Source organism: Elaeis guineensis, chromosome 14, assembly GCF_000442705.2.
Source record: "Elaeis guineensis isolate ETL-2024a chromosome 14, EG11, whole genome shotgun sequence".
Classification (NCBI taxonomy): domain Eukaryota; kingdom Viridiplantae; phylum Streptophyta; class Magnoliopsida; order Arecales; family Arecaceae; genus Elaeis; species Elaeis guineensis.
This window is the reverse complement of record NC_026006.2, coordinates 69,529,962-69,602,050: the sequence shown is the minus strand read 5'-3', so window position 1 is coordinate 69,602,050 and position 72,089 is coordinate 69,529,962. Positions and strand designations below refer to the sequence as shown.

The following is a 72,089-nucleotide window of genomic DNA, read 5'->3' as shown; positions in this document are numbered from 1 at the left end:
GAACACCAACAGAGCACCAACGGGAGAAAGCCAGGAAGCAAACCAGCACAAGAGCACCAGCGGGAGAAAGCCAGGAAGCAAATCCGCACAAGAGCACCAGTAGGAGAAATCCAGGGAGCAAACCAGCACAAGAGTCCCTGGAACCTCTTCCGAGCACTCGCACCCTCTTCTCAAAGAAGGATGCCGCGGCCTTCTTTTAAAGGAAAAAACAAACTCCTCGAAATAGAGATTCACCATAATAAGAATTCTAAACTGTCACGGGAGATAAACAAGGAAAGAGTAATTTTGGAGCAATATATATAACAATCCTCCTCCTTGCGACAAATATTGTACCTTTTATATCAGATGTGAAAAAAAACTTTTATAACCTCCTCCTCACCACAAGCCCCGCAGGGCATTACCAAATGCTTATACCAATCAAGTTCAGAAAATTCCTGAACTTAATTGCAGGGATTGGTTTAGTGAACATGTCAGCCGGATTATGGGCAGTGTATATTTTCTAAAGCCTGACATCACCTTTCTCTACCAGATCTCTGATGAAGTGATACCTGACATCTATATGTTTTGTTCGTTCGTGATACATCTGATCTCTGGCAAGGTGCAAAGCACTCTGACTGTCACAATGAATGTCTAAACAATCCTGTTCGAGATCCAAATCCTGTACCAACTCTTTTAGCCAAATAGCTTCCTTTGCTGTCTCTGTCAATGCCATATATTCTGCTTCAGTGGTAGATAAAGCAACTGTAGACTGCAAAGTAGCCTTCCAACTGACTGCACATACAGAAAGAGTAAACACATATCCGGTCAAAGATCTTCTCCTGTCCAAGTCACAAGCATAATCTGAATCACAAAATCCTATAACTATGCAATTACTCTGTGCAGTGAATATTAATCCCAATTTAGAAGTGCCTTTTAGATATCTAAGTATCCATTTCATAGCTGATCAGTGAGCCTTTCCAGGCTTATCTATGTATCTGCTTACAACGCTTACTGCCTGTGAAATATCAGATCGAGTACAGACCATCGCGTACATGATGCTGCCAACTGCGCTCGCATATGGCACTCTAGACATATATCTCTCCTCATCCTCAGTCTGAGGAGAGTCTCTAATAGAAAGTCTAAAATGACTGGCAAAGGGGGTAGTGACAGGTTTAACTGTAGACATACCAAATCTGTCCAAGACTTTTTCAATATAACTATGCTGAGTAAGGAAAAATCTACCTGACTGCCTGTCACGAATAATCTCCATCCCAAGTATCTTCTTTGTCGGTCCAAGGTCCTTCATATCAAATGCAGTACTGAGCTCGGCTTTCAGTTTCTGAATGATTGACATGTCCTTGGTTGCAATTAACATATCATCCACATATAATAATAAATAACAAAAGGATCCATCTGAAAGCTGCTGGTGATACACACAACTGTCATATGGAGATCTACTGTATCCATGGTCGACCATAAATCTGTCAAATTTGTGGTATCACTGTCTTGGAGACTGCTTGAGACCATATAATGATCTCTTGAGTAAGCATACATGATCTTCTTTGTTTGGAACCTCAAAATCAGGTAGTTGTTGCATATAGATCTGTTCCTCTAAATCACCGTGAAGAAAAGCTATCTTAACATCTAGTTGTTCCAGCTCTAAATTTTGAGAAACAACAAAAGCAAGTAACACACGGATAGAAGAGTGTTTGACTACAGGAGAAAATACCTCCTTGTAATCAATACCCTTCCGTTGACTGTATCCCTTTGCTACTAACCTGACCTTATATCTAAAATCTTGAGGAGTGGCCCTTCTTTCTTTTTGAAGATCCATTTGCAACCAATTGCCTTATCACCTTTTGGTAATTTGACTAACTTCCAAGTCTGATTCTTTTCTAGAGACTGAAGTTCTTCAACCATAGTCATGGTCCATTTATCAGTTCGTGAACTACTAATAGCCTCCTGATATGTGGTCGGCTCATCACCAGTGGTGTCTGCAACACTCAGAGCATAATAGACTAACTCAGCACAAGCAGAATCCTCAAAACCATACCTTTGAGTTGCTCTGATCTGACGCCTAAGTCTTCGAGTGGCAATACTATCAATTTGATCCTGATCTTGTAATGTCACCTCCTCCTGAGTCTGAATCTGAGCATCTGTCTGTTGTTGTTGTTCATTGTAAGTATCTTCACTTGACTGCTGCTGTTGTGATTTAACAGTCTGATCAACATCTACAACAGTCCTATCCTGCAGACCCCGATCCTGATCACTTTGAGAAGAATTAGGCTGTAGCTGCCTTGAAGCAGTGGCTGTCTCATGAAATGTCACGTCCCTGCTGACTAAAAATCCTTGAGATCCAGGTTCTATGCACCATAATCTATAGCCCTTTACCCCATATGCATATCCAATAAATATGCATTTTTAGCCCGGGGGTCCAACTTTCCATCTCTTACATGTGCATAAGCTGGACACCCAAGGATTCTGAGTATTGAATAGTCTGCAGATCTTCCTGTCCGCATTTCTTTCGGAGTCTTCATGCTTAATGCTGATGCTGGAGATCGGTTTATAATATAGCAGGCTGTACGAGCGGCCTCTGTCCAAAAATCTCTACTTAATTCAGAACTAGATAGCATAGATCTGACTCTCTCTAATAGTGTGCGGTTCATGCGTTCTGCCACACCATTCTGTTGAGGTGTATCCACTGTTGTTCTATGTCTAATAATGCCTTCTGATTTGCAAAAGTTATCAAATTCTGTAGAATAAAATTCTAAACCATTATCAGTCCGAAAAATTTTCACCTTCCTTTCAGTTTGCCTCTCGACCATAGACTTTCACCATTTGAATGTTTCAAATACATCACTCTTATTTTTAATGGTGTATATCCAGACTTTTCGGGAGTAATCATCAATGAAAGTAAGTATATATCTTGATCCACCCTTGGATGTAATTGGGGCAGGTCCCCATAGGTCAGAATGAATATAGTCTAATATACCAGTTGTCCTATGCACGCCTGTAGTGAAGCTGACTCTGTGTTGTTTTCCAAATATGCAGTGCTCACAGAATTCAAGTGCACCAATCTTCTGACCACTCAGCAGACCACGTCTGCTCAGCTCCTGTAGACTTCTGTCTGAAATGTGTTCTAGTCTCTGGTGCCATAAATGTGTCAACTGCTCAAGAGAAGATTGTACTGCTGATGCCTGACCAACAACTGTATTGCCATCTAGGTAGTAAAGGGTGTCACTTAATTTATCTCTCAATAAAGTTAATATCCCTTTATTGATAGTTATAGATCCTCTACCCCATCTGCCCTCATATCCTGCTCTGTCAAAGGCATGCATTGAGAGAAGGTTCTTTTTTAATTTAGGAACATATCTGACATCATCCAATATCATCATGGTATTTGAATTAGATTTAATTTGTATCGTTCCAATACCTTCTATATTACAGATACCATTATCTCCAAGAAGAACAGTACCACCTTCACAAGATCTAAAGGAAGAGAACCATTCCTTGTGAGGTGTCATGTGGAAGGATGCTCCAGAATCCACGATCCAAGTATCAGCATGACTAACACTGCAGGAAGCTGTAAACACTGCATCATCTGGTATACTGCTATGATTTCCTGAAGAAACTGCAATTGATGCTGTATCAGAGATTATTCTTTTATCTTTTTGTTCATTTTTCCTTTTAGATTGTAGAAGTCTACATTCAGATTTTCAGTGGTCTGATCTTTTGCAATAGTGACAAATACCTGATCTTTTGGGCTTAGACTTTGATCTATTTTTGGACTTACTTCTACCTTGTCCCCTCTTTTTCTGTTCATCTCTACCTCTAACAATAAGACCTTGAGCTGGAGTCTGAGCCTGATGCTGAAGCTGTATTTTTAATCTATGTTCATTGGATAACAAAGTAGCTTCTACTTCTTCAAGACTTATTGTTTCTCTTCCATAAAGCATGGTAGTGGTAATATGCTCAAAGGACTTAGGCAAAGAGTAAATTAGAATCAAAGCCTTATCTTCTTCATCTACATCGACACCAACATTTACTAGATCAAACAGGAGCTTATTATACTCATCCAAGTGATTCTTAAGTGAAGTTCTTTCTGTCATACGAAATGTGTGTAATTTTCTCCTCAAATATAATCTATTAGTCAGGAATTTTGTCATGTATAAACTGTCTAGTTTTTCCATACACTTTTGGCTGTATCTAGTTCCACAACATTGCGTAGGATTTTATCACTTAAACCTGAAAACAAGGTTCCTAGGGCTCTCTCGTTAATTTCTTCTTTAGCAGCTTTATTATCTTCCGGGATTGAATCCATATCCTTAAGGGCTTTTGCAACACCTTCTTTAACCAACAAATATTTCATCCTTACCTTCCATAGTGAAAAATCTCTCATGCCATCAAAGACGGCCACTTCATGCCTGATAGTGGAGTGAGAGACAGACGCCGGATCATTAGCCATTGAAAAACTTTGTTTTTTGTCACCAGCCATCCAAGAGCTCTGATACCAATTGTTGAGGTCACGCACACCGGATTAGATCGACCTAGGCTTTTGATCTAAAATCTAATCTCTTTGAGACAATTCACCAAACACATTGCAGGCATAAATAAACAAAGACAAAGAAACCAAGATTTACGTGGTTCGGCACAAGAGGCCTACATCCACGGGGAGGAGGAGCAATCCACTATAAATCCGTCCCGAAAAATAGGTACAATATGAGGTATAAGATACCTTTAACCGAAACCAACAAGAAGGCAACAGAGTATCGAATAGAAGGCAACCAAGATCCAATCGGATCTACCAATCTCAGCCTCGGCAATAGATCAAGGTAAGATAATACCTGAGGTGAAGATACCTTTCTCAATCCTCGGCAAAAAATCAAGATGAATACCTCCTTACCAACCGAAGAAGCGTTCGGTCATCAGCACAGGGCATCCGTGAAATCGAGAAGGAAGAAGACATGTAGAACACCAATAGAGCACCAACGGGAGAAAGCCAGGAAGCAAACCAGCACGAGCACCAGCGGGAGAAAGCCAGGAAGCAAACCCGCACAAGGGCACCAGCGGGAGAAAGCCAGGGAGCAAACCAGCACAAGAGCCCCTGGAACCTCTTTCGAGCACTCGCACCCTCTTCTCAAAGAAGGATGCCGCGGCCTTCTTTTAAAGGAAAAAACAAACTCCTCGAAATAGAGATTCACCATAATAAGAATTCTAAACTGTCACGGGAGATAAACAAGGAAAGAGTAATTTTGGAGCAATATATATAACAAAGCCTTATCCCAACTATTGGGGGTCAGCTTCATGAATCTGCATTCACCAAGAATTTCTATTTAGGGACACCTTTGGTATAATTTCAAGTTTTTCCATATCTTTTCTCCCAACCTCCATCCATGCCATCTTATGTCCATCCCTCCTTCTACATCCTTTGTATAAAATGGAAAGGTACATATGGATTATATTTGAAGATTGTGTTTCTTGACACTTCTCCGTTGTGATGCTTGGGCAAATATAAATCCCCATACTAGTTCTGTCAAGACCAAGAATTGCAAAACTGGTACTGACAGGCATGCCAGCCGGTGACCGGTATGATAAGGTACTGGTCCATATGGTATCAAATTGCAGTGTACCAGAATCTCAAGGAAGGAGAGGAAGGAGGAGGGAAAGAGAGAGATGTAACTGATTGCTGCCATCGTTGGCATTGCCATTATCGTCCAAGGGGGATCAAGGATTGAATCAAGAGGATCAGGGCCATCATCCAACCCCAGGCACTTTAGAAGCCCTAGAATTCTATCAAAACAGGGCTCGAACTGGGAGGATCAAGGTCGAAATATGGAGGCTCCTATGAAAGGAGAGAGGGAGGAGATCAGATTTGGGGAAGAGAATGGTGGGGGATTGGAGAGGGGGGCTCATTGCTATCATTGTTGGCATTGCCATCAATGATCGGGCCCATCGTCTAGCCAAAAATGCTTCAGAAACCCTAGAATTTTGCTGGAATGGGTGATTAGGGCTCAAATTAGGAGTATTGAGGTGCGAAGAGGGAGGATCTAGTGGAAGGACAAGGGGAAAAGATTGGTTTTGGGGAAGGAGAGCGAGAGGCCGAAGGACTTTCCATTTTGAAGCTAGGGAGGGAGGGAGTGGGTGGGGGAGGCAAGGGTTTCGAAGCCATCAGGAGGGGGAGGACTTACCATTCCAAGGAGAGTTCTCGAACTATGTCAGTAACCAATCGGTCCGATTTAGTACGACTCGAACTAGCCAGTTCAGTATGGTTTAACAATCCTTGGTCAAGATTAATGGCTCCATATAAACGTTTCTTATCTGAATTATTATGTTCAATTATGCATATCTCCTTGCCATTCAGTACAACAGAAGAGGCCATCAAACAAACTTGGGCAACTATGTCACTACAATGTTGTAGCTCTTTGCCACTTTGTAATACATCATCTTGTATAGGATGTGGCACATTTTCCTGAAGTAACAGACATAACTAATTCTTCTGCTTAACCAAGGCATCTGATGATGGCAAGTCTCATCTGCCATCAAATTCTTTCCATCAAAAGTTTCCACAATGTTTAGAGTTAAGAAGCACTCGGGCATCACTAGCATCCTTGCTATGTGCTGTCTTGGCAAATCAGCCGAATTTTACTGTTATTAGTTTTCACTTTGTAGAACTTGTGCACTATTGTTTTGAAATTCTTTCCTTATGTTTCGTTGGTAAGTGACTTTTCAGACGATCCTTTTTCCTGTAATTTTATGTCAAATTCATCTTTAAACTTAACTGGCCATTATAACTGGGATCTTCTGTAGTGTTCCATAGGGAGCACATGATGTCAAATTGTTCCCTGACATGGGACTGCTCCTTGAACAATGAACCACAACGATGATGATCAAGTCATCATCCGAGCAGGAAAAAGAAATTGTAGGGACAATTAGATCTTGCACTGAATATATCTCAGCATTTCTTTTTTTACCACTCCACTAATTAAATGACATTGCTGGCTATTATACTTTTGTTTTTGCAAGGTTTCTGATCAGACTGCGCTGTGCCAATATGGTTTCTGTTACCTGCATTTTAGATTTCACCAAATAGCCCATTTTATAATGTTGTTGCTGAAGAATTATATTGTAGTTTAACAGGTAACTTGCTGAGACCAAAGAGAAATGTTGTTGTCTTTGTGGCTCTGCTGCCTGTCATTTTATGTCTGCCTAGATATTTGACTTATTCTAAGCTATTCTTGGTAGTTTGCTTTTCTTGGGACTTGAATTATTAGGGATGAACCATGCAGAGTTTCTTCAATGCTGGCTCTGGCAATGTCTATGCAATTAGGAACTGGTGAGAGTTTATAAATGTTGATATTTTGAACTAATAAATATATTTCTTGTCACAGATTCTACTGTCCCTATTCTTCCTTCTTTTTGGTCCTTGTTTTTCTCTTTTGTATTTCTAAATGTCTAGCTAGGTTCCACTATTTTAATATTGTCAGCTCTTAGAAGGCTTGCATTGTTGATGGAAAAGAGAGAATCTCTTGTGCACTGGATGGAAAAACTTCAGAGATGGGGGAAGCAATGAGAAAGGAATGAATGGATTGACAGGCACCCGGTTAATGGTTTAGCGTACCTCTGATCTGGAGGTGGCAAGTTGTCGGCTTGGTTGCTAGTGGTCAACATCCTATGCTTGTTCCATCTAATATTAGTTACTCATTATCATAATAAGCAAGGCCAGATGCCAGAACACCATTTGGTTGCACTCAGCTTTCTCAACCATGTCATGTGTTCATTATTTGGCAAACTGTCAGAATGCTTAGGTCATGAAGGTGCAGAAAATATTTCTGTATTATGTGGAGTTACATTCTTGATTTTTTGACGGATTCTTAATCCAAAATTTCTTATGATGATTTCTCTCGGAAAAATTTTCTATGATGAGATGTGCAAGCCTTTTTGGGGTAAACAAATATGCAAGCTTTCTCTAGCAGACTCTTAATCTTAAATGTGCAAGCTTTTTAGTGTTATTATTTTTGCAATGTTTTTTTCGGATCTAATTCTTACTGGATCTTCCCCTTTATTTATGCTGCTTATGTTACAGCATGGTGTTTGCAACCCTGCTGATTCCCCTAATGGTAGGCATGTTGTGAGAACATAAATTCAGAGAAACAAGCCTTCTTTTATAAAACTGGTGTCCATTTGCGACTTCTTTCAACATTTGTTCTATCCGAGGTCGAAATGGAGTCTCCTTGAACCCACATGGAAACATGACACAGATTGTGGAAAGTCAATGTTGAGAATGTTATCCATATGTTTGTGCTCCTATGTTAAATTGGGTCCTTGCACTAATGGCTAAGAATCATTAAAATTGACATGTTTATCTCGCCTGCAGTTACCTTACATGCTTTTCCATTTTCAATTTGCAAACGTTTATTCACATTTGAAGATTTAAGTCTTGTTATTTTGGTTTCTTCTTTCAGGACCTGTGAGATTTGTGGCTCAACCGCACGGAACGTGGTTGGTTCAGGTGAGACTGAGTTCATGGAGCAGTGGAATGAAACAAGCAATACTACAGCACCACCTGCACCACCATCTGAAACTCGAAGCTTTTGGCAGGGGCATCGGTTCCTTAATTTCTTGCTTGCCTGCATGGTTTTTGCATTTGTCATCTCCTGGCTCTTTCACTTCAATGTTCCTGGTTAATTCCCGAAATAAAGTGCCAGGTTCCCAGGTTATCATAAAGAATTCATCTCTGTTGCTGATAGGAACCCGTTGGCCAGAACCATTCCAAACAAGCCGGAGAAGATTAGGTGTGATCGCCAGGATGCAAGGCTCTGTTATGAATCTGTTGCTAGTGAAGACAAGGGCAGGTAGAAGAACAAGATGCCTCCTATTGGGAGTCGAAAGATATGCTTGTTTACTGTGAATAGAGAAAATGATCGGGCTGCAGAATTAGTTCTGCCTATAAAGCTACCGGGAGTTGGATCTTTGATGCTGCTTAGTGTTCCACAGCCATGTTGATGTTTGTCTTATTCTTCCAATTATGTCATGTTTTCCTTGTTTCTCATCCAGGCTTATGTTGCATTTGGAGCTTGAATGTCCTCTCAGTTGCCTGATTCCAAGCTTTGGAAAATTATGTCTGCAGTACCTGGTTATAATCAAACTGGATGTTTTCAAACTGGTGGCTTTGATCTATAGAGTATATCATGCATGAGAGAGCTGATTGCCTAAAATCTAACTAATGGACAAGCACTAAAAGTCAAAATTCACCATCTTTCACGGAGGGCAAGCATGAGCAGCCTGTCAGCCAAGTTTTACATATTGTGGGTTGGTCGTATCTTCTTTCTGGCTGAGATATATTATCACTACTGATTACTCACTGATGAAATGTGTGTCAAATGTTTGCCCTTTATTATAAATCCGTTTATCTGGATATTGCAGGTTTTTACAACCTAAAACAGGGATGAATAATTTACTGTACTAGACTAAAAATCATATTTTGATCCCAATTTATCAGCCAAGATTATCTTTATGCTCCATCCTGGTTAAGATATAGAACCTAAAGCTTCATCTTGATATCCTTGCCCGTACAAGGTCGCTGACTATTGCCACTGGTAATGAAAGTGGCTGTAGGATGTTTAGCCAACACCTTAAAATGGAGCATGGACTCGGTGCAAGTTTGTAGGGTAGAGAAATTCTTCGTGCACCATTGATAGCGTAGAAAATTCAATGTAGAGTATATTATTTTGTTTGATTGATTTATGTAATTATCATTTTTTAATGTATATTTAATATTTATAAATTGATTTTTTTATTTAAAAATTTTGTATAGTGAAAATAATTATCTTTTAAAAAAAATTATGATATTTTGTCGTGTAATATAGTCTATGATGTTATAATATGATCTAAAATATCATAATATAAAAAGAATTTTTTTATCTAATTATTTTTTAATATATATTTAATGTCTGTAAATCATTTTTTTCGTTTGAAAATTTTGAATGATGAAAATACCTCCGTTCTTTAGAAAAAAATTATGATATCCTGTGTATATATATTATGAATGTAGGATGTTATGTTATTGATATAGAATGTTATAACTTTTTCAAAGGACGAAAGTATTTTCGTCATATAAAATTAAAAAAAAAATCAATCTGCAAGTATTAAATACACGTTAAAAAATTATAATTATGTAGATCAATCAAATAATAATGCATTCTACGTCAAATTTTTTATACCGCTTGCGGTGCACAGATGTTTGGCAAAAAGCGGAGCTCTTATAAGCTGGACTCCTCTAAATATTGTGGAACTGTATATTCTTTTTTTTTTTTTTTCTTCTCTCTGTTCTGAGCAAAGGATTGCATATTCTTTCTGGTTGTATGATATTATTTGTAGGACTATTATCGTCTGTTACGATCTGTCGGCTGATGTAACATAAAGCTAGCAAACCATGTGGTTTGAAATGTTAGAAGCTTTTATCATTCGCTTCGATAAATGAATTTCTAACATTTTGTCTATATTCATCCACAATATAGATGATGCTACACACTCCGTAGGGAATACAAACTGATCTGATTGATTAAACATATCAACACCGGGAACACTGAAGTGGAACTACTGAAATGATGGGAAAATACAAGAAGAACGAAAGAAAACATGATAATAAAGCTATACATTTCAGTTTCTTTTAGTCCTTACAGCAGCAGCATCTTTGAGAGGTTCCTGGGCATCAACGTCCATTCCAACACCAAGGAGGGCAACTGCTTGAATATAGTAAGCAGTGGGCCCCCGGGATGATACTACTCTGCTGGCATAGCATCTCCCAGGGCTTCTTGTAGCATATCACTCATCAGGTACGACAAGCAATGCCTTGCTAATACCGTTGGAGAAATGACTATCACACTATCGATGAACTACAAACACAACAAAAAACCAATCAAATTCCTCTTAAGGCCTATAGCATCTTTTAGAAGGATGGAGAAAAAAGGGACAAAGAGAGGCGCATACTGTGAATAAAAAAAGACACATGGTAAGGAATGACAGGCAGCTTAAATCACAGCACTCCCCAGGATTGCAGAGCAGATGTAATGTCTTATCATAAGCAACTATTCAACAATTTTAAACGAGTCCCCCTGACTACGAAATAATTTTTGTATAAAAATTTATGCAACAATCATGTCTGCATAAAAAAACTAATATGCATGGTGTATATTATCTGGTCATGTAGCATGCACTAATGAGAATCCTATTTGCAAATTATGTATCAATTTATGTCGAGATATGTGTTAGATTACTACTGGTTATGTACTAAAGAAGTTTAAAGTATTTATCGATAAACTTTCAAATGTGTATTACCCTCAAATTTTGCATCACATAATTCCAAATTCTGTATTTAAGAAGAATGCAAAACTTTTACAATTCTTAAAATAATCTAACCATTTCTCTTTGAATCAAAAACTTCCTGGATGGACAAAGGAAGACAGTCCCATGGAAAGATGAAACAAGATTTGACGACGAAGAAGGACACGAGCAACAGGACGACCTCAACTCTTCACATGTGTATCATGATTTTTTTTTTAAAAAAAAAAATTAACGAGATAGGTGGAGTCTGTTAGTAAAAATAGTTCCATCTCAATATGGCTTCTGGGTTTTCATATTAAAAAAAATCCATGCTAGAGAAACAAGAAAATTTGTGCTATATTAAAATGCATAGGAGACCTAGTAAAAAAAAGTGACCGTCCGAATCGTCCGGTGGTTTAAAAATGAGGCCGGAGCCAATTTATTTTCTAAGAGCATGGGGCAAGAGTGGGATCATCAAACCTGCCATGGAATGATGATGACAACGTGGGCCGCTTCTCGCCTGGACTGGAGGTATTCTTTGCCAGCCCAGCCCAGTGGGGCAAAACCCAGGAAGCCAGGTAATCTTTTTCTCAGAGGGAGAGCACCCTCAATGCTCCACCCAACATACTATCCCCTCCATCTTGCAAGGCTTTTGTGCCACAAATTCCCTGCAGTGGGTCTCTGTTTTTGTATAAAGGTTTTCCATAGAATATGATAATTCTAAGGCTAAATTTAATTAATATTAAGAAAGCACGCTTTGGTACAATGTTGTTGAAAGATTACACTAATTATGAGACATTTTCTCCGTCCGGTTCTGGCCATGGGTTTTGCGTGTCTAGCCCAGTCAAGCTACAAGAAATGGGGAAATAGAAAATCAATGGTATGTGTTCTTGGGTTGTAAAACTAGACACCAAGTATATGGAGGAACAAGAAAAGGTAGAAAGCCCGGAAAAATTATACCTTATATCATGTGCACCAATGTACATCACGCCTGTCACCTTGTCTCCTTGCTATAGACCAATCACCGAGATAAACACATGATGGATAGAGACCACGGGAGGAGATAAGGTGATTGGCATTATGCACATGATATGAGGTATAATTTTCCTAAAACATGGTGTGCAAGTTTCTTAGCTGCCTATGGTCATGCGTGCAACAATCTCCAAGAACAACCACCATAGCAGCTCTCATTCCACATTTTGGGATAACACGCTATGCCATCTGAAACGCTAGAAAAGTACTGTTTGATTTGGTATTGCTAGACTGGACAGGACTAAACCACGGTTTAGCCTCAAGTCTTAGTCCCCTCATGATTCATCCATCAAAGAAATTATTACCACTCAAGCCCTCTAACTCGAGGGGTATGCTGTTCTGTTTTTTGACATTTATTTGAGAGTGCTGCTCTTTTGTTACTCTTCCAACCACTTTTCGCAATAACTTGTAAATATATGAATCTCCGTGCCTCAAATTCAACTTTCAATCATCAAACATGCAGTTCATATGTTCAAATACTCTATCAACAAAGGTTGGTCTAAATCTCTCTCCAAGACAGAAGAAGTCAAGAAAGTTATTTAATCTTGAGCAAAAAAAAATTGATATTATGTATAGAGAACTAGAGATAAATCTTCAGTTCTACTTTCAACTTAAAAGCAGCTTTCTAGATGAGTTTTATGTAAAAGTAGCCACTCATTCTAAATATAAATTAAAAGCAACTATCCATTTTTGACTGAAATTATCCTTATACCCCTATACCCTTTAAAATACTGCAGTATTATATTATCATAATGCAATATTCTTTTACAATAAGACAATATTATATTATATTAGTGTAGTATTCCTTTATAATAATGCAGTGTTGCTTTATTATATTATATTAGTACAGTATTCTTTTACAAATTACAATAAGATAGTATTACATTATCATAATATAGTATTATTTTACAATAATGCAGTGTTGCTTTATAATAGTATAGTATTATTTTATAATAGTATAATATCATTTTATAATAATATAATATTATTTTATAATAATATAATATTACTTGATAATTGTAAAAGCAATTGCACTATTCCTTCCCATTTGGATAGCTGCTTTTAAGTTATGTTTCAAATGAAGATAAATTTTTATTTGAAACTTAAATGAATAGCTATGTCTAAATTTAATTAGATATTTTTTATTAATTTATCCTATTACGTAAACTAACACTTACCCCAATGGACAAACTGTTGTATCTAGAAATTTACTTGGTTGCTAAGAAAAAAACCCAATAAAGAGAATATACAAACATACATAGATACATAACTATAAACTTTCTAAATTATCAATTTTCTAATAACATAAATAATTAAAAAATAGATTTTCTAAGCTTTTTTTTTTTTTTTTGATTCAATCCAATCCATTTTCAATCCCACTTGTACCACCCAAAAAAAAAAAAAGAGGACTCATGATTAGTTATAAACTTGCTAAATTTATCAATTTTATAATAACATAAATAAGTAAAAATAGATTTTTGCAGTTTTTTTTTTTTTTTTTGATCCAGCCAAAAATACTGTGCTTCTAGCAATGCGCAAGAAAATAGAAGAAAACAAAACCGTGAACGCAAACTCGGCTTCTTGCTTTATCCGATGCTAAAAACTCTTCCCATGCCAGGTGCGTCTAGTTCTCTAGGATTTGTCCGATAACCAGACGAAATGGGTACAAAGGTCTAATACGAAAAATTCAGCATAGAACAGCCTAGGTGCATCCATTTTTTCCGCAAGCGCTAGAGACCAGGGCATGTGATACCAACCAGACTTCCTACGAAGCTAGAAATAAGCAACAATTATTTCTACACTTTTCCCTGTTCCTGCTCTGCAGGAGAGAACAGATTTACAATAAAGCATATAAACACCCACACATCGTTAAAAGAAGCAAATCCGTTATAAACTGTAGGCAAAGTTCGTTTCCTTGTTGAGTTACAAAGTGTGGACCAATGCTTCTCAGCTCCTGCATCGGGTGATAAGAACAAGACTTTAGCCTGCAGAGATAACAGGCACCTCCCTCGGCTGATTCTCCTTCGAGAAAAAACAGCCACAATAGCAACGGCATCCGACATCACCTATGTACCACCCAAAGTTGTTTCAGAATAGGCATGGTTCCCATCATCAGAATGCTTCCCATTTACTTGTGGCCTGTGTCTCTGGGGGAAAAAAAAACATGTAAATACTTCTGAGAAAATAAGAAAATGATCGAAAATAACAATGAATACAACACTCAGGATAGGTATGTAGATACTAAAAATATCAGCAAGAAAAATGACTCTGCTTAAGATTCCTAACCAATCGATGATGACATAAAACAAACTTTACCCCATGCCAAGTAAAATTTTCCACTAACTAATTTGTCAGGAAAATTGGAAAGAAAAAAAAAAACTCGACAAAAACAGCAGATAAACAACCACACCCTTAATTTGGTCAATCTAATAGCAAAGCAAAACAGAACATTCACAGCCCGCAAATTTCCGCTATAGGTGTTTCGTTTTGTTTTAAAGCACCGTCTCCTTGCATCTCATTGTTGGTTTAGTCTTAATGTACTGTATCTGTACTTCCTGGCTTAACATTTATTCCAATGCCATCGTTCCCATGTCAGCAGCCTTCCAAAAGTAACATATTAGATTAAGGAACCTCCCTAGCAACAGTGAAATTTGTATAAATAGAAAACAGGAGCAACTCTTCAATTGCAGCACTGTTCGCAAACAAAGGTGAAGCAATAACAACCAAAACTTGACTCATAAAAAACTGAAAATGAATTCTGACCTAAAAGTAAAAGCAGAGATAAATGATGCAAGCCTAATGAAGTAACCTGATTTCTTCAAAGAACATAAGCTCATCTCATTATTCAACCATATTAAAATCAACTTCTCCATGAGAAGAGAGCAATATGCTTTATCTGCCACATACCCAATCAGTAGTGTCCCCTGAAGTCCCGTTCAGTAGCTTGTGGTTCTCTTCTTTGAATCTGCTGTCCTTTTCTTTGACACTCAAGGGTAGCAATGGTGGGGATCCACCAGTACGATCTGGCATTTCTGTGAAAAGGCAATCTGAAAATTACACTCTAATTTCCAGCACAAAACACAATAACTAAAAAGATTATTACAAAATTCACCTGGAAGTTTCTTATCAACAAAGAATACCACCAAATTAACAGTATACCTACGGATAAGAAAAGGAAAAAGAAAACTCAAGACAAACCAAAATCAAACATACTATCAGAAATGAATACTACTATAGTGAAATATTCTACCATGCAACAACAACATCCACTGTGTAATGCTTGCGTGAAGCTACTATAAGCAGACTCTGAAAGATGGCCAATAACCAGCCAAGAAACTTGACAAACCTGCAAGAACATTCAGACAATTTCACTATGTACATATAACATGTAGCAACGGTAGTTCTAAATGTGCGCTCTCTCCCAATGAATTTGATGATACTAAAAGCAATTTTTTCTAATTCCTAATGCATTAACTGAGTCCAATACAAGATCAATAAGACACACATCTTTTACCTTTTAGAACCATACTTATGGTATGTACGGACAAAGACCAGAGTAAATATCATGTGTGAGGAAAATATCAGATCACCACAACCATAAATGACTCCTTGAGGAACTGGAAACAAAACAAGCGCAAACAGACATATGGGTAATAGGATAACACACTTATCAATGACAGGTCAAAACCAAAAAAAATAGGGGCACTCACAGTTAATGAGAAGCACTTCAAGTATATTACGTGGTGGGGGCAGTGAGGCAAGCTCTGAACCCTGACAGAATTCATTAAAAAGAACATCTAAGTTAGCATAGTTTCAGAAATTATTTTCAAAATTAAAAGGTTTTTCAGAAGTTAAATGATATTTTACTGTTGATAAACATGATACAGATTCTTACCTCACGGCAATGATAATTAGGACCAGGAAGTTGGGTGGAATAGAATGTAATGATCCGTAAAACCTGAGAAGCCTGCAAGGAATGTATTTCACATTAGATCTAGCAAGACCGAGGAATAAAATAAAACAGCAATAAGATATGTGAACTTACAACTAGAAATGCCAACACTCTGCACCAGATTAGGACAGTGTAAAAGCGTTTGCTGTGATAGACAAAAGGATGAAATGTCCACTGCGATAGAAGAAACACCATGTCACAACCACCAAATAATTCAGAAACCAGAAAGAGCTAACGGTATCATGTAACCTAAGCAATCACAAAGAGAGATTGCAAAATAAAAAACACTTGGTGGGAGCTGCGAAACAAAAACAACAATGAGCTCCTTCAAAGAAACATCCACATGCAAAGATGCCAAGCAAGGGGGAAAGCCAGAATTAACACATTAACTGATCAGAACAAGTGAAGATTCCAGCACACCAAAGTAACATACAGGAAAAACATTAAAAACATAAGTTATCAACAAAAAGAATTACAAACTACAGGAAAACTGTGGTAAACAGCTAACCATATCCACCATAAAGTGATGGCAGTCACAACTTATCAATTATATGAACTTACTTGACTCAAGCAGAAGTACTTGATAACATTGTAAGCAGTTGCAGCAACAGAAAAACAGTCTGAATTTCAGTGTTTCCACAAGAGATGTAAAGGCTGCCTGCCAAATATTGGGTACTCCACATATTTTGCTGGAAGGAGATCCAAATACAGTTTGTTCATGGATTTCATATCGCACTAGCAGTGATCAGTGTCATCTCCATTTGTTTTTTGATTTATGGGAGTTGATAGACAGCCTACACATCCCATATCTTCCAGGAAGGTAACCAGCCAACTGATTGGTTGGCAGGGCATGAAATAGAGACGAACAAGAAGTTTTTGTGGAATGATACTGCCAATCTTAGTCCCGCTCTTTTGGATCAAGTGAATGCTAGGGGGTAGAGCTGTCAACGGGCCGGGTCTAGGCCCGAGATTCATGAGTATTTACCCGATGGATCCAAGTTTGGTATTAGTATTGGACCCGTTTATCCGGACCCGAATCCAGATCCGATAAACTATCATGTAAACGGATAGAGCCTGGATATTTAATATCCAGACCCGATAGATCCGAGACCCGAATAATATATATATATAATATTATATATATATATATATATATATATATATATATATAATTATTTTAAACCGTTAGATCATAGATTCAACGGCTTCTAATTTCTAAAAGCTTTGAAGCCCTAAAACAGTAAAACCCCCATCCCTCTCTCAATCTCTCTCTCCCTCTCTCTCAATCTCTCGGTCTCCCGAGTCCCGAAGGCGCCTTCGACCTCTCCCTCCCCTCCTCTCCCGCTCCTCCGCAGTCCGGACGCCCTACTTCTCCCTCTCCACCGCGTGATACGCTCGTCGGTGGCCGGACCCCGACACCAACGCAGACGAAGGAGATCCTTTCCCGCTCTCCCTCTCTCTGTCTCCCTCTCTCTGTCTCTCAGTCTCCCACTCTCCCTCTCCGTCGAGATCCCTCCGTCGAGATCTGCTTTCCGATGACGTCGAGCCCTCCCTCCTCTCCTGCTGGACCTGCTCTATGGCTCTCGATGCCCTCTCTCCCTCTCCGCCGCAAGATCTGCTCGCCGGTGGCCGGACCCCGACACCAAAGTCATGGACGAAGGAGATCCTCTCCCTCTCTATCTCTCAATCTCCCTCTCTCCCTCTCTCTGTCTCTCAGTCTCCTGCTCTCCCTCTCCGTCGAGATCCCTCCGTCGAGATCTACTTTCCGACGATGTCGAGCCCTCCCTCTCCTCTCCACCTCTCCCCTTCTGTCGCTCCATTCTGCGGCTCTATCACTGAGCGCCCCCTCCCTCTGCCTCACATCGCCTCCACCACCATCCGAGCCACCCCTCCCTCTCCACCGCTGCCCACTGTCAGGATCCGATCTCTCCACCACTGACCTTCGCTGTCTCGACTTCCTCTCCGTCTCCGCCGCTCGCTGGACCCCAACATCAAAACAGCTAATCCGCCGCGCCCTCACCGATCTACTGTTTTTTAGGTAAGCATTGGTAAATATCATGTGAATTAATTTGTTGATAAATATTCATTGCTGTGAATGTATTGGTAATATTCTGTAGATCAATTTGTAGCAATCTTTTTTTATGTGATTTATTTTAAATTTCAGAAAATGTCAAGTGCTGAAAATTTTAATGTTGAAGTTGAACAAAATGTAAGCACACCTGTAGAGCAAATTGAGGATGTTTTGGATATTTTAGTTGGAGTTTTACTTGTTGAATTTGAATAAAGTTTATATTTTTATTTGTATGATCATATGATATTTTTTTATGTTATTGTATAATTTTTAGGTATTTTTTGTGAGACTTTGAATATGAATTTCGGATCCCGGAACCGGATCCGGATATTCGAGATCCATTAGGGTCCAAATTCGGTACTTCAAAGCCAGACCCGTCGGATATTCGGGTTCGGGTCCGATACCCGTAACTAAGATCGGGTCTGGATCTGGATATCCAGGTTCCGACCCGAACCCGACCTGTTGACAGGTCTACTAGGGGGTTGTAATAACACTAGAAAAATGCAATCCAAGTTCCACCCCCCTCCACAGGTGAGAGAGAAGGAGAGGGAGCCAAGCATTTTTAGTATTTATAATTGAAAGTGTTGCAATCCTATGTTGTATATCTTTCTCAAAGTAAAAAGAAACCGTATGTTTTAGAGCATTTTGACATGCAAAATGCGGATTTATTTCCATAGAGCAAATTCTTAATTATTTTTAATGGAAGACGGATTCTCAAAAACCTTAGGTGCTGTTTGGTATATCACCGATAATGTAATCATTAGAGTAATGTGATCACTGAGGTGATATGAACACTGAGATGATGTGCAAATATTGAGGTGATATGTAATCACCGTGTTTGGTATATCATTGGAATATCACTGAATATAAAACTTTACTGTGTTTGGTATATCACCAAATAGTGATAGTTATAATGTATAAAATACCATAAACAGCCTTATTCATTAGAACATAATAATTACTCTACAACTTGATTAAATATTCTTCATTTATAACTCCTCACAAAAATATGTAGCAGTAGTAATAATAATAATATTTATTTATTTATTATTATAGGTATTTATTTTGATGAACCTATTAAAATGATATTACGATAATATTATATATAATCAAGCTTAACTAGGCTCAACCAATTTTGATGATCAATATCAGGTTTGCCCATTAGGAATGATTTAACTCATCAAAATAAATTGAGAAAAAGAAAAGCACGAAGGATTTAGCATGATCCATCCATGCCAATTAACCATATCTATTTATAGAAATAAAATAGATATATAATAAATAAATAAAAGGTATTCATATCATTTAACTAAACCTATCAATAAAAATAAAAAACACATCTAGTAGATAAGCACCTATAGAAAAAGATGAGGATTTTTATTTTTTTCTCAATTTACTAACTAGGGATATTTTTGTTCCAAAATAATTTCAGCACATCACCAGTATCCGGTGATGTGCTATCACTTGGGGTATATGTGGTGAGCATCACTGCATTGTGCAATGATGCTATCACCGAATTTATCACTGGATCCTTCATCACTGGATGGTCTTTTTGTAATACCAAACAAGGTGATCACATCACCTAATTTACATCACTGGGTGATGTGAAATATCACCCCTTACAAAACAGCACCTTAGGATTTTGCTCCATCACTGCCATTCTTCATTATTGCATGTTTGCATCTCACTTCTTTCTCAGTTCACTTTTTCTTAGGGCACCATGGGTGTCTCATCTTCAAGCAGCAAAAGACATCTTGTCATAACTGGGGACCTTCAATCATGGTTTAACTAACTATTTCATTCACCTCATCTACTGAAGACCTCGATTACCATCCACGCTCACCACAGTTAAGTGCACAATGACTGGCATTTTTCATTTTGCCACAGGGACTGCATCCTTCAGGTCACTCACCCAGCTCACCATCCACTACCAAAGCACGAAACAAGATGCCGCTGCAACCACTACTGGAATCCACATCTTCATTGCTTTATTTGAGATGTATCATGCCTCCTTGTTGACTTCAATACCATCAAAGCACCAACAAAATATAACTAGAACTAATAATTTTCTTGTTCAAGACATTTGAAGTATTTTGCTAAGAAAAAAATAAATGCATATTAACCAAACAATTTTTTATCTTATTCAATTCTTATCAGTGCATCAAGCTTTCAGTGTGCAGGTGAATCCAGAGCTTAGATTGAATGGACTTTTCAAAAAAAAAAAGAACATAGACAGCATATGTCATGTGTTTTTCCCCATGATGTGACATATAAGAGAAATGGTATGAATGTGAACCGACAAAAGCAACACCTATGGACACGTATATGTATATGCAATCCGATACAGCTGTATAAATCCACTTCCATCCATTACCAATAGGCCTGTTTTTCACTTTCCTCACAACTTCATTCAGGTTTTCTTGATTCCAGATGGATTAAGACTTGAGATGAGTTATACATAAACATGTAGATACATATTTTCTAGTGATGTGCATATGCAACACAAATGGTTGATCTAGAGGAAGGAACATTTGATGGATGGATATGATCCCATCAATCATAATTTCTTCTTGGAGTGGATTTGATAAATACACTTTTTATTCCAACTTATGGACTTCTTTCTCTTTCTTAGTCATTTAGTTGGAGTGAAGATTGAGTTTATTTACTAAAAAGAAGAGTGTTTTTGTAGAAAGTAAGTTTGATGCATGGACTCACACATGATGTCCACCCAAATAGGCATCCCATACTTTAGTTTGATGGATTAATATTATCCCGAATAAGCAATTATCGGTAATAGATAACCAAGGAGTCTTCATAAAACCATGAATGCTCTACCAGGCTCAACCATATCCCTAGCAAGTTTCTCTGCACCGCTTGCATGCCACATGACACAAGGGAGTTAGTTCTCTATAGCAACAAGCACTTGTGAATTGCAGCAACCCCACAAGGCCATGAATCATAGCAATCCTCTCATTCTGCATCACATTCAAGCAGTGCAAAAAAACCATTTGGTACACTCTTTTGCTGATCCTTTCATTTAAAAAGCCTCACTATATCTTAGAGGAGCTGCTAATTGATCCAATAGAAAATAACATCCACAGGCTACAAATGCATGACTCAGTGGTAACAAAAATGAAAGAATACATGCATAGGGCGATAGTCCTTTTTGGAATGTAGAAAGAAATTTAGAACCCAAAGAAAGAAGAAACTGTATAAACATGACTAATTTCAAATAACTGAAAAACGGTCATGTAAAGAAGAATTATTCTCCATGCACAAATTCCAAAAAGGTCAAATGGTAACCTAATTGCAGCAAGAATAACCTGGTGCAGCAACTTATATAAGACAGATTCATGAGCAAAAAGAAGAAAAGAAAAAGAAAAAGGAAAAGAAAGAGATCCATACCAGCACGAAGGATAAAAAGATGAAGGTGAATACGCTCTCACTGATGTAGCCTCTTTCTTTTCCAAGCTCCTAAATTACAAAGCATAGAAAGCAACAGCATTTCAGTTCATAAACTAGACTAAGATTCCACTTCTTTAACATATATTAATAAGCAAGACAGCAGACTCCACATAATATACTTACTGGAAGGATCATAAATCCAAGATCTTGGAGAGTTGGTCCAGGTCTATGTAAATAATGAACCCCTCGAGCAGCCAACCCATGAATATACTAGTGATAGTCAAAATCATGGCATAAGTCTTCAAATTAATCCATACCTTGGCCAAAAAAATTATAATAAACCCATGATGAACTAAGATATATCAAATAAACATGAAATATTGTATGCATAAGCATACTGCATGCCCTTTACACCAATCGCCAATTATAGACACAGAACTAAGTAATAGACATAATAAAGTTACCTGCCTACTAGCAGAAACATAACTTTAAAAAAAATATGAAAAACTATCATATCATAATAGCACTTTGGCTCATTAAAGTGATCACCATTTATAGACTTAGCAATAAGTAATAAACAAAATACAACTACCTGCCAGCTAGCAGAAACTTTATTAACAAAACTATATGAAGTTAATGATATCTCACCTAGTTCAAAGTAAGGTTTACTGTACCGGTACCAAAGACCAAACCGGTAGGCTAGTGACATAGTTCAATACGTCCCAGTGCCATTCCATATTGGGTCCATATTGACACAGTAGAGAGGGCAAGGAAAATGGAGAATAGGAGAGAGAAAAAGAGAGAGAAGAAGAGGAAGGGCCGCCGAAGGGTATAGGGGACTGAAAGAGAGGCTCTGCGCTTCGAATGATCAAAACAGGGGTCCATGTGACTTCACTTAAAAATCCTAAAATAAAAAAATAGGAGCCTAAGATTGACCTCTGTTTCGATTGCCCCGAGAGTGGAGCCCCTCCTCCAACCCTCAACACCCACTGGCAGCCTCCAGCAACGCTCCCCCCTGCCCACCCCTCTCTCTCTTCCTATCTTTCCTTCTTCCTCTCCCTCTCTTTTGTTAGTTTTTCGTTTCAAATGCTGGAACCATCCTGATCCACCGCTATGGCTCGGAACATCTCAAACCGGATGGTTTGGGATGGTTCCTCATTCCTTAATTCAGACCATCAGGACCATGATGAACAAAGCCAACAATATCAACATGCAAAGATATTTAAATTGGTGAATCAACATTTAATACAAGAATAGTTGTAGAAAGAGGATTCTTTTTTTTTTCCAATTCCTAAAGTTGCAAAATAGATATTACTATCTCAAAAGAGATTATTTTTAACAAAATAATGAAACAGAAAAAATTATTATTCAACAGCAACTGTTATGGTATTTCTACCAACATAACCCAACAATAAAAAGTAAGGATGCATTAGAAAGATACAGTATACAACAACTACTACCTGTGACAAAGTATGCATCAGAAAACCATGTAAAGATTTTCACGAATATACAATATGCAAAAAAAAAAAAAAGATGGGGAACTTGCAAAAGATGAAACATGTTAAGTTCGCAAGAAGGGAGAATATACCATATATATAGGATTCGGGAGTTGTATTAACACAGTAAAAAAAAAGGATGGTAACTAAAGATAGCTAACACTAAAATAAATAATGTAGAGAAGCTAATATGAGTTGCATAAATTAAGAACAAAATGATGAAAATAGATTGAGATGATATAGATACATACAATAGAGATCTGAAGAGACTTTAATAAGGAGAGGTACTTTGGTATATGCGGAAAGGGTATAGAGAAATTGGAATACTTGGCCAATGAGGATCTATAAAGCCGAATCTAAGTAGTTGGAAAAATGCTAGACGGTTATGGACAATCTTAAGTTTCAAGTGGAGTGGTAGAATGTTGTGGCACGAACAATTTGTTAATGGAATGTCCTTCTTTTATTTTTATTTTTTTTGTTGTAGAATCTCATCAATAGAAACTTTGAAAAATATTATTCTACCACTTTCTCAAGTTAGTTCCAACACTGCCATTAGAGTTGTCAATTTGGGTTGGACTCGTCGGGTTGGCCCGTCCCGCCATGTAAATGGGGCAGGTTGGGTTCATGTTTTAGCAATCTGTTTAAAAGCAGGTTAAATAACCCGCCCTGTTTGGGTTGCGGGTTGCGGCGGGTTCAAGGCGGGCTGGCCCGCCTCTTTTTTTTTTTTTTCTTTTTAGTATCGCATATTGTTTTAGTACTACATTTTTTCTGTTTGTATTGTTGTTTTACAGGTTTTTTGCTATATATCAACCTTAAAACTATTCAAATACCTTTCAAATCATATTTTTGTGCTTCACGATCTACCAGTACTTCATTATGCTTCTGTTTTAGTGCTACATTTCCTCTCTTTTTTTAGTGCTACATTTCCTCTATTTTTTTAGTACTATATTTCCTCTCCTTTTTTTTTTTTTAGTACTACATTTCCTCTGTTTGTATTGCTGTTTTACATTTTTTTTTTTTTTGTAATTTTGGCGGATTGGCCCGTTTGACCCGCAGCCCATGATGGATCGGGTTGGATTGGGGTTTTTCCAACCTACGGCCAGCCCACTCCGCCCCATTTAGAGGGGGTTGGGGTGGGTTGGGGCGAAGTTTCTAGCTTGAAATTAAATTGAATGAAAGTTATAGACATCCAGAATAGTGAGATTTGTTGCACAGCATAGAGCACCGATGAGATATGACAATGCTTGTACCAACTCACAATTTAAGAAAATGCCGAGGAATAAACAGCACATGTATCATGATATGAAACAACACAACCAAGACAGCATTAAAGCATGAACATCCCGTGTGCCCAAAAAAAAAAAAAAGGCATAAATATACCTAGAAATTAAACATTCAATAAAGAAGAAGGCATTATCCAGGATTTTCAAAAGGAATCGTGCTAAACTCCCGGCTATTCATTTTTTTTCAAAAAAAAAAAAAAAATCTTGATCATCACTTGGCTATAACCCCGGAAAACAGCCCTAAGTAATACCTGAAACACGAGTCCTGCAAGCACAAGCTTCCACTTCTCCAGAAGAAGTTGAAGTTCTACCGATGTCTCGATGGAAATCTTCCTCCATAGCTGCGAACAAACAGAGATCGCCGCAAGAGACACATAAATAATCAAAAAGAAGTGCAGAAAAGATAAAGAATTGGGGGAAAGAAAGAAGAAAGAAGGAGAGGCGACCTTGGAACCCTCGCGAGCAATGTAAAGCGTCATCTCCGGCAAGGGCACGCACTTCCATAGTCTTTCAGCATCCAACGTTTATTCTCGACATCGTTGTTTCCGAAACGGGACGGTCTTCGAACCCCACAGCCGGGGGGCGGATATCGCCGTTTTCTATCGAGAAGCCTCCGATCGCCTATAAAACCTGCTCCAATGGCCGATCGGACGGCGCAATCGGAAGCGACTTCCTGCTCGAAATCAAAGAACCTGGACGTCGGTGCTGTTCCCCCGATGGAGAGCTCGGAGGGGATGGAGATCGGAAGGTCCGTCGGTTAGGTTGACGAGAATTAAAATCCCTATGCAACAGGGCTTCTCTTCTCTGCTCTTCTTCCTATTTCTATAAGAAGCCTCTTTTGTGGCGGGGAGGGGAAAGAATGAAATAAACCGTAACTTTTATATGGTCTTCCGGTGGGCTCCTCCCTCCCTTTCTTTTTAAAGAACGCGGACGCGGGGTCGACACGGATCTTCGAGAAGGGGTCGCTCTTCCTTGACGCGACCTCGACCTCGACCTCGACCTCGACCTCGACCCCGCGGTTGGATGAGAGGAGGAGGGAGAGGAGCGTGGAAGGGCGATTTTGGAGAGATGGCTTCTTTGCGGCACCCGGTGAGGAGCACAAAAACAAAAACAAAAATTCCGAAGGGAAAAGAAGGAAAGGAAGGTGGTTTGAAGTAATGATAATGTTTTATGACAATTTAAATCACACGGTATTCGTCGTTATCTCCGCCCCTGCCCACCCGCACCTTGGCACCTCCGCGCTGCAGAGCGCACTGATGGAGGGGTCCTAGGATCCAGATTGCGTGATCCCTCCACCTCGTGGAATGCACCCAAAAATGATAGAAGGTCCCTGAATCGACAGCTGGAAAATATCAGGCGCATCGGACGATCGGTGTCGATGCGATGTCCGGTATTCTAGGAGGAGAGGAGATATTCTCTGTTTTAATTTTGTACTACTAAAATAAATCTGAAAAAAGAAAAGGGGAAAACCGTTGGATGCTTGTAATTTGGGTGGAATTGGAGGGGAGAAATGTGCAGGACTCGTCCGACCAAGGCGGGCCGCCCCACCGTCCCACGTTCTGCGCTTACCCGGTTCCATGTTTCCTCCCTCCTCCTTCGCCTCAGCCCTGCCTTGCCAATCGTCCGTTACCCTGGCAGTATAACGGTAATGTTGCTTCATTGCGAATCCTTGTTTTTTTTGTATATATATATTTCAACAGCCAGATCTCCGAAGTTCTAAATTCAAACGTCTCGTCCACCTTCCACGCCGCATACAGGGTTTGCTGATGCTAGGAAGCATGTACCTGGGAGCGAATGTCAATGATATCTGTGATTGAAGAACCGCGTTGGAATTACCTAGAGCCGACCAAACACTTGGCAGTTAGCACGACTCTAGCATTTCCGAGCGAAGGAAAAAAAATATTATCAAATAAAATAATTTATATATGATTTGTTGGGTATAAAATATTTTTCCGATCGAAGTTTGTAAAAGATCGATCCTTCGGAGCTCTTCCGGCTCCCGATCTTGTATGTGGCGCCTCTCCAAACTTCCTCGACCGTCCGGACTTCTTCGACAATGAACTTCTGCATTCATCCACCGAGCCACCCCAAAAACCCTCAGGACCCCACTGTTAGCCGACCTTCTACAGCAACCGACTACCTCCGAACTTCTTCCAAGCTTCGTCAGCATCCGAGTTTCTCCGACAACGAGATTTCTACAGTAACCAGACTCCTTCCCAAGTTTCTACGGCAGTCGACCGCTTTCCGGATCCCAATCGAGCTCCTGCGAGAGCCGAACTTCTACTACGAACAGTCTACTCCGAACTCCTACAGCGGGCTGTCTATTCCAGATGTCTACTGTAAGTAAATTCCATTCAAGCCTCTACTATAAACAAATTTCTTCCGAACTTCTACTACAGATAGACTTCACCCGAGCTACCCCATAGCGAGTGGGCTCTAGACGAGCTTCTACAGCAGGACACTACTCCGAGCTTCCACGACAACTGGTCCTCGCCCGAGCTCCTACAATAAGCGGCCCCCTTTCGACCTCTCGTGAGAACCGAAGCCCGTTCGAACTTCTCCAGCGGATGGATTCCGGACGAGCTTCTATGACGGACGAGCTCCAGCAACTGGGTCCCTACGATAGCCGATCGCCTCCGATGTCTTCCGAACCTCCCCAGCGCTATCCGAAGTCCATCGTCGGCCGACCTCCCACCAAGCTCCCCATAAAATCGGACTTCTCTGGCGGACGATCTTCGGATGAGCTTTCGCATTAGATAAATCTCAGATGGACTTCTCCGGACTTCGTCAACAAAAATCTCCGTCCGAGCTCCTACAGCAGGTGACTCCCGCCTGAAACGTCAACACCCGAAGCATCCGACAACAGTTGATTCGTCAGCGACCTCGAAACATCCGAGCCTCTCCTAGAACGACGATGTAAAGAGCCATTCTGCTCCATCAGACATCCCAGCCGAGCTTTAGCCGACGGATCCCAACTCTCTGGTGAGCCACAACAAGGGCCACTACCTTATTCCACTCGCTGCAACGGATTCCATGCGGTTCCATCACTCTCTGACAAGCCATGACAAGAGCCGCCATCCTGCTCCACTCGTTACAACGGATTCCATGCAGCTCCACCTCTCTCTGACAAGTCCCGACAACGGACACCACTCCACTCTCCGTAACAAGCTCCACGTGGCCCTGAACGACCCCTAACGCCACTACTCTCCGTAACAAACTCCACGCGGCTCTGAGCGGTCCACTACCAGACGGTTACAGACGTCGCTGTCGGTCAGTTACACCCTCCGTCTATAAATAAGGACCCCTAGATACGTTCTTCTCTAAGCTGGTAACTCTATTTTGAAACTCTGCCAAAATTTCTGCTCGAGTACTCCATTTCTGTTGAAGCAGAGTACTGACTTGAGCGTCGGAGGGTCTTGCCGGAGCACCCCCAACTCTGGTTTAAACTTTCTTTGCAGGTACCGGCGGCGGCCGCGGTCATCCCAGCTCCAGCTTCTCCGACTTCGACAGAATTCTGCACCAACAGAATTGGCGCTAGAGGAAGGGTCCTGTGTTTTTGCAGTACCCTTGTCTTAAAGGAATGCTCAACTGGACTAATTTCGGTCATCTTCTCCGACATCCTCTTTTCCTTCTTTTACTAGATCTTCACCCGATGCCTCCCCGCAGAGCATCCACCAGGCGATCTATGGCCTCCGCGCCAGATCTCAAGCTCCGACCTCACCTCCAGTTTCTCAGGCTCCTCCTCCTCCGGCAACGACGGTCGGTGCGGAGCAATTCGATCTACTGGTTCAGCAGGTCAGGGGCCTCACTGAAGCAGTGCAAACCATGCAACAGCAACAACAGCCGCAGGCGTCAGTGCGGTTGGAGAGAACGTCGTCAGAATTCCAAAATCCGATGGTAGGGCGGGCCACTTGGGCCAGTCGCCCCATCTTTCCCGAAAAGACAAATCCGAGGGTGGAGAGCCCTCAGTCCGATCACGATTCTACTCCCGAAGGATCTCTACCTCCATTCTGTTCGAAGACCCTCGAGACCCACAGTCGAGAGGACTTTCTGGATCGAAGGCTCCAAGAGATGAACCGACGGATCGAAGAACTTCGCCACGCTCCCCTTGCTTATGGTGAGGACATCTGTACTGACCCTCCCTTCTCTCAAATGATCATGTAGGAACCGATCCCGCCAAACTTCAAGCTCTCCCAATTCGAAAGCTATGACGGGACCTCGGACCCGATCGACCACCTGAAGGCCTTCGGACAATGATCCTGCTCCATGGCGCGCCAGACGCCATTCTGTGCCGAGCTTTTCCATCCACCCTGAAGGGAGCAGCAAGGAACTGGTACTCGACGTTGAAGTCGGATACCATCTTTTTCTTTGATCAGATGAGCCACCAGTTCGCAGCTCATTTTGTTAGCAGCCGGTGTCCCCGGAGAGGTTCGGAGTCTCTCATCAACATCAAGCAAAAGGAGGGAGAATCCATCCGGGCTTACGTCAACCATTTCAACGTCACTGCATTGGAGGTCCAGAATTTGGACCAATCGATCGTGATGGCCGCTCTGAAAGGCGGCCTTCAGAAGAATGACCTTCTGTTCTCCTTGGAAAAGAAGTACCCAAGAATTTGCCGATTTGCTGGCTCGGGCTGAAGGATATGCCCGAGCAGAAGAAGCCTTCAAGATGAAGGATGAGGAGACCGCGAGAGAGCGGCAAGCGGGAGACTCGAGCAAGCCTGCAGTTGAAAAAAGATCGAGTGAAGCTCGGCCACGCTCTCGAACTCCTCCCAGGCACAGGCACGCCCGGACTCCTCCCCGAGCTTGTAAACAGAGAAGCCCAGACCGTCGAGTTCGGCGAGGCTCTCCTCCCGGGAGATTTCACAGCTATGCCCCTCTCAATGCATCGAAAACTCAAGTGCTGATGGAGATTAGGGAGCAGCTCCCAAGGTCGGAGAGGATGCGCTCGCACCCTAAAAAGTGCAACCCGAACAAATTCTGCCTCTATCATCATGACCATGGCCATGATACGGAGGAGTGTATTCAGCTCTGAGACGAGATCGAGGAGCTCATCAGACGAGATCGACTCGACAGATTCATTCGACGCCGACCTGAAGGAAGGGAAGATCGACCTAAGGCCCTGTCGCAGCCGGAACCGCCAAGGAGGGAGGAGCAGCCAGAAGATCGACCTCCAATTAGGATTATCAACTCCATCTCGGAGGGACCCGATGGGGAGTAGACCTTCCGCGATTATAGGGTTCGAAAAATCCACGAATGTATTACCAACAATTTTGCCCTGAATGAAAATTCTCTTCATATTTGCGCATTCTTTCTTTTGGTATGAGCTTATAACGACGGGAGATAACTCTCCCATACAAATGAAATTAAGCACGTTAGGAACAGGAGGAGAACCTCATCCTAACATGAGCAAAGCCGAATGCCTGATTTCTTAAAGACCGGATGGGGGGAGAGGTCTTTACAACGGCCCTTATGTGCCCCCACAGCCTTGTTAGGAACAGGAGGAGAACCTCGTCCTAACATGAACAAAGTCGAAGGCTCAGTTTTCTAAAGATCGGATGGGGGGAGAGGCCCTCACAACGGCCCTTATGCGCCCCCACAGCCTTGTTAGGAACAGAAGGAGAACCTCGTCCTAACATGAGCAAAGTCGAAGGCCCGATTTCTTAAAGACCGGATGGAGGGAGAGGCCTTTACAACGACCCTTATGTGCCCCCACAGCCTTGTTAGAACAGGAGGAGAACCTCATCCTAACATGAGCAAAGTCGAAGGTCCGGTTTCCTAAAGATCGGATGGGGGGAGAGGCCCTCACAATGGTCCTTATGTGCCCCCACAGCCTTGTTAGGAACAGGAGGAGAACCTCGTCCTAACATGAGCAAAGTCGAAGATCCGATTTTCTAAAGACCAGATGGGGGGAGAGGCCCTCACAATGGCCCTTATGTGCCCCCACAGCTTTGTTAGGAACAGGAGGAGAACCTCGTCCTAACATTAGCAAAGTCGAAAGTTCGGTTTTCTAAAGATCAGATGGGGGGAGAGGCCCTCACAACAGCCCTTATGTGCCCCCACAGCCTTGTTAGGAACAGGAGGAGAATCTCATCCTGACACGAGCTGAAATCGACTTTTGAGAACAAGGAGAGGACCTCGTCCCGATACAAACAAAAACTCGGTTGATCGACAAGGAGGAAAGCTTCCTCAATGACTCCTCTGCACTCTCACGACCCCGTCAAGAGCAGAGGGAAGACCCTCACTCAAACACAGAAGAAAAGGAGAGACGAAAAGAAAAAGCGATGAACTACACCGGTGATAGGTGAAAAATGAACTACATCAAAGGCACAAGGGACCTCGTCTCGATGAGAGAGAAAACCCTTGTCAAAAATCTCTAGTCCCTAAGGGTAAATCGATACGACGATGATCGAAAATCTTCAAACTACGTCGGCAACAAACAAGATGGAAGACAAAAGAAGTTCGGTGAACGAAGACTCAAAGCAAGAACCGACGAGGGATTACAAACTACTGCGATGCCAAACAAGACGGAAGACAAATGGAGTTTGGTAAACAACCATTTAATACCAGAATGAACAAGATAATAGATAATTTTATTTTCATTTTGTTGGTGAAGTACACGTCGCAAAGCCTTAAAGGCCAAAAAAAAAAAAAAAAGAAGAAAAAGAGGCTCTAAGGAAGCCCAGTTTCTTCCGACTTCGAGCTTTCGGTTCCGGCCCTTGCTATGGATTGCCTTAAATTTTTGACTTCCTCTTTTAGTTCCATCTTTTTCAGCAGCATATCCTGGAACATCCGTTGGAACCACCGGTGCTCGTCCTCTGACTCTCAAAGTCTCCTCCTCAAGACCTCGGACTCCGCCTCAGCATCCTTGATTGCCAGCTGCTCGTGGACCAGCTGAACTTTCAGCTGCCGTAATTCGGCTTCCTCCCGCCCAAGGGCTACAGACAGTTCCGCCATAGTCCCCCTCAAGGAGCAAAGCTCATTAGAACCTTGTGCAGGGACAGGCTGGACTCTCTCGGACAACCACCTCTGAAGGCGGGCAACTTCGTTAGTCGCCGTCTGGAGCCTCCTTCGGTAGTCCTCTACTTGTCTGCTCCAGCCGACTCGATAGGCGTCGTAAGTCACCTCAGTGTCCTGCAGCTGTTTTTGAAGGTCGGAGAACCTCTTCGACCAATCTTGGTCGCGATCAGTCTGGACTGTGAGTCAGAACGAGCTCCCTTCCAGTCGGTCGATCTTCTCCCGTGCGACCACCAGCTCGATTTTAAGGGAGCTGATCTTAGAAGCCTGAGTCCAAGATCAGTCGCTGGCACGTTTTCGGAGTTCCTCAAGCTCCGTAATGAAGTCGGCTTTCCTTTTGGTGTATTCCATGAAACTTTTCTTGTGGAGGTCCGGAAAGCGAGTAGCCTCCGCGGTGGCCTCTGAATGGCTCTCCTTCAGTCGGTGAAGTTCGTCTTCCAGCTTCTTGAATTTTCTTGTCAACCAACGAACTTTCCTTTGGAGGTCTCATATCATCGACTTCAAGAGAATACCCTCCGACAGGGGAAGAGCTTCGGCAGGACACTGTCATTGGAGGACAAGAGCGCCATGACTCAAATTAATGCAAGAAGATAAAAAGAAGGAAAAGAATATAAAAAAAGGGGGAGGGACCCTCTGTAAAGATGAATCCGGCTTCATTGATCAAATAAATTTTAAGTACAAGAGAATGAGAGAAAAATCACCACAAAGGGAAAAGTACAAAACTAGAGGTTCCGAACCTCTGGGGCAAAAGTAGAGGGGGTCGGTGTCTCCGGAAGATCGTCAGGGGCGGCCACGGCAGTCGACGAGGTCCCGACTGGAAGAGGACCGGCAGCGACTTTGGATGGTCCGGCTTCATCATCGAACGCCTCGTTTAGAAAGCTGAGATCCAACTCAGAAAACCTCCCAGCTACCTTCTCTTGACAGAGCTCGAATCCCTTGATGAAGGCGTGCTGGCCAAACTGGACCTTCAAATCCTCCATCTCGGGGGAGGCTTTGAACTCCTCCACTGCTCAAGCCTTTGCCTCCGAGATCAGAGATGGAATCCGTATTTTCAACTTGGAAACCTGCTCCTTCAACTCGGAGACCTGTGTCCTTAATGCGGAGACCTCGGCCTCAGTCTTCCCTCTCTCCTCTTCCAAGGTGGTCCTCAGATCGGACGAGGTTTGTCCCTCCTTTTCCAGCGCCTCTTAGAGGCTTAGGACCTCGACGATCTTCTCCTCAAGGCGGGCGGCCTCGGCTAGGCGACCCTTTTCTACCCGAGCTACCTCCTTCTTAGCGATCTTCACCGCCTCGATGTTGGCGACGAGTTGGTGCCCAATCTGCAAGAAGGGTCGGGGAGTCGACATAAGGACTGAAGAATGAATTAAAAAAGCAGGAAGAAGGAAAAGGATGAGTTAACCTACTTCGAGGAAAGATCCCAAAGAGTCCCAGGCCCGCAGCTCGGGATTGGCGAGGATGATCCTCTCAACTACCTCTGGCAGAATGCACCCTTCGACCAGCCTCTTTATTAAGTCTCTGTTATTGAAGAGATTTTTCTCCAGATCTTCCTCAGAGCCACCGGCCCCCTCGGTGGCAACCCTGCGACTGCGACTCCTCCGGGCCAGAGTCTTCTTTCTCCTCCTCCCTTCGGCCTCGGATGCCCCCTCGGGACGAACCTCCGAAATGGGACCCTCGATCGGGGGGCTCTGTGAAGGAGCTCGGGGAACTTCCAGTTCGGCATCAGAAGGGGCTTCGACGGCGACAGGCATCGGAGCGGGTGCGGTCGAGTTTGTCCCTTCTGTCCTGGTTTTCTTCACTGACCCCGAAGTTGAGGCATCTTTTCTCTTGTGGGTCTTGAGACCCTGGGCTAACCTCCGAGCCACGCTTACATCCATGTCTGCGATAAAAAAAAATCAGCATGGCTCCGAAGTGGAGCAGGAAGAAGGGGAAGTAAAAAAGAAAAAGAGGAGAAAAAAAAAGAGAGGGAGAGATACCGACAGGGTTAAGGGGGCTCAGGCCAATGTTGAACAAAAGTTGTTCCCTCAGAAGGTCGAGGAGGAGGGGGGCTTGATAGGCCTCGAGCTTTTTGGAGGCCTCGAGGTCATCCCTTTCCAGGGTAGAAGCCCGACGGACGGAATCCCTCAGGGAGCCCCAAGGGGATAATCCTAGCTCCAAGGTCGGGCATCAGACATAGAAGAACTTCTCCTTCCAGTTATGGATAGAAGAGGGGACGTCTTTCGACAACTCCTTTCTACCGAACTGGGAGGAGAAGTACCACCAATTCTTTGCCGAGGGATGGCGCTTGAAGGTATAGAAGTTCCTAAATAAAGAAAGAGTCGGCCGAATTCGGCTAAACTACAAAGAGAAAGAAACCCTATCAAAAACCTAAAGGAGTTCGGCACGACGGAAACTAGAAAAATATTCAGAAAATGAAAGAGAGCAACGCCAAAGGATGGCAGCGGAAGCCGAAGTCCGGCATGGAAGGCTTCCTGGTACAAACAGAAGCGACCGAGAGGAAGGGCGCTAGCCCGATCAGATGGCCCGGAAAGCTCCAGCTCGTACTCCGGAGGAACCCCATACTGAATCCTTATCAGTGAGAGTTCGTTCGGAGTCAAGGAGCCGGGGATGGTGTCCGACGTAAAGGCCAGACAGGGTTCGGTCCTAGCTACGGATTCGTCTACGGTACCAGTACTATGGGAAACTGGGGCTGACGAACTCATAGAACTACTAGAAGAGGAGATATCAGAGGACATTTTGGATCAAATGGAAGCCACAAAAATCCCAAAAAATTGAAAAAAATAGCAAAAGGGTCTCCGAGAAAGCTAAACGAACAGAATACGAAGAAAAAAGGATGGAAAAACGTCAGGAAGTTCCGAAACTGACCTAGATTGACCATAGGAGTGCAGGGAGACGGCAAGGATGATGGAGATCGATCCGGAGGATGCCTAAGGCCAAAAAGGATGTTCGAGGAAGCTGGAGCTCTCGGGGAAGAAGAGGAGAACCGAGGGATTTTCTCAAGCAAGGTGGAACCCCTGAAGGAGGAGAACGTGTTTAAATAGACCCCGGGATCCGGCGCAATAATGATTGCGGATCTCCTCTGGCCAGCCTGCACTCGCCGCGTGTCCCACTCACCTCGACAGACTATTGAAAATGGTTGGCAGCTGACAGAGTCATTATTATGCCGTACCTAGAGCCACGTCCCGACGGAAATTCCAAAAAGAAGAAACTTTTTTCGAAAAGGCTCCAGTACCAGCATGCCGAACGTCAAAATACCTGGCAACCGCCGAGTACGAAAATCAAAGAGAGCAGCTTCGGCCATGAGAATTTCTCTGTACTTCCTTCATTCGAAACCCAAACTCGGAAGTAGGAGGACTGGTGTTGGGTATAAAATACCCCCCCAGCCGAAGTTTGTAAAAGACCGATCCTTCGGGACTCTTCCGGCTCCCGACCTTGTATGTGGCGCCTCTCCGAACTCCCTTGACCGTCCGGACTTCTTCGACAATGAACTTCTGCATTCATCCACCGAGCCACCCCAAAGGCCCTCAGGGCCCCACTGTTAGCCGACCTTCTACAGCGACCGACTACCCCCGAACTTCTTTCGGGCTTCGTCAGCATCCGAGTTTCCCCGACAATGAGATTTCTACAGTAACCAGACTCCTTCCAAGTTTCTACGACGGTCGACCGTCTTCCGGATCCCGATCGAGCTCCTGCGAGAGCCAAACTTCTACTACGAACGGTCTACTCTGAACTCCTACAGCGGGCTGTCTATCCCAGATATTTACTGTAAGCAAATTCTGTTCAAGCCTTTACTATAAACAAATTTCTTCCGAACTTCTACTACAGGTAGACTTCACCCGAGCTACCCCGTAGCGAGTGGGCTCTGGACGAGCTTCTACAACGGGACACTACTCCGAGCTTCCACGACAACTGATCCTCGCTCGAGCTCCTACAATAAGCGACCCCCTTTCAATCTCTCACGAGAATCGAAGCCCGTCCGAACTTCTCCAATGGATGGATTCCAGACGAGCTTCTATGACGGACGAGCTCCAGCAACTGGATCCCTGCGATAGCCAATCGCCTCGATATCTTCCGAACCTCCCCAGCGCTATCCGAAGTCCATCGCCGGCTGACCTCCCACCAGGCTCGCCATAAAATCGGACTTCCCCGACAGACGATCTTCGGACGAGCTTCCACATCAGATAAATCCCAGACGGACTTCTTCGGACTTCGTCAATAAAAATCTCCATCCGAGCTCCTACAGCAGGTGACTCCCGTCTGAAACGTCAGCATCCGAAGCGTCCGACAACAGTTGATTCGTCAGCGACCTCGGAACATCCGAGCCTCTCCTAGAACGACGATGTAAAGAGCCATTCTGCTCCATCAGGCATCCCAGCCGAGCTTCAGCCGACGGATCTCAACTCTCTGGTGAGCCACAATAAGGGCCACTACCTTACTCCACTCGCTGCAACGGATTCCATGTGGTTCCACCATTCTCTGACAAGCCACGACAAGAGCCGCCATCCTGCTCCACTCGCTGTAACGGATTCTATGCAGCTCCACCTCTCTCTGGCAAGTCCCGACAACGGATACCACTCCACTCTCCGCAACAAGCTCCACGTGGCCCTGAACGACCCCTGACGCCACTACTCTCCGTAACAAACTCCATGCGGCTCTGAGCGGTCCACTACCAGACGGTTACAGACATCGCTGTCGGTCAGTTACACCCTCCATCTATAAATAAGGATCTCCAGATACGTTCTTCTCTAAGTTGGTAACTCTATCTCGAAACTCTGCCAAAATTTTCGCTCGAGCACTCCATTTCTGTTGAAGCAGAGTACTGACTTGAGCATCGGAGGATCTTGCCGGAGCACCCCCAATTTCGGTTTAGACTTTCTTTGTAGGTCCCGGTGGCGGCCGCGGTCATCCCAGCTCCAGCTTCTCCGACTTCGACAGAATTCTGCATCAACATGATTCATTAGTGGAGTTTAACTGGTTAAGTCGATAAAATTGCCTATACATCATCAGTCTGGTAGAATTATCTGTTCCATTTGGAAGATGATTCTCTTCAAGCAGGCCTGTTATAAATTTTTTTTTGATGCAAAGGGAGCTGACAAACCACCTTGCCTTTTTTTTTTTTTTTGATAAAAGAGAGAAAGCATTAGCTTAATTAACGAACAAGAAAGCTAGTAAGAACAAAATATGATATATGCCCACCCTTACCGAACCTTGTAATTACAAAAAAAATGATGTAAACCCACTGTGTTGAAAAGAACAAAAACAACCAACTGTAATCCCCAAACATAGAAAGATTGAACCTCAAATCTATATATAAAAGGCATACTAGATTAAAAAATCATTTAGATACAAGCATAGAAAGGAATACCAAAAGAGATTGTAGTACTCCAACAGTAGAATGCAGCAATGAAGCCCAGATGGAACTCAGAAGACTATATGCCCTGAAACATGGTTTTAAGAGAAGTGAATGAGGCATCATCCAGCCATGATAAAGAGAAAAAAGGATTAGGAATCCAGTCTGTTATAAATCTAGGTTTTCCTGCAGTACACCGTTTGAGCCTACTTCTCTCTGGTCTTTAGTTGAGCTGTGTTCTCTAGTTTCATCACTAACAAAATGATGGTAAATTTTTCTCCTACTCTTTTGCTCGAAATACAGAAGTATTATAAATCAAAGTTTGGCATTATGATTAAATACTTTCCTCCCGTTTCTTCTCAAACTTCTACTTTTTGGCCATACATGGATTGTGAAGGCTGTCTACAAAGTTTCTTATGATGATTAAACGCTCGCTCCTTGCTGTATAATTTATGCTCAAACCTCTATTTCGTCAGCCACATGAGTATAAAACAAATCTTGTTACCAAATAAGAAGCTCTGGCATCCAAGCCAGATCAAAACTACCACAATATTTCGATAATTTAGATTGTCATCTTCCCAAATGCTCGAAATCTAATATATATATATAATCAGAAATTGAGAGAAAGTAGATTATCATTTTAATCTATCCATATAAACATAAAATTATCAACTATGAATGCCATTTAGATCAAAATAGATTTATGGCATGGCACATGAAAATATAGAGAGAGAATATATAAAAAGTATTATATTATTAAAACATTGAAAGAATCTTAAAAGCATCCATAAAAAATAGAGAGAGGGAGAGAATAAAAAGCATTATATATGTTATTAAAATACTAAATTGAAAGTATCGTAAAGTAAAAGGCATTATATTGTGATCCATAAAACTGATAATTATACTCTTGCAATTAAAGTCTACTCATGTGAATTAAATTAAAGCTCGACAAATCATTGATGATTGTTCATCGTTCATTCCACTATCATTATATATAGCTCAGAATATATATTGACACCAAAAATTTGGATGGACACATATATAAGTTATTGTTTTACCATGCTTTACCGCTAAGTATTGTATTGTAGTCCATAAAACTAGCAATTATACTCTTGCAATTAAAACATATTTATCTTAATTAAATTAAAGTTTAACAAATTATTGATGATTGTTTACCATTCATTCAACTACTGCTGTATATAGTCAAAAATTTGGATTAACATTAGGAATTTAGATAGATAGATATATAAACTATTATTTTGCCATGGGTTAATTGCTTCAAATTCAATAAATTTGTTGTTTACAATGACTAGATATTGTTTGAAATTTTTTTTTCATGATTGATGATATATAATGTTTATCGATATTAATTTTATAATTATTATTTATTTATATATTATTAAAATAAATAATTAATTTTATAAAATAATAAATTATATCACCTATAATCTGCATGTAATGCATGGGCACAAAATTAGTTATAAGAATATGTTAGAGGTAAGTTGAGCTAATATTCCTAATATCGGGGTTAAGCAGATATCCTTCAAATAATGCTACAAAGCTCTCACTGATGGCATCGTCATACCACACCAAGCCCGTTGTTGTGCCGTACATTTTCACCGTTACATATGTACGCACATGCGCAGCTCTCTTATGGGTTGGTACAACGTGCAGGATCTTAGGAACAGGTTGTACATATCTTCCGTGCGAAAAAAAAAAAAATCCCCCTTCCTTGCGTGAATTCACCATCGGATCATCCATGCATCGACTTGAGATCTGTGCTTGGGTGATCCAACAGCCGATTTGCACAGAGGAAGGGAATCCTCCTTTCACATGAAAGTTGCAACCTTCTCTCGGTATTTGTTGCCATACATGTCGCTCAGTTGTGAGCCCAATTAATATTTTGCGTCCGTGTAAGGAGTGCAGCATGGCATTTCACACGTTATCCAAACAAAGCAACTATCAACAAGCAGCCATTCTGTGGGTCTATAGGCCATCATACTTGAACTAGATTCGTACACAACGGTACTCATACAGCTCGAGTAGTGGTGTTGTGCTTTCAAACCCGTCTTAGCACTGATATTGTTTTCCTAGCCCAAAAGACACATAAGGAGCATTCGCTGCCCACCGAACTAGATGACTTTTATCCTAATAATAATTAGACAATTATTAGACTAAATCGATCGATCTTCGACATACATCGATCAATGTCCGATTCTGACCCAACAAACGAATAGACAATTCTGAAAGAGACTACCGACTATATATCAACTGAGCAGACCGATACTATTTTCAACCGACTAACCGAACCTCCTTTACCGACTTGGTATCGATAAGTAGCCGATGTTTGAACTCTACAGACAACGGATTACGACCGTCGGTATCTCAAATCTGCTAACCGACAGTCAACTCCCGATATTTAGTCTGTCGACTTATTCAAGTATAGTATAACCGTCTTAGACGGTTATCCTACGAATATCACGACATAATCTTCGAGGATTGACAACCCATAATGGATTACAGCCTAATGATTCTACACCACTAAATGCGGGACCATATCTGACGGTTACAACCATTCTTTCCTATAAAAAGAGAGGTAAAGCAACAGTAGAGGTAAGCCAATTTTTATACGTTGAGCTCTGTCTCCATCTCATACTATCGTTGTCCAGTCTCCCCCTCTAACTTAGGCATCGGAGGGTCCCCATCGGAGATGACTTCGATCAGTGCAGACTTTATTTTGCAGGTGCTCGTTCCCGACGAACAGACGACGAGGGGATTTGCAGCAACAGTTGGCGCGCCAGGAAAGGGAAGACAGCGGCAAGAAGGAAACTCGCAATGACGAGAACCAGAGCTCAACGATCAACGACGATCGGATCGACGAGACACTCTTTCTGTCGGGAAGAGGTCCCTCCCCTACCTCTAGTAGCAGAGCCTAGTTCTTCATACCCATGGTTACCACAGACGCTCAGATTGCTGCGATCATGCATCAAATGAACATTATCGCGGAGGCAGTCAAAAGCCTTCAACAGCAGTAAACCCAGCCATCACAACCACCGATGGAGCAATCAGTGACACATTTAGTGTCTTACAGGCATAGCCGTCGTCATCCGCGACGATCTCTGTCTCCTCCACCAGAGCGACAATCTCGACTCTCTCAACGGAATGAGCAACGGCACTCGCGGCACTCTCGATGTGCCACCCACCATTCATGGCACCCCTCTCCTTCCCAGTTAGATCGAGCAAGGAAAAAAAAAAGACCGCGAACACTGTCTGTCTCTCCCTCTAATTCATCGGAAGGATCAACCTCTAGAGTCTCCCACCACCGGCAGCTTGAAGGCTACGAACGTAAGTTCAAAAAAATCGACCATCGACTCATCCAGCTCCAGACGAACAGTCAGAAATCGTCAAATGACTTCAATTTCTATACCGTCCAGCCTCTCTCCTGACTTATTTTGGACGAACCGATCCCAACTCGAGTCAAGATGCCGCATGTGGAGCCCTATGATGATTTCACCGACCCAATCGATCACCTCGAGAGCTACAAGGCTCTCATGACAATCCAGGGAGCAACCGACGCTCTCCTGTGTATCGGCTTTCCGGCTACACTTCGAAAAACTGCTCGGGCTTGGTATTCTGAGTTTCGGTCGAAGAGTATTCACTCCTTCGAATAGCTGGAATATTCTTTTGTGGCCCATTTCAGCACCAGTCGGAGGCCGCCACGAACCTCGGATAGTCTCTTTTCGATCAAACAAAGAGAGATCAAAATACTCTGAGCTTTCGTAGCCCGATTCAACGCGGCCACGCTTGAGATCAGGGATCTCAATGAAGATATGGTCATTCGGCCATGAAAAAAAATCTGAGGGAGTTCTGATTCATGTACTCACTGGATAAAATCCTCCCTCGGACGTATGCTGAACTCTTAGAATGTATGTACAAATACATGCACGTGGATGAAAGAGCTTCTGACCAGCACTAGATAGAAAACAAAGGTCAGAAGAAAAAATAGAAGAAGAGTGGGGCTCCGGTCGAAACAAATAGGCGCCCATCCAATAAGCGAGCCTCACCCCAATGATGGAGTCTGAGGCCGACACATAACAGGTATAATTTTTATATCCCTCTCTCTGCTTCTCATGCACAGATCCTCATGGAGATCGAAGGGATGAAATATCTATGACATCCTCCACCAATGAAAGCGAGGAACCGTGACTGAAGGAAGTATTGCTGGTTTCACCGAGACCATGACCACGACACCGAACAATGCATCTAGCTCAAGGATGAAATAGAAGCCCTAATACAATGTGGCTACCTCAAAAAATATAGGAGGGAGCTGCCAACTCAACCCCCTCCCAATCGACGACCCCAAACGACTGAGGAAGCTGTGAATAACCAACCGATTGTGGGAGTCATCAACATGATCACCAGACGGCTGGATCGGGGAGCAATTTTTGATGAGGAATCAATGAAGTGACCAAGACTCCATGATGTAATAACCTTCTTGATGTTGGAGCATGATCCCGGCTCTTCCCACGGACTTTGGGTGCAGCAGAACCAGCAACGAATAAATCTGGAGACTTCTGGACTCGATCGAAGGCCCTTGACGAAATCAGCCTGGTTGCTGTCTTCTTCGTCAGCCTTTCGTTCCAGATGAAGAACATCTCTAAGATCACCTCTAAAAAATTCAAGATCTGGTATCCAACTAGATCAGGCTTGGACTGAGGTCTTCCAATTTGTAGATCTTGAATTGGAGCATTCTAGATAGGGAAGAAGGTAGATAGAACCAGACCTTGCAGATCTGTCCTGCTGCAGTCTTTCCTGTAGATCTGTTGATGGAGATCTCATTCGTGCCTCAAACGACCTCAGATCAACTCCAGATCTGAGAAAAATTTGTACCAACCTCTTCTCAAGAGGTTTCAGGTCCTGGACCTGATGTTTGGTGGCTGCAAGAGAGGGAGGAGAGAGAGAGAGTTGGCGGCACAAAGGGGGAGGGGGTAGCGCCTCCCCTTGCTTCTCCTACCTTTTTGGGACCTGGCGGCAAGAAACCCTAGGGTTTCTTGCTCCTGGGGCATGGAGAATTGCTGGAGAGAGAGGGAGAAGAGAGAGAGAGACTTGGGAGAAAGAGTTTCGTATTCTTTGGCTTAATCAAACCTATACAGTACATGTATATATAAATACAGGGTCAAGTGACCCAAACCCAAAACTCCCTTGACCAACTCTATGGGAGATTAGATTAACCCAAGCCCATGTACACCCATGACTTGACCTAATCTTACCTATCCTGGGCTCAGACCTGGCCCATAAAGAGTTGGTCCCTTGAGGCCCACATAACCTAGACCTCAAGAACCCGAAAGGCCCACAGCCTTTCAACCTAGCGCCCAACTAGCCCTAGAGCCTCCATGAAGTCCTCATAAATGATCGACCTTGGCCTTAGCCTTGGTCCCCTGGGCACACCACCTGGATCACAACAATCACCACCTTGGTGTCCCAAGGTCTCAACCAGCTCCACTCTGTCCATCAGCCGAATTAGCTCAACACATCTCTGAAAGCTGTCCCGTAGAAGTACCTTCGTAAGTACATCAGCTGGGTTCTCTTTGGTGTGTACCTTTACCAGCTCCACCTCGCCATCCTCCACAAGCTCCCTGATCCGATGATACTGAATGTCGATGTGCTTTGTCCTTGCATGATAGACTGAGTTCTGTGCTAATAGAAGTACACTCTGGCTATCACAGTCACTCTAATGGCCTCCTGAGTAAGGCCCATCTCCGTCAACAAACCCTTCAGCCAAAGTGCCTCCTTAGCTGCTTCTGTCAGCCCGATGTACTCTGCCTCTGTAGTGGATAGGGCCGTGATAGGCTGCAGAATCGTTCTCCAAGAAATAGGACCTCCATACAGGCTAAAGATGAAGCCTGTCGTAGACCTCCGAGTATCCACATCTCCACCAAAGTCTGCATCTACATAATCGTCAATCAGCCCCTGAGCCTCCCTGGACATGTCAGAGTATCCCACTGCACCTCCTCACTGTCCGTAGCAAATGCCAACTCCAACTGAACCCGCCAGATATCTGAATATCCACTTCAGAGCTCTCCAGTGCTCTCTGTCAGGCTGCGCCATGAACCTGCTAACCTGACTCACTACATGAGCGATGTCTGGCCTACAACAGACCATCGCATACATTAAGCTCCCAACTCCTGAAGCATAAGGAACCGTCTCCATCTCCTGAGCCTCCACCTCAGTCTGTGGCATCATGGTCTTCGAGAGTCTGAAGTGACCGGCAAGTGGCAGCTCCGTCGGCTTTGCTCCCTTCATCCCGAACCTCTCTAAGACCTTCTGTATGTAGCCCCCTGAGATAGATGCAGCACCCTCCGGGCTCGATCTCTAAAAATCTCCATGCCTAGGATCTTCCTTGCAGGGCCCAAATCTTTCATCTCAAACTCCCGAGATAAGGATGCCTTCAGATCCTGCACAACCTTCCTACTCTTGTATGCTATAAATATGTCATCCACATACAAGAGTAGGAACACCCTAGAACCATCCTCAAGAGACTGAACATAAACACAGGGATCAAACTCGCACCTGAAAAGTCCAATGCTGCGCACATAGGAGTCGAACTGCTTGTACCATTACCTCGACGACTGCTTCAGCCCGTACAGCGACTTCTGCAACAAACAAACCTTTTCCTCTGATCCTGGATCCCTGAAACTAGGTGGCTGCTCCATGTAAATCCTCTCCTCCAAATGCCCATGGAGGTACGCCGTCTTGACATCCATCTTCTCCAGCTCTAAATCCTGAGCTGCTACAATGCTCAGCAACACTCTGATGGAAGTATGTCTGACGACGGGAGAGAAGACCTCGCTGAAGTCGATGCCTTCCTTCTGGGAGTATCCCTTGGCCACTAACCTCGCCTTGAATCTGATACCTCCCTACTCTGAAGGCCCTTCCTTGCGACTGTAGACCCATTTGCAGCCAATGGGCCTCTTCCCCTGTGGCAACTGCACCAATCGCCACGTCTGGTTCTGGTGGAGAGACTGCATCTCCTCAGACATCGTCTGGACCCACCGCTCTCTGTCCTGACTCTCAATAGCCTCCTGATACGTATATAGGTCTCCATTCGCTGTCACTAGGGCATATGACAGCATCTCCTCGAAGCCATATCGGTCCGATTGCCTGATGGTCCTCTTGGGCTTGTGTAGGACAACATCGATATCAGTCCTCGATCCAACTCGCTCCTGCTGGACCTCTCCACCTCAATCATCCATCCGAGTCCTCTCCACCTGTGGAGACACCTTAGGTAGGTGCTCCACCTGAATGTCATGTCCTCCAGTAGTACCTGTAAGAGGCAAAATCAAAGAGGTAAGCTGTCCAGTAGCACCCTGCTGGACCTCCTACTGCTCCTCCATGCCTGCTCATCTCTGTAGGACTGACTCCTCATCAAAAGTCACATCCCGACTAATGATGACCTTCTTTTTCAAGGGATCCCACAGCCTGTATCCTTTAACTCCTAGCGGATAGCCTAGAAACACCGTCTTGCATGATCTGACGTCTAGCTTGCTCCGTTCACCAGCTCCAATGTGCACATAGGCCATGCACCCAAATACCCGTAGATGGCCCAGCCCAACTGTCCTCCCAGACCACACCTCCTCTGGAAGCCTGCCATCCAACCTGGTGTGAGGTGACCGATTGACCAAGTAACCCGCTGCGTCAACTGTGTCAACCCAGAACACCTTTGGAAGCCCTGCCTGCAGCCTCATGCATCGTGCCTTTTCCAGAAGTATTCTGTTCATCCTCTCGGCCACCCCATTCTGCTGTGGAGTCTCCTTAACTGAGAAGTATCTCCTGATCCCACACTCCTCACAGTAATCCTGAAACTCTCTGCTGGTGTACTCCCCGCCATTGTCTGACCTCAGACACTTCACGCTCCTCCCCTGCTCCTTCTTCACCTCAGCTCTCCAGATCTTGAACTTGGTAAAGACCTCTGACTTCTCTCTCATGAAGTAAATCCAGAGTTTCCTTGAGAAATTATCAATCAGAGTCATGAAGTATCTGGCCCTATTCCTAGCTAAAACTGGGGCTGGTCCCCACACATCCGTGTGTACTAACTCTAGAGGGGCTGCACTGCAGGCTGTACTGATGTTGAACTGAACTCTCCTCTGCTTTTCCATCTGGCAAGGCTCACAGATCTCCCCTGTAGCATCATCCTCCAGATCAGAAATGAGTCCTCTCCTGCTCAACTCCCTCAGCCCCTTGTCACCCATGTGGCCTAGTCGGTAGTGCCACATCCTGTAAGCCCCCTCCTGGTCCTGTGCTGCAGCTGCTGCATCAGACTCTCCGGTCACCACAGATCCCTCCATGCAATAGAGGTTATTGTCCAACCTCCTGCCTCTCATCACTACCATAGCTCCATTGAAGATGTTCAATACTCTGCTTCTAGCCCTACTGTTGAAGCTGTATCCATTGCGCTCCAAGTAGCCTAGTGACACCAGATTCTTTTTCAGCTCTGGAATGTGTTTTACATTTATCAATGTCCTCACAATCCCATCAAACATCCTCATCCTGACTGTCCCTATCCCAGCCACCTTGCAAGGATGATTGTCGCCTAGAGTCACTGATCCCTCATCTGTTTTGGTGTATGTCGCAAACCAAGACCTGTGCGGTGTGTAGTGATGTGAGCACGCAGAGTCTAGTGTCCACTCCTCTGTGTAATGCCTGTGACCATTTGATACCACAAGTAGATCATCCTCCACCTGCTGCCCAGCAACTGCGCTCACTGATTCTGAGCCACTTCTTTCTCCCTTCTTGCTCTTCCATAGTGGACATTCTCGCTTGAAGTGCCTGAACTCATTGCACTTGAAGCATTTCATCTCTTTCTTTCCCTTCCTGGACTTGGACCGCCCCCTGGACTTGCTTCTGCCTCTGCCTTTACCTGTCCTCTCCCCTACTGCCAAACCCTCCTGGGGAGCCCGATTTTTGGTCAACTTTTTTCTTTGCTCATTAGACCTCAGTACCGAGACCATGTCCTCATATTCCATAGTCTCCTTACCGTAGAGCAATGTAGTCACCAAAGAGTCATATGATCCTGGGAGCGAACACAAAAGCAACAGAGACTTGTCCTCCTCATCCAGCTTCACCCCGATATTCATCAACTCCGTGCACAACTGGTCAGACCTCTGAATGTGGCCAATCACATCAGATCCATCCTGCATTCGAAGACTATACAACCTCTTCTTCAGTATTAGCTTGTTGCACATATTCTTCCCCATATATATGGTGTGCAATTTCGACCAAAGGCCCTTTGGGGTCTTTTCTTCCAGCACCGAATACAATACCGCATCCGTCAAATATCCTCTGATCACCGAGCATGCTTTCTTCTCCAACGATGCCCACTGTCTATCTGTCATTCTCTCAGGCTTCTCATCCAAAGCCTGATCCAGATATGCTTGCACCAGAAGATCCTCCACTCGGATTTTTCACATAAAAAATTTCTCTTGCCATCAAACTTTTTGAAATCAACCTTCATATTGCTGTCCATGACTGGATCCAAGCCAAACAAGCAATATAAAATCAAGAAGTGTAGAATATACCTTGATGGTACCTTGCTGAAAATTTTTAGCACTTGGGATCTTTAACTTCTCGTGCTTGGAACCGCTTCCTCACCACCGTGGCTCTGATACCAACTATTGGAGTACGATCCTGGCTCTTCCCATGGACCTTGGGTGTAGCAGAACCAGCAACGAACAAATCTGGAGACTTCTGGATTCGATCGAAGGTCCTTGACGAAATCAGCCTGGTTGCTGTCTTCTTCGTCAGCCTTTCGTTCCAAATGAAGAATGTCTCTAAGATCACCTCTAAAAAATCCAAGATCTGGTACCCAACTAGATCAGGCATGGACTGAGATCTTTCAATTTATAGATCTTGAATTGGGATATTCTAGATAAGAAAGAAGGTAGATAGAACTAGACCTTGCAGATCTGTCCTGCTGCAGCCTTTCCTGTAGATCTGTTGATGGAGATCTCACCCATGTCTCAAACGACCTCAGATCAACTCCAGATCTGAGAGAAACTTGTACCAACCTCTTCTCAAGAGGTTTCAAGTTTTGGACCTGATGTTTGGGCAGCTGCAAGAGAGGGAGGAGAGAGAGAGTTGGCAGCACAAAGGGGGAGGGGGTAGCGCCTCCCCTTGCTTCTCCTACCTTTTTGGGATCTGGTGGCAAGAAACCCTAGGGTTTCTTGCTCTTGGGGCATAGAGAATTGCTGGAGAGAGAGGGAGAAGAGAGAGAGAGACTTGGGAGAAAGAGTTTCGTATTCCTTGACTTAATCAAACCTATACAGTACATGTATATATAAACACAGGGTCAAGTGACCCAAAGCCAAAACTCCCTTGACCAACTCTATGGGAGATTAGGTTAACCCAAGCTCATGTACACCCATGACTCAACTAATTTTACCTATCCTGAGCCCAGACTTGATCCATAAAGAGTTGGTCCCTTGAGGCCCACATAACCTAGACCTCAAGAACCCGAAAGGCCCACAGCCTTTCAACCTAGGGCCCAACTAGCCCTAGAGCCTCCATGAAGCCCTCATGAATGATGGACCTTGGCCTTAGCCTTGGTCCCTTGGGCCTTGGGCACACCACCTGGATCACAACACTCGGAGAAAGATGCTCAGAAAATTCAAACTCCCCATGATCACGCTGTTGTTGTTTCAGTAACAATAGCGAATTATGATGTAAAAAAGATACTTATTGATAATGGAAGCTCAACTGACATTCTGTTTTACTCGATGTTCTCTCGAATAAAATTATCAATTGATCGACTCAGAAAAATCTTGACACCGTTAGTCGACTTCACTGGAGATGCGGTCACAGTGGAAGAAGAAATCATCCTCTCCCTAACTGCTGGGATTGAACCACAACAAAGTACCATCTTCATAACCTTTACGATCATCCGAGTACCCTCAACCTACAACACCATACTCAAAAGATCCGGACTAAACATCCTGAGAGCGATACTCTCGACATACCACCTGTTGGTCCGATTTCTGACCAAAAATGATGTCGGAGAAATGCACGGAGATCAACAATTTGTCCGACGCTGTTTCACAATCTCCGCCCAGAATAATAAACCTGAGGACTTTCTACCGGTTGACAAATTAGACTAAAGGAAGAACAAGGAAAGGGATGAGCCAGCCAAACAGTTGACTTCCATCTCGATAACAGAAAATCTTGTGCAAACGATCTGAATCGGGTCACAATTGTCTGATTCGGAGCGACAACAACTAATCAAATTGCTCAAAGCTAATGCCAACATCTTTGCTTGGTCGGCCATGGACATGTATGGCATTCTTCTAGAAATAATGACTCATCGGCTCAACATCAATCCAAATGTCAAGCCAGTGAGACAGAAAAAATGGTCCTTTGCTCCGAAAAGATAAAAAACTATTGACGAAAAAGTTGACAAACTACTCACAGTGGGCTTCATCAGAGAAGCCATATATCCAGACTGACTCGTCAATGTAGTCATGGTGAAAAAGACCAACAAAAAATGAAGGATCTGCATCGACTATACTGACCTGAATCGAGCCTGTCCGAAAGACAGCTTTTCACTGTCAAAAATCGATCAGCTGGTAGATGCAACATCGGATCATCGACTACTGAGCTGTATGGATGTCTTTATTGGATATAATTAAATCTGTATAGCACCAGAGGATGAGGAATACACAGCTTTCGTGACCAACAAGGACTTATACTGCTACAAAGTAATGCCTTTCAGTTTGAAAAATATCGGAGCCATCTATCAATGATTCATCAATAAAATCTTCAAAGCACAGATCAGATGAAACATGAAAGTATACGTGGATGACATACTGGTGAAGAGCCGTGCTTCGAATCATATTCGAGACTTGAAAGAAGCTTTCAACACGCTCCGATGGCACCAAATGAGGTTAAATCCGATCAAATGTGCGTTCAGAGTGATCTCGAAGAAATTTTTTGGATTTCTTATTTTGCAATGAGGGATCGAAGCCAATCTCAAAAAATAAAAGCTATCATCGACATGAAGCATCCAAACACGAAGAAAAAGGTACAATAACTAAATGGCAGAATCGCGCACTCAACCGATTTATCTCTAGGTCGGTTGAGAGGTGTCTACCATTCTTCAAGACTTTAAGGCAAACGAAAGACTTCTCCTAATCGAATGAATGCCGACTAGCCTTTGAGGATTTGAAGAAGTACTTGGCTTCCCCACCTTTGCTCATAAAATCAAAGGTCGGAGAAATACTATATCTCTATTTGGCAACATCGACAGAGGTGGTTAGTTTGGTACTTGTTTGGAAAGGTAAAAATAGAATTCACCGACCTGTCTACTACACCAGTAAAGTACTCTAATATGTCAAAGTCCAATATTCAAGAGCGAAGAAAATGATCTATGCTCTGATCATATCGGTGCAACGGCTTCGCCCTTACTTTCAGGCACACACCTTGTGGTCCTTACCGATCAACCATTAAAAGCAATCCTGCACCACAGAATGGCAAAGTGGACGGTAAAGCTAGGCAAATTTGACATACAATACCGACCACGGCCGTCCATGAAGACATAAGTTCTAGCCGCCTTCACCACAGAATGCACAATAGCCGACAACAAGTCGGAAGATGCAACCATGAAGGAGGCTGCAACCTCCGAGCCCGACCTAAGGTCGACCTAGGTGCTGTATATTGATGGGGCATCGAATGCTCAAGGTAGTGGAGCTGGCCTCATTCTCACCAACTCAGAAGGGGTAGTCACCGAGTACACCCTCTGATTCAACTTCAAAGCTTTACATAATCAAGCCGAATATGAAGCTCTCCTAATCGATTTGAAAATGGCTAAGGAGCTCGAGATTGACAGTCTGAAGGTCTTCACTGACTCTCAACTGATCGTGGGATAAGTCATAGGCAAATTCGAAGCTCGAGACCTGCTCATGGCAAAATACCTTCAAAAGGTGAAAGATCTCGTAATGAATTTAAGATACTTTGAGATCTTCCACATACCCAGGACCGAGAATGCTCGAACCGACATACTTTTCGAACTGACAACAATTGCTTACAGTTCGCTGGGTCGAACATTCGTAGAGTGTCTTGAACAATCGAGCATCGATAAAATTGAAAAAGTATTGCAGCTAACAGCTGAACCTAGTTGGATGGAGCTAATCATCCGGTATCTGTCTGATGGGGTCCTCTCTGAAGATCCTGCAAAAGCAAAACGAACCCGATGGATAGCTTCCCAGTGTGTGATGGTGGATGGTTGTCTCTACAAAAGGTCATTCTCCCTTTTCTTACTAAAGTGCCTGGGACTGACCGATGCCGACTATGTACTTAGGAAAGTGCATGAAGAAATTTGCGGAAGCTACTTAGGGGGCAAGTCCCTGGCCTACAAGATTTTGCAACAAGGTTACTATTGGCCCACCATGAAAAAGGATGCGGTTGACTTGGTCCGGAGGTGGAAACCATGCCAGAAGTATGCCAACATACAGCATCAACCTGCCAGTCAGCTAATGTCCATTGTCGCACCCTAGCCTTTCGCTCAGTGGAGAATCAACATACTCAATTCTTTTTCTCCGATGTCTGGCCAAAGAAAGTTCATAGTGGTTGCAATCGACTATTTCACCAAGTGGATGGAAACTGAACTCCTGGCCCAAATCACCGAACGTAAAATGAAAGACTTCATCCAGAAATTCATCATCTACAAATTTGAATTGCCGCATACCATCATCACCGACAACGAATGATAATTTGATAATCAGGACTTAAGAGAATTCTGTACGAAGTTCCATATTATACATAAGCTTACATCAGTTAGGCATCCACAATCAAATGAAGAGATTGAGGTGACCAATTGAACAATCTTGCACGGGTTAAAGATCCGACTGAATGAGGCTAAAGATCTTTGGGTCGAAGAGTTATATCCAGTCTTATGGGCATATCGAACGACTCTCCGTATACCGACTAGAGAGTCTCCTTTCAATTTAACCTACGGGACAAAGGCGATGATCCCACTCGAGATCGGATTACCATCGACAAGAGTTGAGCAATATAATGAACCGAACAACTCTGAGTGTCGAAGAGCCAATTTAGATCTCCTATCAGAACTCCGACACGAAGCTCAACTTTGCATAGCCATGTACCGGTAGAAGATAGCTCGGTACTATAACACCAAAGTCAAGCCGAAAGTTTTCTGATCAGGAGACTTAGTTCTGAGAAAAGCAGAAATTTCAAAACCTCTATATCAAGGAAAGCTATCTCTGAACTGAGAAAGATCGTACAAGATATTAGAGACAAACAGACCGGATACCTATCGGCTCGAAATCTTGGAAGGGTCAGCTATTCTCCGAATATGGAACACCGACAATCTAAAATTATACTATCAGTAATCCTTTTACGTACTTGAAAATATAATTCTGTTTTGAAATCGTAAATCAGACTTCTAATGAAATATCAGTCCTTATTGTGGAGGTCAGATCATCAATGTCACGGCTTGGGGTCTGACTTTTCAAAAAAATTAGAAACCTTCAGCCTGACTACCGACTGCATCCCGACTCCCCCGCAGAACTGACCTATCTACTTCAACAGGAGGCTAGCGTTGGCCACACAGATTTTCTCCACAAAAGCCACATCGCCCCCATAGTCAGCTTTCCGTTCAAAGGGCTGGCTAAATTGCCGACTTGGTATCAACTAAAAAAGATAAAATACCAAAACGATCAAGATTGGATTGAAATTATACCGACATAGCCATGATCAGTCGAGAGATATTCGACTTGCCATCGTTTATCAGATAATACGACGTATAAATCCGATCAAAGTCTGGATAATGGATATACGACTTACTATCGTTATCCAAACTAAATACGTTAAAAACTACACGACTAGCAGACCTTACAATCTGCGAAATGGTCAGATTTACGATCTACATTCGGAGATTATTCTATAAACGGACATCACAGACATTTCAGCAAACAAAAATTCTATCTTGAAGAAAAATATTTTCATTCATCATCAGAAAAAAAAGTACAAAATTAGATCGAAGTCTGACTACAAGTATCAGGCTACAAAAAAAATATATAGATAATATAGATACACTGACTAAGCTTCGTCATCGTTCTTTTTTCTGGAGTAGCATCATCAACTTGAATGATTTCGGATCTGGTCGGTGCTTCACCTTGTGTCGGGGTGGCTTCTTCTTCATCAGCACCATCTTCTAATCTCAGAGGGACAATGTTGCTCAAGTCGAGGTTCGAATATAACTTTCTGACCACATCACGGCTATCTTCATATTCGACACAGTACGAAGTGAAGCCACCTTCGAAGATCTCTTCCTTAAACTCTTTCGAGCCTCGAAAATCTTTGACTGCCTGACCCAATGCTTCTTTTGCTGACTCTGCTTCCGCCTTTGCTAAATCAACATCAGCTCGAACAGATGACAATTCTTCTTCAGCCAGTGCCAACTTTTTCAAGTTGGCCCGATGATGCCCACGTTCGGCTTTGAGTTCTTCAATGCACCCATCTCGCTCTCGTCGAAGTCGGTGGAGAGAATATCTCTTGCTCTTGACTTGTGCATCAAGAGCCGAAATAGTCTCATGAGCGATTTAAGTTCGGCCCTCAAACATGCCAAATTATCGGTAAGTCAGAAAACCTCCTCTTGAAGTTTAGCTTCCCGCTTCGCCACCGACTTGAGTTGTTCAAGCATGGCCGCCTTCTCGGCATCAGCAGCTGCCACCTTATTCTTCCACGCACTCCGAATGTCAGCGAACTTTGTGTAGCCGGCCTTTAGATCGAATATGTCGTGGATCAACTGCAGACAAAGGATAAGTCGGTTAAAAAAAATAAAAAAAATAAAAAAAGAAAGAAGGGTTTTACCGAAGAAACTTACCCCAATGATTATCGGGTAAAAGGATGAGAACATCTTGACCACTGACCGCTTCCTCTGATGCTCCCGATCAACCGGAAGAAGGGTCACCTGGCACAGTCGCTTGGCGAATACAGAATTGACCAAAGTTGATTCACCCTCGGGCACTTGGAGGTCGAAGTGCACCGCGTGGCCCTCTGAAGCGGCTTCATCCACCGATGCCACCAGAGCTTTCTCCTGATCTCTTGTCGGTGGCCTCATGTTCAAGAGAGAGGGGAAGCTCGAGCTCGACTGTACCCCGACTGAAGGAGCGACCAATGCAACCACAGATTGCTCGAGTTCTCCTACCTCGGCCCGAACCTCCTCGAATGGCGGGACCATCGATGTTGCTTCAGTAGTCCCCCTTACTGCCCTCTCCTCGGACGGTGCAGCAGGAAGCACTATCGGAGCTGACAGTGCCAAGATAGGTTCGGAACTCGATATCGGTGGGACGTCGGGTTCCACAGACGTCGGGTTCCACAATCGACATCAAAATGCTGGCCAGAGCTGGTGCCTGATGCCTCTTTGACAAATGCGAAGGCCCGACCTCAGATGCTATCCTCTTTTTGGTAGCATGCTGACGAATGTCGACATCCGATAGACGTACTCTTTGCTACATAGCTGTAATTACAATGGAGGTCAGTGCAAGTTAGCAAGCAGGAAGAAAATCAAGAATAACCGATCAATTGTACTATACTATACCTAGACGAGGAATCAAACTAAGACCGACATCATAAAGAGCCTGTTTTGTTACAAGCTCTTTCTGCTTCGGGACCGACATATTTCTCAGCCGATGAAAGTCCTCCTGGTTGTCAACCTCCACTTGACTGTTGTCATTACGACCAGTTCCGGGGTTGCCCCAACGAGAAGGAAAATCTCAGGGAAGGAAAAAAGAGGTGAAGAAAAATTGGTTCTTCCATCCATGAATAGACGATGGAAGATTGGTGATGAATGAAAGACCTTTCCAGAGGTTGAAGAACCACCACCCTCGGACCTTCGGGTGAGGTCGGAGGATGAAGAAAATCTAAAAAAGAGAAGAGAAGGACGAGGGATGGTCGGCAACATCTGACACAATAAGGCAAAGCTGATTATCAGTCAGATCGAATTTGGTGCCAGCTGAGCCGGGCAGAGTCCGTAGTAATCTAAGATATTTTGGATAAATTTTAGAATCAAAAATCAAAGATCCGCTCGAAGATCTTCGACGTAAAAGGCCACCTGACCCGATGGTGGGTTATTTTCCCGACCATCGACCTCAAGGGCGGAAAGTTGAATCTGCTCCGAGATGCAAAACTGCTCCAAAAGCCATTCAACATTCGGTTCTGAAAGTGAAGAAGTCTCCATGTCCGGACTCGATTGGGACTCATCAGTCGGATTCTTCGACCGATCTTCCTGAGAAGGAGAAATCTTAGTCATGAAAATGACTCTAAAGAAGACAAAAACTTCAAGAAAAAAGGACTCCAAAGAAAAGTTAACCTGAGCTAGAGCAACAACCTTGGGTGTAAGGGCAACGATCCGACAGAGTTCCAGTACCAAAAATAAGAAAAAGTGAAGATTTGGCTGAGAGCGATCCTATATATATAGGATCTATCAACGATCGAGATAAAAGCGGTCGAATCAAAGATCTATCAGATGACGACATGTGGCAACATCTGAGCTGACCATGGATCGGACGGTTCGACGCACCTGCCCCAGATTGAACCATGTCATCCCTATCCACGTGAACATCTCTGATCCAATAGCACCCCGACATGTGGCGAAACTATACATGCCAGAATTAAATCCCACGACATCGGTTCACATTCCCGATACGATGCCTGACATCAGATCCTCCTGCCAATATGATAGCTCGAAAACAACAAGATGACTATTTGACCGTACTCCAATGAAAGTGGTGTCAGAGTCGGGATTCGACATGACAGACAATAATTCTTTTCATCCAAGATAATTAACCATGTGACGACGCACGTGATGATTCACCATTGGACTCGAAAGTGGAGGGGCAACTGTTGGAGTAAACCGACCGACCTCCATAAATCGATCGATCTTCGACACACATCGACCGACGTCCGACTCTGACCCACCAAATGAATAGATAATACTGGAAGCGACTACCAACTATATGTCGGCTGAGCAGGCTGACACTGCTTTCAACCGACCGATCGAATCTTCTTTACCGACTTGGTATCGTTAAGCAGCCGATGTTCGAACTCTACAGACAACGGATTACGACTGTTGGTATCTCAAATCTGCTAACGATAGTCAACCCCCGACATTTAGTCTGTCGGCTTATTCAAGTATAGTATAACCATCTCAGACAGTTATCCTACGAATATCATGGCGTAATCCTCGGGGATTGACAACCCATAATGGGATTACAGCCTAATGATTCCACGCCACTAAATACGGGACCATATCTGACGGTTACAACCATTCTTACCTATAAAAAGAGAGGTAAAGCAACAGTAGGGGTAAGCCAATTTTTATACACTGAGCTTTGTCTCCATTCTCATACTACTGTTGTCCAGTCTTCTCCTCTAACTTAGGCATCGGAGGGTCCCCACCGGAGATGACTTCGGTCAGTACGGACTTCATTTTGCAGGTGCTTGTTCCTGACGAACAGACGATGAGAGGATTGGCAGCAATAATAATTAATAATATTTTCATGATAAAATTATCCATTTTATCCCTCTTAGCACTAAAAGTCATTTTGGGCTAAAAAATAGATGAAGAATGTGACTTTTCATCAAGACGTCCTTCTTTATGCAACCATCTTAGTTCTTCTCCAAATCTTAAAAGTTCTTCTTATTTTATCCTTTCCTTATTGTATTTGGTTGCTGCGATTTGGCCATTGTTTTGAAGAAGCTTTAAAATGGCTATAGCTCTTCATTCTTGAAGATTGGATCAACACCAATTATAAAAAGTTGGATAGTTTTTCTCCATTGCAAAATTATAATTCTTAGATTAAATTCATTAATAATTGGTATTACATGTGTGTTATTTTTATTACCTTAACACTAGAAATATTTTTATTTTTTCTTGCTTTCTTAATTTTTTATGTTATGTATTCATTTATTTTAATATGCTCATAATGTAAACAATACAGGCTGGATGAAGAATTTCTTCAAGGTGAGAAGTTTTTTTTGATTTGAATGAACCTCCCGATGATGATAGCTGTGAAAATTTTGAGGAGGTATCAATTGATTTGAGAGATGAAAATTTAGTAAAAAATTATATATGAGCCGTTCATTGGTCAATGCTTTCTAAGCAAAGAAGAAGCTTTTATTTTCTATAGAAATTTTGCCAAAATGAATAGTTTTGCAATTTGAAAGAGGTAGGTTTGTCAACAAGAAATGAACAAAAAAAAAGACATGATTTTTTTTTGTCATCGTGAAGGAAAGCCAAAGTTGAAAATTATTGATTGTCTAAGAAACAACAAAATAAAGAGTCACTTAGATGTGAATACAAAGCATATATGCGAATTACATTAAGAAATCATTTAATACTTTCCTGAGGTATGGCATGTCATTGAATTTATTGCAGATCATAATTATCATTTGTTGTTTTCTGAAGAAGTACATTTTCTTTCATTATACCATAATATTGCTAAAGAAGATGAAGAACACATTCTCTTATTGAAGAAAGGGAATCTTTCGGTTAGGAAAGAATGTGAAATATAGATACCTTTCATTTTTTCTCATGGATATTCATAATTTTTATAATAAAATTTATAGAAAGAATGCAAAAAATGATGCTATGGATCTTTTGTAACATTGCAAACATGCTAAAAATAAAGAGTCTACATTTCAATATACTTTTATATTGGATGATGAAAGAAAATTAAAGCATATCTTTTTGTCCTCAACTCATTATTTTAATTGGTATCATGTTGTTGCTTTTGACACCATATATAGGGTGAACTCTTATAACATGCCTTTTGATGTCTTTGCTGGTGATAATAATCATGGAAAGATGGTATTATTTGGCTATACACTTCTACTCAACGAAACTGCAAATGCATTTCAATAGTTAATGAAGGTAACATAGCAAGTTTTTCCCTTTGACTTTTAAGTATACACTCTAGTGTTCTTTTATATATATTTTATTTATTTGAATTTAATTGATAGAATTTTATATTGTTGATAAAGAAACCATCTAGGATAATACTGATGGATCAAGATCCATGGATGACAGAGGCAATTGCAAAAGAAATGCCATCCATGAAATACAATTTTTGTATATGACACATAATAGCTAAATTTAGCAATTGGTTTACATCAATTCTTCAAAATTAATATTTAAATTGATGCACTGATTTCTATAAATTATACAAGTTAGACACTCCTGAAGAATTTGAGCATCAATGGTATTTAATGATTGCACAATATAACTTGTTCATAAACAAGCATATAAATGGTTTATACCAAAGTAAGCACTTTTGGGTGCCAACTTACTTTCGTGACTATTTCTTTAGTGGTATGAAAACTACGGGAAGATCAGAAAGCATAAATATATTTATAAAGCAATTTGCCACTTCCCACACAAGCTTAACCTAATTTGTTAAACTGATAGGTTTGCTTCATTTAACATGATAAAAATTTAAATCATAGTTAAGAAATTTTTTTTTGCATATTATATGTTTGTTTTTTCTATGCTATTTTGAAACTTCTTTTTTATTTGACATGTGAATTATAGGTTGATCTTGCCATTGAAGACATCAAGGTAGCACAATTATATGATACTATATTGGAGAAATATAAGGGATCTTCTTTGAGAGCTATTTCACCGTTACAATAGCAAGCAAATGATACTTTAACACCCTTTGCTTTTAAGAAATTTCAGGAAGAGTTTGGAAGAGCAGTTCAGTATATGGTTCATGAAGAGAATAATATGGAGTTCATGATGCAACACCATAAACAAATTCACAATCAAAAGCACAGAGATCTATAGATTGGCGAGATGGCCATTTGTAGTTGCAAGCATTTTGAATTTGAGGTGATTCTTTGTCAACATCACATATCAAGTATTTTTCTCCATAAAGATTATTTTGAAGTCCCTTCCAATTGTAAGAATCCATGGCATCGCTCAACCCACTGCACAACTCAACCTACTGCGCTATTCTGATACCAATCTCTACCTTAGTGTGCCTAAGCCTTGGCACACCTAGCAACATCATCCTGCACGATCCCGTTGTCGCTGCACACTTCGATAGCCCCTTGTGCAAACCTTGCCACCGCCATCCTTTTTTAGCTTTTAAGCGCTCCTTTGGAGATTTTTGGGATGACTGCCTCCACTGCTGAAGACTCTTGACTTGCTCTTTGGCACCACCCTGAAAATTATAGACTTCCTTCTGCTAGGCAGCTACATCACTTGCCTTAGACTTCTCGAGAGACCACAGCATTCCTATACCGGCACTCGCTACATACCTTGACACAGCCTCCTTAGAAAAATGACTCTCCACCTGCACACTCCGCTCCACCTAGAATTGTGCAACACTGGCATTGGTGCTAGGATATCGGTCCTCCCCTTGCACCCTTCCACTCTGAACTTGTGCCAAATCCCTCTTCATCTGTGAAGCCACCTCTACCCTGTGCTTTACTTGAACCTGAAGTCCACGTGATGCTGCAGAAGTACCCGAGGCCAACCATCCAACGCTGCACTGCTGGGCCTGCCACTGTATCTTGATCACCGTCACTTCTCCTTCAGACCCTCCGTACTCCGTGGATTCTTCCAAAGTTGTCTTGGATACACCGCACCTCGTGGGCTCCTCCGAAATCCAAGAGCTTATCCAACTCTTCACCTTCAATGACTGAATCCTAAGAGACTCCATTTTGGCACTTTATTCTCTTCTGCTTCTGTACCAACCGTCGCTTCAGCTTCACCTAGAGTAATTGTAGCTCAAACCCTATCCTAGGCTCAAACCTGTCTATCTCAATCCGAGGCTCGCTACAACCTCCTCATAGGTATCTAGATCCTCTCTTGCTGCAAACAAGCCATCTGACACTATTTTTCCAGAGTCATAGTTCTTCGATATCTGCACATCCCGCATAGAATCTTGCTGTGTATCACCATTGCTGATGCTAGAAACTGGCTCTATCTTTGCACCCCTAGACTCTGAACCTATATCAAACCATCCTCCACTCATGGAGGCACCTTTGGTCGATGCTCTATCTGAATCATGACTCCTCTTGATGCTCCTGTAGAAGATAAATCTGATCCAAAATCAATCGTCCAATCCAGTCCTGCTGAACCTCCTGCTGAACCTCCACCATCGCTGCTGCCGTTTCGAACATTTCGCACACTACAGACACCTACGAAACCATCAAAAGACCTCCTCTTCTTGAACCAGCTGCAACACTCTGTAGATCAGCCATCTCCATCCCTCCAAGACTTCATAAATCCCCACTCTGATCGAACCACTAAATGCATCCTTGACTACTTTCCTATCTTCCTACGTCTGAAGGTTGCAGTCAATTCTTCAGCTTTTCCTCGACCATTACCTCTTGGGTGAACTCTCCTCATTCACCGAACAACCCCCATGCTGCCCTTCTCCCTAGAGATTCTTATCGCCTAACCACCATATACTCCAATCTTTCCTCCAAGACCGCCTCCAACCAAAGTTGGATCAACGAATCATGCACCTAAACCTTTCACCTTGAAAAATATCCCTTCCCTTCAATCCTTTCAGCCTCCACCTTCAACCCACTGCTCCTGATTGACCAAACCATAGGAAAAAAAATATAAGTTGATATGAGACATACCATGGAATAGATGTGCAGATTTTTGATTTTACCTTGTATGTCTTCTCTTTCCTTTCCATGCTCCATCAGACTCTGATATCAATTATAAGGACCTATGGCATCGCTCAACCTGCTGTGCAACTCAACCTGCTACACTGCTCTGATATCATGTTAAAACCCCTGATCTTATGTATGAACCTAAGGAGACCTGCGATAGATCCGATCTCTCTAAAGGCAGCAAATACCAGCACCAATCACTAGGTGCTAGATGGGGCACCTCCCTCCTCCCATCCCTAGGGCATCTAGGGCTTGAGGGAGGCGCCCTCCACTCTAAGGTTTCTTTAAGAAACCTGGGGCAGCAACCCTAAACAGAAAGAGAGAGAGAGAGAGGAGATTGAGGGAGAAAAGATCTTGTATTTCACACCCTGTGTAAAATTCTAATACAACCTATGTAAATATATACATAGCTAATAGGCTTGACTAAAAACTCCCCCAGCTAACCCATTCATGAAAATATTCATCGAGCCCATATACATCCATATCTCGTATGCTCTCATCTCTTGGACTTAATTTTAGTCCAAACCCTTGGTTAGCCCCCTTAAGACCTATCAAACCAAGCCTTAAGAATCCTAGGATCAAATCTGAACCTAGATCCAAACAAAAAATTCATACAGCTCTACCCACGATATTGAGTCAGCTTATCCGCGACTGAGTCAACTCAGATAGGTATTTAGTCGACTTACCTGCGTACTGTGCCACAGCCTTTCAAGAAACTCCTTTCTGTTTGCCTAAGATATAGTTAACCCAGACAGGGACTGGATCGACCGTCCTATGTCTTAGTTGATCCAGTCTCAATCTGAGCCGACTAACACTCTAAATCTACTTGTTCCTTTGCAGCTTCAGCTTTGACTCTGGTTTCTTGCTCCACCTTATGTCTTCAGATCTCCAGAGCACCAACCAAGCCTCTCGAAGTTTTGAATATCCGGACCTTAAGTCTGCGGAGAGCTATGCATCACCTCCACTCTATGATCACTCCCGTCCTAGCCCTAGGACCACACATGCCCTAATCTTCTGGAGCCAACACCCTAACTTCTCCTGTGGCCTCCCAAGACTTGGGAGCACCACACCAACTCCTACACCAGCTACTTACTATGCCATGAAGAATTTCAAAATATACAAAAATTTTTAGTACCTAATGATGAAGTGTTAGTAGATGTTGAAGCATAACCTGATAATATAATAATCCTATAATTGATGTAGCTAGCTTTGTTCACTGTCCTTCAGCATCAAAGACAAAGAGACAACCTAAGCAAAAACGATTGAAAGGTGGAAAAGAACTAGAAAAAGAAGTGAAAACTTATAGACTTTACAAGGATGTTGGCCATAATACTGTTACGTATCCAGAGAAAGAGAATATTAATGAGAATCATGCTATTATAAGAGATGGTGCTAATAAGTGAAAAAGGTGTTTTAGATTATGGTGATTTGAATCATATTTTTTCCTTGAAATTTTAGAGTGGACATATGTAATGCGTTAACATTTTGTATCATACATCACTCATTTTAAAATTCAATGAAATGTTCTTTCTTAATCAAGATTTGTGTTATGATAAATATGATGATTTACTTTTGTCAGAAAGATGTTAAAGAATATGATAAATATCTAGAATGTGCCATTAAATTTGAATATATAGATAGAATTATACTTCATGGTATTTTTTCCTCTTGAATATATAGATAATATGTATTCAACTCAAAGAACCATAAAGGAAAGTCATGTTTGCATCAACCGCCAGTTTTCAATTTTTCCTCAACTTTTTAGTCCAAAATAGCTTTTAGCTCCAAGAGAGATAAAAGGGATAGTTTTGTTATAAAAATGTTATTAATTATCTTCTTATTATTCGGCTAAAGTCCACCTAGTTAGGTGGATTGTTAATGCTTCTTATCTGGTGCCTTTTGGGTATAGAAAAACCCATTTGATTATACCATGAAAACTAATTTAGATGGCAGAATTTAAGAGGCTAGCATGAAATTCCATGCAGATCTTTTGTCAGCAAAACGCGAGGCAGTCCAAAGGAGCGGTCTTATCTTCATTCATATTCTCTTCGTTTCTCCAGGGAGGCATCAAAGTCAGGTTCGTGCAGCCTTCCAAGTGGAACTCATTCAGAGTATTAATTTTCAGATGCCGTAAGCGGAAGAATTCGGGCAGGTCGTCTAACGGAAATCCTGAAGCAATTGCTGGGCGGTGGGGAATCACGAATGGAACACGCAACTTTATGCGATCCAATTTTCTTCCGGATACGTCTGCGAGGGATCCAATGCTAGAAATTCCGATCCCCTTTCCTCGAAGCCCAGATGATCATTATCTCGACGTTCGGACCACATCTCCGTAGGGCGATAGCTTGCTGGGCGCTGTTCTTCCCAGGATATTCCCGTCAAGGTCAACTATGTCCGTCGTTGCGGTTGCAAGCCACGCTTGGTCGGTGGAGACGGTTCGCGTGGATCGTAGTAATTTTGTGGTTTTTTTTTTTTGTGAGTAGCAGCAACGACGCCATGGGATTTTCTTTGCACCCTCTTTACGCGGAGAGAAGGGACTCCGTCGCGTGGTGTTTTAAATTAGCTATTGATATGCCTTGGAAGAGCTCCTAGTCGTAGTGGAAATAAAAGTTCACCGTATGACCTATGTTGAGAGCGCATGAAGATATTCAAATTCTCTCCTTACATATTATGCACGTACGGTAAATCCACATGGATGAGATATACGGACATAACACATGGACGTAACAACCGAATTGTTACAGGGCAATTAGGGTGTGTCCATCTCGACAATGAGCATCACTATCATCTATATAAATAACATCCATGGAATCTATTAGGGTAGATTCTCGTCGTTTAGCCGACTACCAAGTTTTCTCGACCCTGAGCCAACTGTAGGAGCTATACCTACTAAGCTACTGCCACTCAATCCGACTCGGATTGACGAGTCTCGTCCGACAGGGTCGACGTTGGCCATCATTATGGATACCCAGCCGACTAAAGATAGCTCACCCCTGATCGGCACGAAGCCGACTAGAGTTAACGTGCCGCCCACGGTCACTTACACTCAGCGGCGCTCGGCCTGTAACCGACTTCATAGTCGACGCACGGCCGACTATGCCAGTTGACGATGGGACACCTCGATGGCTTTATTTTGCGGACTATGACAATGCGGGTCTTTACCAACTAAGCTAAGCACCAAACATAGCCACCACGACATCCTGACAGGCCACATCAAGGTCATATTACTCAGATGCCATATCCTGGTTGGCTAGCTGTGCGCTATAATGGGATGCTACGAATTCATTAAATGCGCCCAAAGGGTCATTTATTATATCCCACGTGTGGTAGCATCCATCGCCTTCTCCATTATGAATAGAAGGCACGCTCGCCGTTAGCATTTAAAGACGCCATGTGGCACTATGAGGCACCATATGATAGGACATGATTGACATGATTATCTGTCCTCTCACCATTCATTTTGCTCTCTCTATAAATCGAGATAAGCAGAGACTCCTTCAGATACGCACACTACTTCGCAACCCAGAGATTCTATCCTTCTTTTTTCTTAAGCCAATTCACTGACTTGACCATCGGAGGGTCCTTGCCGAAGCCACCTCTGGTGAGACTTATTTTGCAAGTTCTTCTTTGGTGCCGAGCGAAACCCAGTACCATATTTTTTTGATCAACCTCACTGCCCTCAGTATTGACCTTGACTGTATGCACCTTCTCCGACGATGGCACATCATCTTCTAGCCCTCCCACCGCCTGCCGACAAGCACAGCTCCTAGTCGGCTCTAAGCCGACTACCAATTACCTACCAGAGAAAGGCCGCAACAGTTTGGCACCCCGGGTAAAGAGAGCATCAAGCAAAGAAAAATCTTCTCTCTCAATAACCTCCATGGCTAAGACAAGGGCACAGAATATTTTTGCTGGTTCTATTCGATGCTTGTCACGGCGTGACACACCTTCGATGATACATGGAGAGCTGAGTGCTCCACGACCATCGGTGATGGTAGATCCTAGGTTTGCCGCCCTCGTGCAGTAGGTGAAAAATCAGGTGGAGGCTGTCTAAGGTCTCCAACAACACAGCAACAATAGTGGCTGGAAAAGGTCGCACCATGTGATGCGCCTTCCAAGCACAGCCACCGATCGTGATCTCCAACCTGCCACTCTACGTGGCACTCCCACCGAGCAAGTTCTCCACCTGTCGGACGGCCACTACGTTCGGAGTCTCGATGCGCTTCACATGCCGATTTCGGTGACCACCAATCTCCACATTCCTCTCGACAAACTTAGCACAAGGGAAAGAAGCCATGATCTCCATCGAGATCTTCTTTTTCTGGAGAAGATTCTACTCCAGGCTACTCGTGGCATCCTGATGTGTCATAATAATAGCTAGACAGGTATGATCGAAAATTGAAGGAGATAGATCATCGTCTGGAATGGCTCCAGACCAACCAACGAGATCCGAACAATGAGTTTAGAGTCAGTACGAGTGCACCTTTCTCAAGATGGATCCTCGACGAACCGATTCTTAGTCAGATCAAAATATCATAAATTGAGCCGTACGATGGCTCCACTGACCCACTAGATCATCTTGAGAGCTACAAAGCTCTCATGCTTCTACAAGGGACATCTAATGCCCTTCTTTGCATTGCTTTTCCGATTACACTTTGAAAAATTATACGAACATGGTACTCGGGGTTGCAGTCTGAAAGCATCAACTTTTTTGAGCAGTTTGAGCAACTGTTCGTGGCATACTTCGACATGAATTGGAGAGTGCCTAGAACCATTAACAGCCTCTTCTCTATCCAACAGTAGGATAGAGAAACTTTGTGGGAGTTTGTGGCATGTTTCAACACCGCCACCCTGGAAGTCAAGGACCTCGATGAGGCGATGGCCATCGCGGCAATGAAACGGAGATTTTGAAACTCCAAGTTCACCTACTCTCTGGACAAGGCTCTTCCTCGGTTCTACATTGAACTCCTCGAGCATGCGCAAAAGCACATCCACGCCGAAGAAGCCGTGACTAACCGACGTCAATTCGAGAGAAAGGGCCAAAAAAAGAAGGCAAGGAAAGAAGGAGGCTTCAAGGAGCCTAGTCAGATTTGCATCGAGAAGGAGGCTCCACATTTTCGACTAAGCCAGAAGCCCAAAAATTTTGTGGGTAGGTATGACTCCTACACCTCTCTGACTACTTTTCGATCATAGATTCTTATAGAGATAGAAGAAGAGAAGTTTCTTCACCGACCCCCATCGATGAAGATGAAATCTTATGATCGAAAGTGCTACTGCCACTTCCATCATGACCATGGACATGACACAGAGGAGTGTCACCAACTGAAGAACGAGATCAAGAACCTGATAAGGAGGGGATATCTCGAAAAGTATATGCGGGAGCAACCACGCAGCTACCCTCTGATCTACCTCATTCGAAATTCAAGGAAGAGACTCATGTCCAACCGACAGTGGACGTGATTAACATGATCTCAGCGAGACCGCGACCTCGGGGGGCAGACGATTGTGAAAGCACTTCCAAGCACCAGCAGACCGACAACGATATCGTCTTTGTCGAAGCGGATTTGCGAGAAGTCCAGACTCCCCACAATGATACTGTAGTTGTATCAATGACGATCGCTAACTATGATGTAAAAAGATGTCTTGTAGATAATGAAAATTTTGCTAACGTAATTTTCTATGATTGCTTCTTCCAAATGGGATGACTTTCCATAAAACTTCTCAAACCAGTCAATGTTCCTCTAGTCGTTCGCCTCAACTTTCTCATAGCTCGGCTCCCATCTGCCTACAACGTCAGCTTAGGATGGTCCGGATTGAATGCACTTTGATATCTTGCGATGTTGTCATTAGAATACCGTGGTTATCAAATTAAATTCAACTTCAATAAAAAATTAAAAATATATAAAAAGTAACAAGTCGGATCGAATCCATAAAGAAGGCAGTGCTTTGATTTAAAATCTTTGATTTTATAAAAAAATAAAATTTTGAAAAAAATAATTTAAGTCAAAAAATAAAAATTAAAAATATAAAAAATAAATCAGATATTAAGATTTACTAACTAGATCCTAACTTCTACTTGTAATAAAAATAAAAGAAAAAAATTTAAAGTACATAAAAATAAATTGATACTAAGATCTACTAACTAGACTTAGCATCTACTTGCAATAAAAATAAATAATAAAAATTTAAAATATAAAAAAAATAAATTTTATATTAATTAAAATTAAAATTTATTTATATAAAATTTAAAATAATAATAAAATAAAATAAAATTATAACAAAGATCTAAAGTTGATCGGTACAGCCTCGTCGGAAAGATGGTTGATAACCTCCCCTTCTTTCATACTCCATAGATCAAATTGGCTTCTCTCCTTCTTCTCCTTGGATTCTTAAAATTTTTTTAATTTTTTTTTTATTTTTTTTATTTTTTTATTATTTTTCTCTATCTTTTTTCTTATTCCCGAACTCCTCTTTTTATAGATGAATTTTTTTCTTTTGTCCAGTAGAAAACAGAGTCCTAAAATCTCTCAAAATGTGTCCAACCCATGTCTTGAATTTCTGACCATCGAATCGCATTTGGACGCACGAGATCACATAAAAAAATCAAAGATCAGGCCTTATTATAATCAGGATCACTGTCAGTCATTGGATCAGTCATTGGATCGATTTCTGGACTGTTGATCAGTGCAAAAGATCTTCAGTTCTCAGTCGGATTCAATATCATCCGTCAGATTGCGTGATGGATTGATTCTGGACCATCGGATGGCACCAAAAATTCTCTTTAATTTTAGTTCTCAGTCGGTAACCAACCACAACCATTCGATCTTACTTCAAACTGATTTGGGCCATTGGATCGTGCAAATGCTGTGGGCCATCTGTTGGATCTGTACCCTAGAAGTCAATTGTTGGCTGACATATTATGTAATTCTAGGATTTAAACTTATACTTATAATCTTTTTATTATCAATAAAGAGCTTTTTCATTCCAATCATATTTGTGTCCATAATTTATCTTAGAAATTAACAAAGATAATTTTTGTATATTCTTAAAGAGTTAAGAATTTGAGATATATATTAATTAGTGATTAATTTTTAAATACTTTCGATCAAAGGATCATCACGAAGGACAGTGATCAATTTATTTGAGATCAATGTACGGTTCACCTTCTTTGTGAGCAGATGAGTCTCGGGTCTGCGGTGAAAGACACTAGGGTGAAGGTGCGGGTGGTTGTTAGAGAACAACTTGCACTGAGCATGAGCAACACAAGAACCACATGGATATCTACTCACTCATCAATGGCCTTCTCGATGCTGCAATGGTGTGAGTGATCCTTTGATTTACGGTGCCATTGGCTATTCGTAGCAAGACTACTGAGTTTGACTGCACATTTTCTTGGTCTCTAGCTGTTGGTGCAAAAATCTGCTTGCGCCGGAGAAGCTGGAGTTGGGGAAGCCGCGGTCGCCGTCGGAACCTGCAAAGGAAGTCTAAACCGGAGGTGGGGTTGCTCCGGCAAGACCCTCCGATGCTCAAGTCAGTTCTCTGCCTCAACAAGAATGGAGTGCTCGAACGGAGAATTTAGCAGAGTTTTGAGATAAGAAATGAGCTTATAGAATAACGTATCTGGGTCTCCCTTTTTATAGGCGAAGGTGGTAACGGATTGATGGCGACGTTTGTAACTGCCTGGTAGTAGGCCGCTCATAGTCAGGAGGAATCTATTGCGAAGAGTAGTGGAGTAGACCCGTGGCCATCACTGGGGCGTGCCACGTGGAATCTGCCGCGGGAAGTGGGGCACGGATGCTGTCGCATCTTGCCGTGCGATATCCGTTGCAGGAGGTGGAGCAGGATCGCGGCCGTTTATCATGGCATGTCAGGTAGTAATGGAGCCGCGTGGGCGTGGGATCCGTCGCAAGGAGTGGAGCAGTGTTGCGACCGTTACTGCGGCCTGTCAGGGAGTGATGGAGCTGCGCGAAGTCTGCAGCAGGAAGTGGAGCAGGATCGTGGCCGTGATCGTGGCCTGGGAGTGCAGATCTGCTGGCTGAAGCTCGGCAGCGGTCGGGGTCCGGCCCCCGTAGGGGTCTGGGCGGAGTCCTCCTTGCGATTGGGGTCGTGGGTGGCGCCCGGCTCCCGTGGGAGTCCGAGTGAATCCCCTGCAATCAAAATCAGATACAGAGTCCGGCTCCCGTAGGAGTCCGGACATGGCTTACCAGCAGCTGACGTTGTGGACGGAGCCCGGCTCCCGTAGGAGTCCGGACGGAGTCCGGACACGGTCTGTCTGTAGACGTCAGAGTTGAGGACGGAGTCCGGCTCCCGTAGGAGTCCGGACGGAGTCCGCTTGCGGTTGACGTTGTCGGTAGAGTCCGGCTCTCGTAGGAGTCCGGATGAAGGCTGCTTGTAGCTGTTGGAGTTGAGGATGGAGCCCGGTTCCCGTAGGAGTCCGGGCGGAGTCCGCTTGCGGTTGACGTTGTCGGCGGAGTCCGGCTCCCGTAGGAGTCCGGACGAAGGCTGCTTGCAGCTGTTGGAGTTGAGGATGGAGCCCGGCTCCCGTAGGAGTCCGGGCAGAGTTTCCCTGCAATTAAAGTCAAAGGAGAGGTCCGGCTCCCGTAAGAGTCCGGACGGGGGCTTACCAGCGATTGGAGTTGAGGATGGAGCCCGGCTCCCGTAGGAGTCCGGGCGGAGTCCGTTTGCGGTTGACGTTGTCGGCGGAGTCCGGCTCCCGTAGGAGTCCGGACGAAGGCTGCTTGCAGCTGTTGGAATCGTCGGTGACGGAGCCCGGCTCCCGTAGGAGTCCGGGCGGAGTCATCATGTAGTTGATTCTGCTGAGAACTTCGGCTGTGAGTATTTTATACCCAACACCAGTCCCCCTACTTCAGAGTTTGAATTTCAAACGAAGAAAGTACAGAGAGAGATGGGCACAGCCGAAACCATCCCTTCGAATCCTGCGCACTACCGCCTCCAGATATTTTGGCATTTAATGTGCGCGTGCCGGAGTCTTTTCGAATTGGAGCGGTACGAGGGGACGCTTCAAAATTCCCGCAGGTACACTGGTCTAGGTACGACGCAATTATAATCCTGCCAACCGTCAGCCGCTTTTAGCCGCCTGCCAGAGGGGAGTGGGACACGTGTCGGATGCGGACTGGCCTGGGAGATTCGCGATCATTATGGCATCGGATCCCAGGGTCTATTTAAACCCGTCTTCCCACCTTTGGGCGTCCTACTCCGTTCCTGAGTTCTCACCAGCGTCTGTCTTCTCTTCGAGAGCCCTGTTTCAGTGAGCGTCTTCTCGAGCCGTAGGCGTCTTCCGTCCCTCAGGTCCCTCAGAGTGATATAGGTTAGTGCCAACCTTCTTCTCATCACCTAGGGATTTCATTTCTGCCACTATCTTTCTTGCATCCCTCCGAGTTAGTCTGTGGTCTCTCGTTCCCCTGTCGGTCCGTCTTCTTAGGGTCCTTTAGATTCCCCCTTCGAAACTACTCAAAATGTCCTCTGGCTCTTCTGCTCCCTGCAGTTCTGAGAGCTCTTCCGCCTCAAACCCTCAGGTTCCCGTCTCTGTAGACGAACCTGCATCTGGGGTCGGGCCCCGCCCGATTTTCGCACCGGGCACCATTCCGTGTTCTTTGACCTCGGAGGAACTCCTTCTGATAAGGGTTCAGTATGGAGTTCCTCCGGAGTACGACTTGAAACTGCTAGGCCCTTCTGACCGGACCAGTAATCCTCCACCTGGCCGCTTCTGTTTGTACCAGGAAGCGTTCCGTGCCGGACTCCGGCTTCCGCTTTCTTCTTTTGTTGCCGCCCTCTTCCGTTTCTTAGACATCTCCTTGGCTTCCGTGGCCCCAAATTCTTTTAGGTTTTTGATAGGATTTCTCTCCCTCTGCCACGTAGTCGAGGTCCAGCCGTCTCTCTCCTTGTTTAGGCATTTTTATACCTTCAAGCGCCATCCTTCGGCGAAGGATTGGTGGTACTTCTCCCCCCAGTTCGGTAAGAAAGGGTTGCTGAAAGGTGCTCCTTCTTCAATCCACAATTGGAAGGAGAAATACCTCTTCGTCCACTGCCCGACCCTGGAACTGGGCCTGCCCCCTTAGGGCTCTCTGAGGGATTCTGTCCGTCGGGCTCCCAGTCTGGGGGAGGACGACCTCCAGGCCGCCCAAAAGCTTCTAACTTATCCTGCTCCTTCCTTCCTAATCTTCTGAGGGAGCAGCTTCTTTTCAACGTCGGCCTGAGCCCCCAGGATGCAGCGAGTATTCATCTTATCTTTTCTTTTCTTGCATTTCTTCTCTTCTTCTCTTTACCTCTTTTTTCTTCCCTTTCTCTTTCTTCTCTTCTTTTTCTTCTTCTCTCTTCTTTTTTTTTTTTTTTTTTTAACTTCTGACTCTTGATTGATTTGGTGTTGCTTCTTTTTCCCCTTTTTCTTCTCTTTTTTAGGAATGGACGCCGAAGCAGTGCGGATGCTCGCCAGGGGCATGAGGGCCCAGAAGAGAAAGGGCGCTGGGACCTCCGGATCGGTGAAGAGGGCCAGGACGGAGGAGACGAGCCTGGCTGCGCCCGTCCAGGCGACCCCGGCCATCGACATTCCCTCAGACGTCGAGCCAGTGGCCCCCCGGGCCTCCTCGAGGAGCCCGCTGACTGGGGCCCCCGCTCTGGGGGTTCGCCCCACGGAGGCACCCACCGTGGGGAGGAGGAGGAAATCGGTGGCTCGCAGGGCGAGTAGCCTCCGAATTGCTGCAGACGAGTCCCTCTGCTCCGAGGAGGGGTCGGAGAATCCTTTCAATGATAGAGACCTGATCAGGCGGCTGATCGACGGCTGCATTCTATCTGACGTCGTGGAGAGGATCGACCGCGCCGACCCTGAGCAGCGGGCTTGGGACTCTTTGGGGTCCTTCCTTGAGGTAAGCGGATCTTTATTTACACGGCTACTTGGCCTTTGTTCTCATTCCCCAGCCGTCCTTGCAGATTGGGCACCAGCTCTTCGCCTATATCGAGGCAGTGAGCCATGCGAGGAGGGACGTCCTTCAGGCGGAGGGACGCTGCCAGGCCGAGGTTGCTCGCCTCCAAGCAAAGACGGCCGAAGTCGCCGCCCTCCAGGAGGCCCTGGAAAGGGAGAAGCAGGCCCGGGAGGAGGAGAGGTAGATCTTGGAGGAATCGGTGAGGAAGGCAGAGGCCGAGGTCGCCCACTTCGTCGAGCAAACTCCGGTCCTAATCTCGGAGGCCAGAGCCCTTGCGGTGGAGAAATTCAAGGCCTCCGTGGAGATGAGGGACTTGAACGTCCAATTCGGCCAGGAGGCATTCACCAAGGGGTTCGATCTTTGCCAAGAGAAGGTAGCCAGCAAATTCTCCGAGCTCGACCTCGGCTTCCTTGAGGAGTCTGAAGATGAGGCCGGTCCCTCGTCGGCCGCCACTGCTGTCGCAACCCCCGCACCGAGTTCTCCACCCCCCGCCCCTGAGGTCTGAGACCTCGGATCTTTGTACTTTTACTTCGTCGTAATTTTTCTTTTCCGTTTGTCTTCTTCAAAAATCATTCAATAAAGTCGAATTTCTTGTTGTGGATGGCTTCTCCTTCCCTCTTCTCCTTCTTTCTGCTTTTCTTCTTGCAATGAGTCGTTCTTTGACGCTTTTACCTTCTGATGGCAGTGTCCTGCAGAAGCACTCCCCTTGCTCCTGGGGGTCCCACTGAAATCGACGATCCAGCGGTTGAAAAAGGAGGTCCTTCACCTGACGAAGAAGTTGAAGAAGACGGAAGGCGAGCTCCGCAAATCGAGAGAAGGCCATTTTGAAGCCGCCGCTGAGGCCGCCCACTTTCGGAGTCTCCACGTGAAGGCGATCATGGATTACAGCCGGAGGAAGGCGGACTTCGCAAAGGAACTCGAGGAATGCAAGAAAAGCACCAGCGATCGAATTTGGGCTCAAGAAGCCAGGATCAGCGCTCTTAAGGTGGAACTGTCAGCTGCGAAGAGGAAGATCGGCCAGCTGGAAGAAAATTCATCCCGGCTTTTGGCCCGGGTCGATGATGAACAGAAATGGTCACAGAAGGTCTCCGACCTTCAGATGCAGCTTCAAGACGTCGAGATGAGCTGCGACGTGCAGCGACCTAGCTGGCGCAGGCAGGTGGAAGAGTATAAAAGGAGATTCCGGATGGCGGCCGACGAAGTCGTTCATCTCCAGAGGCAGCTGGCTAACAGGGCGCAGCTTACTTCCGCCCAAGATTCTGAAGAGCTCCAAGCCCTAAGAGGCACTGTTGAGGGGATTTCTGTCTCCCTCAGGGAGAAGACAGTCGAGCTGCAACAAGTGAAGATCCAACTGGCACTTGAGCGGCGGGCCGTCGCGGATGCGGAGGCGGAGTCTGAAGTTTTGAGGAAGAGGCATCGAGAGGCGGAGGCTGAGAGCCAGCAACTTCGTCGGGCGCTCCAGGACGCGCTGCGGAAGAGGGAAGAGCTAGAAGGAGAAATAGAGAATCTGAGGCAGTCCTGGTTGAGGGACGGAATAGATAACCC

General features: G+C 43.4%; 3 protein-coding genes across 5 annotated transcripts in view; 2 read left to right on the top strand and 1 right to left on the bottom strand.

Moving 5' to 3' along the window:
- LOC105033039 (uncharacterized) overlaps nucleotides 1-9,139 on the top strand; it is a 12,664-nt gene extending 3,525 nt beyond the window's left edge. The window contains exons 2-5 of one of the 3 annotated variants that reach the window (XR_012136681.1): nucleotides 3,031-3,203; nucleotides 3,427-7,116; nucleotides 7,222-7,312; nucleotides 8,442-8,580. Coding sequence is in view for 2 of the 3 variants with exons in the window: in XM_073248354.1 (XP_073104455.1) it covers nucleotides 3,031-3,203; nucleotides 3,427-3,605 (352 nt within the window). In the remaining variant the exon portion in view is untranslated. The other 2 variants (XM_073248354.1, XM_010907683.4) reach the window with 2 other exon arrangements.
- Nucleotides 9,140-14,080: 4,941 nt separating this feature from the next.
- Nucleotides 14,081-25,750, bottom strand: LOC105033022 (phosphatidylinositol:ceramide inositolphosphotransferase). The gene is made up of 12 exons (XM_010907656.4): nucleotides 24,987-25,750; nucleotides 24,792-24,881; nucleotides 21,945-22,031; nucleotides 21,762-21,830; nucleotides 16,379-16,459; nucleotides 16,229-16,300; nucleotides 16,044-16,104; nucleotides 15,848-15,950; nucleotides 15,584-15,679; nucleotides 15,446-15,492; nucleotides 15,241-15,365; nucleotides 14,081-14,480 (listed from the first exon to the last, which is right to left on the bottom strand). The coding sequence occupies exons 1-12, from the start codon at nucleotides 25,017-25,019 to the stop codon at nucleotides 14,400-14,402; spliced, it is 945 nt and encodes a 314-aa protein (XP_010905958.1). The 5' UTR covers nucleotides 25,020-25,750; the 3' UTR covers nucleotides 14,081-14,399.
- Nucleotides 25,751-49,886: 24,136 nt separating this feature from the next.
- LOC140853678 (uncharacterized) lies at nucleotides 49,887-50,444 on the top strand. Its single transcript, XM_073248332.1, has one exon. The coding sequence runs from the start codon at nucleotides 49,887-49,889 to the stop codon at nucleotides 50,442-50,444; it is 558 nt and encodes a 185-aa protein (XP_073104433.1).
- The last annotated feature ends 21,645 nt before the right edge of the window (nucleotides 50,445-72,089 follow it).

Coding starts and splice junctions, on each gene's coding strand:
- LOC105033022 (XM_010907656.4), bottom strand. CDS start 25,019: ATGACGCTTTACATTGCTCGCGAGGGTTCCAAG. Junction 15,493..15,583: donor GTGGATGTTGTTGTTGCATG/GTAGAATATTTC, acceptor TCTTATCCGTAG/GTATACTGTTAATTTGGTGG. Junction 14,481..15,240: donor CAGGGGACACTACTGATTGG/GTATGTGGCAGA, acceptor TTTTTCCCCCAG/AGACACAGGCCACAAGTAAA.
- LOC140853678 (XM_073248332.1), top strand. CDS start 49,887: ATGAATTTAAGATACTTTGAGATCTTCCACATACCCAGGACCGAGAAT.